Source organism: Oncorhynchus clarkii, chromosome 3 (assembly GCF_045791955.1).
Source record: "Oncorhynchus clarkii lewisi isolate Uvic-CL-2024 chromosome 3, UVic_Ocla_1.0, whole genome shotgun sequence".
Taxonomy (NCBI): Eukaryota; Metazoa; Chordata; class Actinopteri; order Salmoniformes; family Salmonidae; genus Oncorhynchus; species Oncorhynchus clarkii.
Genome location: NC_092149.1, coordinates 70,861,828 through 70,933,916, shown reverse-complemented (window position 1 = coordinate 70,933,916; position 72,089 = coordinate 70,861,828). Strand labels below are relative to the sequence as shown.

Below are 72,089 nucleotides of genomic sequence, written 5' to 3'. Positions count from 1 at the left end.
GGAAAGAAGACGAGAGGAAAACAGAGGAAGAGACAGTAGCATATGTTATTAGTTACTTTGTGTTGACACATTTTTCGGAGTGTCTGTGGCTGTGTATCCCATGCGTTATTGAAATGTACTGTAGTCATACCGTAGACATTAGTGCATCCCTCGCACACAGAACATGAGGAACATTAAATGACCTGCCATACCTGGTCAGCCCATTGCACAGGTTATTTGGGGTCATATAAAACATCTAATCAAATCAAATTTTATTTGTCACATACACATGGTTAGTAGATGTTAATGCAAGTGTAGCGAAATGCTTGTGCTTCTAGTTCCGACCATGCAGTAATATCTAACAAGTAATCTAACCTAACAATTTCATAACAACTACCTTATACACACAAGTGTAAACTAATTAATAAGAATATGTACATAAAAATATATGAATGAGTGATGGCCGAACGGCATAGGCAAGATGCAATAGATGATATAGAGTACAGCATATACATATGAGATGAGTAATGTAGGGTATGTAAACATCATATAAAGTGTCATTGTTTAAAGTGACTAGTGATACATTTATTACATCAAATTTTTCATTATTAAAGTGGCTAGAGATGAGTCAGTATGTTGGCAGCAGCCACTCAATTTTAGTGAAGGCTGTTTAACAGTCTGATGGCCTTGAGATAGAAGCTGTTTTTCAGTCTCTCGGTCCCAGCTTTGATGCACCTGTACTGACCTCGCCTTCTGGATGATAGCGGAGTGAACAGGCAGTGGCTCGGGTGGTTGTTGTCCTTGATGATCTTTTTGGCCTTCCTGTGACATTGGGTGGTGTAGGTGTCCTGAAGGGCAGGTAGTTTGCCCCCGGTGATGCGTTGTGCAGACCTCACTACCCTCTGGAGAGCCTTACGGTTGTGGGCGGCGCAATTGCCGTACCAGGCGGTGATACAGCCCAACAGGATGCTCTCGATTGTGCATCTGTAGAAGTTTGTGAGTGCTGCCAAATTTCTTCAGCCTCCTGAGGTTGAAGAGGCGCTGCTGCGCCTTCTTCACCACGCTGTATGTGTGGTTGGACCATTTCAGTTTGTCCGTGATGTGTACGCCGAGGAACTTAAAACATATTACCTTCTCCACTACTGTCCCGTCGATGTGGATAGGGGGGTGCTCCCTCTGCTGTTTCCTGAAGTCCACGATCATCTCTTTTGTTTTTGTTGATATTGAGTGTGAGGTTATTTTCCTGACATCACACTCTGAGGGCCCTCACCTCCTCCCTGTAGGCCGTCTCGTCGTTGTTGGTAATCAAGCTTACCACTGTAGTGTCGTCTGCAAACTTGATGATTGAGTTGGAGGCGTGCATGGCCACGCAGTCATGGGTGAACAGGGAGTACAGGAGAGGGCTGAGAACGCACCCTTGTGGGGCCCCAGTGTTGAGGATCAGCGGGGTGGAAATTTTGTTACCTACCCTCACCACCTGGGGGGCGGCCCGTCAGGAAGTCCAGGACCCAGTTGCACAGGGCGGGGTCGAGACCCAGCTTAATGACGAGTTTGGAGGGTACTATGGTGTTAAATGCTGAGCTGTAGTCGATGAACATAGATCCCTGCTAGTTCAACTGAAACTGGAACTAAAACTAGTGACACTTCTATCAGAGTATCTACTAGGTTGGTTGCCAGGAGAAGAATGGTTATGGTGGCAGAGGTTGGAGCTAACTCCAAAAAGGGAAGTGAAATGATCGAGTAAATCTGTCTTTTTTTTTCTTGCATTTTCTTGTTCAGCTGCTGTGCCACATCTGACTGTCTTTGATTGTGTGTAATAGCTTTCTTTTGTTCTGCTCTGTCGTGAGTCACTCCTCTATTGTGTCAGACAGATTAGAATTTCCCTTCCCCCTGTTACACATCATGATATATCAACATGAGAAGTTATATGGAAAGTGCATCATGAGAAGAGTTTATTGAGTTGGAACCTCCCCTGAAGCAGGCTCCAGCTATTCTCAGAGGTCTTTTTATTGACCCAGAAGGGCCGATAGCTTTTTTTCATTTTTTATAAAACAATTATTTAACCTTTATTTAACTACAAAAGTCAGTTAAGAACAAATTCTTATTTACAATGACGGCCTACCAAAAAATGTAATAAAATTTGTATAATTAATTAAATAAAAATATAGGACAAAACACACATCACGACAAGATAGACAACACAACACTACATGAAGAGAGACCTAAAACAACAACAGCAGCATGGCAGCAACACATGACAACACAGCATGGTAGCACCACAACATGACAACAACATGGTAGCTGTCACATCCTGACCTTAGTTCCTTTTTTATGTCTCTATTTTGGTTTGGTCAGGGCGTGAGTTGGGGTGGGCATTCTATATTTTCTATTTCTATGTGTTTGGCCTGGTATGGTTCTCAATCAGAGGCAGCTGTCAATCGTTGTCTCTGATTGAGAACCATACTTAGGTAACCTTTTCCCACCTGTGTTTTGTGGGTAATTATTATTTTCTGTGTGTGTTTGTGTGCACCTCGGTTGCGTCACGGTCTTTGCTGGTTATTTCGGTTTAACTTTTATTAAAAGATGTGGAACTACATGCACGCTGCGCCTTGGTTGATTTATGACAGGAAGTTTGAGGATAGCGAGTGTGACAGTAGCAACACAACATGGTAGCAGCACAAAACAGGGTACAAACATTATTGGGCACAGACAACAGCACAAAGGGCAAGAAGGTAGAGACAACAATACATCACACAAAGCAGCCACAACTGTCAGTAAGAGTGTCCATGATTGAGTCTTGGAATGAAGAGATTAAGATAAAACTGTCCAGTTTGAGTGTTCGATCCAGTCGCTAGCTGCAGCGAACTGAAAAGACAAGCCACCAAAGGATGTGTGTGCTTTGGGGACCTTTAACAGAATGTGACTGGCAGAACAGGTGTTGTATGTGAAAGATGACGGGTGCAGTAGATATCTCAGATAGGGGGGAATGAGGCCTAAGAGGGTTTGATCAATAAGCATCAACCAGTGGGTCTTGTGACGGGTATACAGAGATGACCAGTTTACAGAGGAGTATATAGTGCAGTGATGTGTCCTATAAGGAGCATTAGTGGCATATCTGATCTCCGAATGGTAAAGAACATCAAGCCTCTCGAAAGCACTCTTGCCTGCCGATCTATAAATTACGTCTCCATAATCTAGCATGGGTAAGATGGTCATCTGAATCAGGATTTGTTTGGCAGCTGGGGTGAAAGAGGAGCGATTACGATAGAGAAAACTAAGTCTAGATTTAACTTTAGCCCGCAGCTTTTATATGTGTTGAGAGAAGGACAGTGTGCTGTCAAGCCATACTCCCAAGTACTTGTATGAGGTGACTACCTCAAGCTCTAAACCCTCAGAGGTAGTAATCACACCTGTGAGGAGAGCGGTATTGTTCTTACCAAACCACATGACCTTCGTTTTGGAGGTGTTCAGAACAAGAATAAGGGAAGAGAAAGCTTGTTGGACACTAAGAAAGCTTTGTTGTAGAGCGTTTAACACAAAATCTGTGGAGGGGCCAGCTGAGTATAAGACTGTATCATCTGCATTTAAATGGATGAGAGAGCTTCCTACTGCCTGAGCTATGTTGTTGATGTAAATTGAGAAGAGCGTGGGGCCTAGGATTGAGCCTTTGGGTACACCCTTGGTGACAGGCAGTGAATGAGACAGATGTTCTGACTTTATACACTGCACTCTTTGAGAGAGGTAGTTTTTTTTCATTGTTTCTAACTTATTTTTGTACTTATTTTGTACATAATGTTGCTGCTACCATCTCTTATCACCAAAAATAACTTCTGGACATCAGAATTGTGATTACTCACCACGAACTGGAATAAGCTTTTTCCTTTAACGAGTCCGACAAGAAAGATATACTGCTCTCCCGGGAACAGGCCCAGGTACCCGTCATTTGCGTGAAGAAAATACGGAGGAAAAGAGGACGCAGATCAGGTTGCCTTTTGAGAATCCTTAGGCGAGCAATTAAACTCCCACTGCCATCAATTCTACTTGCAACATGCAATCAATGGAAAATAAAATTGATGACCTACGATTATGATTATCCTACCAACTGGACATTAAGAACTGTAATATCTCATGTTTCACCAAGTCATGGCTGAACGATGACACGGATAATGTAGAGCTGTATGGATATTCAATGCACCAGCAGAACAGAGAATGTACATCTGGTAAGACGAGGGGTGGGGGTGTGTGTCTTTTTGTCAATAACAGCTGGTGCGCGATGTATAATATTAAAGAAGTCTCGAGGTATTGTTCACCTGAGGTAGAGTACAATATGATAAGCTGTAGACCACACCATCTACCAAGAGAGTTCACATCTACAGTGGGGCAAAAAAGTATTTAGTCAGCCACCAATTGTGCAAGTTCTCCCACTTAAAAAGATTAATTAATTTTCATCATAGGTACACTTCAACTATGACAGACAAAATGAGAAAAAAAATCCAGAAAATCACATTGTAGGATTTTTAATGAATTTATTTGCAAATTATGGTGGATTTGGTCAATAACAAAAGTTTATCTCAAAACTTTGTTATATACCCTCTGTTGGCAATGACAGAGGTCAAACATTTTCTGTAATTCTTCACAAGGTTTTCCCACACTGTTGCTGGTATTTTGGCCCATTCCTCCATGCAGATCTCCTCTAGAGCAGTGATGTTTTGGGGCTGTTGCTGGGCAACACGGACTTTCAACTTCCTCCAAAGATTTTCTATGGGGTTGAGATCTGGAGACTGGCTAGGCCACTCCAGGACTTTGTAATGCTTCTTACGAAGCAACTCCTTCATTGCCCGGGCGGTGTGTTTGGGATCATTGTCATGCTGAAAGACCCTGCCACGTTTCATCTTCAATGCCTTTGCTGATGGAAGGAGGGTTTCACTCAAAATCTCATGATACATGGCCTCATTCATTCTTTCCTTTACACGGATCAGTCGTCCTGGTCCCTTTGCAGAAAAACAGCCCCAAAGCATGATGTTTCCACCCCCATGCTTCACAGTAGGTATGGTGTTCTTTGGATGAAACTCAGCATTCTTTGTCCTCCAAACACGACGAGTTGAGTTTTTACCAAAAAGCTATATTTTGGTTTCATCTGACCATATGACATTCTCCCAATCTTCTTCTGGATCATCCAAATGCTCTCTAGCAAACTTCAGACGGGCCTGGACATGTACTGGCTTAAGCAGGGGGACACGTCTGGCACCGCAGGATTTGAGTCCCTGTCGGCTTAGTGTGTTACTGATGGTAGAGGCTTTGTTACTTTGGTCCCAGCTCTCTGCAGGTCCCCACTAGGTCCCCACGTGTGGTTTTGGGATTTTTGCTCACCATTCTTGTGATCATTTTGACCCCACGGGGTGAGATCTTGCGTGGAGCCCCAGATCGAGGGATTTTATCAGTGGTCTTGTATGTCTTCCATTTCCTAATAATTGCTCCCACAGTTGATTTCTTCAAACCAAGCTGCTTACCTATTGCAGATTCAGTCTTCCCAGCCTGGTGCAGGTCTACAATTTTGTTTCTGGTGTCCTTTGACGGCTCTTTGGTCTTGGCCATAGTGGAGTTTGGAGTGTGACTGTTTGAGGTTGTGGACAGGTGTCTTTTATACTGATAACAAGTTCAAACAGGTGCCATTAATACAGTGGAGGACAGAGGAGCCTCTTAAAGAAGAAGTTACAGGTCTGTGAGAGCCAGAAATCTTGCATGTTTGTAGGTGACCAAATACTTATTTTCCACCATAATTTGCAAATAAATTCATTAAAAATCCTACAATGTGATTTTCTGGATTTTTTTTCTCTCATTTTGTCTGTTATAGTTGAAGTGTACCTATGATGAAAATTACAGGCCTCTCTCATCTTTTTAGGTGGGAGAACTTGCACAATTGGTGGCTGACTAAATACTTTTTTGCCCCACTGTATATTATTCATAGCCGTCTATTTACCTCCACAGACTGATGCTGGCACTAAGACCGCACTCAACCAACTCTATAAGGCCATAAGCAAACAAGAAAATGCTCACCCGGAAGAGGCGCTCCTAGAGGCCGGGGACTTTAATGCAGGAAATCTTAAATCAGTTTTATCACATTTTTTACCAGCATGTTTCATGTGCAACCAGAGGAAAAAAATATCTAGACCACCTTTACTCCACACACAGAGACACATACAAAGCCCTCCCTCGCCCTCCAGTTGGCAAATCTGACAATAATTATATCCTCCTGATTCTTGCTTACAAGCAAAAACTAAAGCAGGACGTACCAGTGATTCGCTCAATACGGAAGTGGTCAGATGAAGCGGATGCTACGCTACAGGACTGTTTTGCTAGCACAGACTGGAATATGTTCTGGGATTCATCCAATGGCATTGAGGAGTATATCACCTCAGTCATCGGCTTCATCAATAAGTGCATCATCAATAAGTGCATCGATGACGTCGTCCCCACAGTGACTGTATGTACATCTCCCAACCAGAAGCCATGGATTACAGGCAACATCCGCATTGAGTTAAAGGCTAGAGCTCCCGCTTTCAAGGAGCAGGACAATAATCCGGATGCCTATAAGAAATTCCGCTATTCCCTCAGACGAACCAACAAACAAGCAAAGCGTCAATACAGGATTAAGATTGAATCCTACTACACCGGCTCTGACGCTCGTCGGATATGGCAGGGCTTGAAAACTATTACGGACTACAAAGGGAAACCCAGGCGCGAGCTGCCCAATGACACAAGCCTACCAGACGAGCTAAATTCCTTTTATGCTCTCGTCGAGGCAAGCAACACTGAAACATGCATGAGAGCACAAGCTGTTCTGGATGACTGTGTGATAACGCTCTCAGTAGCCGATGTGAGCAAGACCTTTAAACAGGTCAACATTCACAAAGCGGCAGGGCCAGATGGATTACCAGGACGTGTACTCAAAGCATGCGGGACCAACTGGCAAGTGTCTTCACCTCTGTGTCTTCAACCTCTCCCGGTCAGGGTCTGTAATACCTACATGTTTCAAGCAGACCACCATAGTCCCTGTGCCCAAGGAAGCGATGGTAACCTGCCTAAATGATTACTGCCCCGTAGCACTCAAGTGGGTAGCCATGAAGTGCTTTGAAAGGCTCACATCAACAGCATCCTCCCGGATACCCTAGACCCACTCCAATTTTCATATCACCCCAACAGATCCACAGAGGACGCAATCTCAATCGCACTCCACACTGCCCTTTCCCACCTGGACAAAAGGAAGACCTATGTGAGAATGCTGTTCATTAACTACAGCTCAGCATTCAACACCATAGTGCCCACGAAGCTCATCACTAAGCTGAGGAACCTGGGACTAAACACCTCCCTCTGCAACTGGATATTGAACTTTCTGACAGGCCACCCCCAGGTGGTAAGGGTAGGCAACAACACATCTGCCACGCTGATCCTCAACACTAGGGCCCATCAGGGGTGTGTACTTTGTCCCCTGCTGTACTCCCTGTTCACACACGACTGTGTGGCCAAACACAACTCCAACACCATCATTAAGTTTGCTGACGACACAACAGTGGTAGGCCTGATCACCGACAACGACGAGACAGCCTATAGGGAGGAGGTCAGAGAACTGGCAGTGTGGTGCAAGGACAATAACCTTTCCCTCGACGTGAGCAAGACAAAGGATCTGATCGTGGACTACAGGAAAAGGCTGGCAGAACAGGCCCCCATTAACACCAACTGGGCGTTCCAAGTTCCTTGGTGTCCACATCATCAACGATCTTTCATGGTCCAAACACATCAAGGCAGTCGTGAAGAGGGCACGACAACACCTTTTCCCCCTCAGGGTACTGAAAAGATTTGGCATGGGTCCCCAGATCCTCAAAATGTTCTGTAGCTGATTATATTTGATTTAGCAAACCAGGCCAAAGACCCCTCAGAGACACCAATACTCCTTAGCCGACCCACAAGAAAGGAATGGTCTACTGTATCAAAAGCTTGGCCAAGTCAATAAAAATTACAGCACAACATTGCTTAGAACCAAGGGCAATGGTGATATCATTTAGGACCTTTAAGATTGCAGTGACACATCCATAACCTGTGCGGAAACTAGATTGCATCCCAGAGAGAATGCTACAGACATCAAGAAAGCCAGTCAGTTGTTTTTTGACAAGTTTTTCCAATACTTTGATATACAGAGCAAAATAGAAATAGGCCTAAAACAGTTAGGATCAGCTTGATCTCCCCCATTAAATAAAGGACGAACTGTGGCTGCCTTCCAAGCAATGGGAACCTCCCCAGAGAGGAGAGACAGGTTGAAAAAAATCTGAGATAGGCTTGGCGATGATAGGGGCAGCAACCTTAAAGAAAAAAGGGTCTAAACCATCTGACCCAGATGGTTTTTCGTGGTCAAGTTTATCTAGCTGCAGCTTGAGGTCACTTTACTGCAAAACACAACAGGCTATTCTTTGTGGCTTAAAGTTGCCCTTTATTCACAAATCCAACTCTTCCATGAAAAAAATATATATATGCTGTGTTTAAAATACATACAGTGCCTTGCGAAAGTATTCGGCCCCCTTGAACTTTGTGACCTTTTGCCACATTTCAGGCTTCAAACATAAAGATATAAAACTGTATTTTTTTGTGAAGAATCAACAACAAGTGGGACACAATCATGAAGTGGAACGACATTTATTGGATATTTCAAACTTTTTTAACAAATCAAAAACTGAAAAATTGGGCGTGCAAAATTATTCAGCCCCCTTAAGTTAATACTTTGTAGCGCCACCTTTTGCTGCGATTACAGCTGTAAGTCGCTTGGGGTATGTCTCTATCAGTTTTGCACATCGAGAGACTGAAATTTTTTCCCATTCCTCCTTGCAAAACAGCTCGAGCTCAGTGAGGTTGGATGGAGAGCATTTGTGAACAGCAGTTTTCAGTTCTTTCCACAGATTCTCGATTGTATTCAGGTCTGGACTTTGACTTGGCCATTCTAACACCTGGATATGTTTATTTTTGAACCATTCCATTGTAGATTTTGCTTTATGTTTTGGATCATTGTCTTGTTGGAAGACAAATCTCCGTCCCAGTCTCAGGTCTTTTGCAGACTCCATCAGGTTTTCTTCCAGAATGGTCCTGTATTTGGCTCCATCCATCTTCCCATCACTGTTAACCATCTTCCCTGTCCCTGCTGAAGAAAAGCAGGCCCAAACCATGATGCTGCCACCACCATGTTTGACAGTGGGTATGGTGTGTTCAGGGTGATGAGCTGTGTTGCTTTTACGCCAAACATAACGTTTTGCATTGTTGCCAAAAAGTTTCATCTGACCAGAGCACCTTCTTCCACATGTTTGGTGTGTCTCCCAGGTGGCTTGTGGCAAACTTTAAACAACACTTTTTATGGATATCTTTAAGAAATGGCTTTCTTCTTGCCACTCTTCCATAAAGGCCAGATTTGTGCAATATACGACTGATTGTTGTCCTATGGACAGAGTCTCCCACCTCAGCTGTAGATCTCTGCAGTTCATCCAGAGTGATCATGGGCCTCTTGGCTGCATCTCTGATCAGTCTTCTCCTTGTATGAGCTGAAAGTTTAGAGGGACGGCCAGGTCTTGGTAGATTTGCAGTGGTCTGATACTCCTTCCATTTCAATATTATCGCTTGCACAGTGCTCCTTGGGATGTTTAAAGATTGGGAAATCTTTTTGTATCCAAATCCGGCTTTAAACTTCTTCACAACAGTATCTCGGACCTGCCTGGTGTGTTCCTTGTTCTTCATGATGCTCTCTGCGCTTTTAACGGACCTCTGAGACTATCACAGTTCAGGTGCATTCATACAGAGACTTGATTACACACAGGTGGATTGTATTTATCATCATTAGTCATTTAGGTCAACATTGGATCATTCAGAGATCCTCACTGAACTTCTGGAGAGAGTTTGCTGCACTGAAAGTAAAGGGGCTGAATAATTTTGCACGCCCAATTTTTCAGTTTTTGATTTGTTAAAAAAGTTTGAAATATCCAATAAATGTCGTTCCACTTCATGATTGTGTCCCACTTGTTGTTGATTCTTCACAAAAAAATACAGTTTTATATCTTTATGTTTGAAGCCTGAAATGTGGCAAAAGGTCGCAAAGTTCAAGGGGGCCGAATACTTTCGCAAGGCACTGTATATTGTCCAGATTTTTTTAGTTTGTCTCAGTTATGAAATAGTCTGTTTGATTTGTGAAAGATACAGTATCTGCATGTGTTTCAATGCTCCCGAAGTGGCGCAGCAGTCTAAGGCACTGCATCTCAGTGCTAGAGGCATCACTACAAACCCTGGTTTGATTCCAGGCTGTATTACAACCAGCTGTGATTGGGAGTCCTATCGGTCAGCGCACAATTGGCCCAGCGTCGTCCGGGTTAGGGTTTGGCCGGAGGAGGCCGTCATTGTAATAATAATTTGTTCTTAACAGACTTGCCTAGTTAAATAAAAGTTAAATAAAGGTTAAATAAAAAATAGGTGACCTATAGCATTCAGGGGTAGATTATGCAGTAGGCTACAAGCAATCTTTGAAAGCCCATTAATGTCACACCTTTACCACTACGTTCTAATAGTCACTTAATAGTCATGGGACATGTCAATTTTGCAAAGGGCATTAACCTACATAACTCGTCATGTGTAACAAGAATCGAAATTAAGTAGCTGAAGAAATAAAGTGTATACACATGCATAAAGCTAGGCTAAGTATACAGATGCCAGCACATCCATTGTTTTTTGTTGTTGTAGAAAATGTTCTTAAAATGACTCTAAAATTAACTTGATGTTTCATGCACGACATGTATTGTAGCTGAATATCTAAAGTGCATTTGATCATCTATACATGGATAAAGGAAGTGTCTGCATGATATGAATGGCTGGATGCTTAATTCAATGCTAAATCAATGCTTAATTTATTTCCAGGGCTTTTTTCCTTTCCATGGAGATTTTCCACTTAAAAAAAAACAGACTACTTTTCAAATAGCTAGACTACCAAAGCAACCAGGTTTGATGGTTTTCAAAAATTGCTAACCATTTCCTTAAATAACATAACAGTTCAAAAAGGAATAACTTAGTTTTGTTCAGGAGAGTGGAGTGCAGCAAATGTAGCTATAAAATGTATGTTAAATTTGGTAAATCAAAGTGTAAAGTTGTTCAACCAAGATATCGAATGAACGTAAAAGACGCTACTGGTAACCTGGCAACACAAAAACCTCCCTGACCAATCAAGGGCTTCGCTCAGTGTATTAATATCATCAAATAGGAAGCCTAGCTAGTTAGTTGTTGTAAAAATCCAAGGCTGCCAATGCTGTGGTATTTGAAGCACGATTATTGGTAAATATTTTGTATTATAATTTGTATTGATTCATCTGAAGCTAGCTAGGTTTCTGTGACTAGATAAGGTACATTGTAGTACGACATTGTCGAGGGCTGTTCAGCCAATTGATCTTCCGTTTATAAGAAGGCGTTTCTTTAGTTAATGCGTAGCTACAAGAGCTGAACATTTTGTTTGACACACGAGGGGATTAATTGAAGTGTCCGCATGAATGCTCAGTTAACATCTTATTCTTGTACAATTTGAATGCCTTGGAGATATTTATAACCGTATGTATATTTTTCATACTAGCTAATTCAGTGTTTGTGTGCTCCCTTTTGCTAGCTAAATCCTTGGTCATCTAACGTTATATCCTTGCAAACCAAACTGTTTGACGTGCCTGTTTGTGAGATATACATTTTAAACTCGCGAGCAGTTAACTTATTACATGTTTAGTTTATACATTTTACAGGCTGTAGCTGCCTATCTTGTGTATGTAACTCTTTTTTTTTTTTAACAGTTTGCTGTTGCTTGAAGTGATTTTACTAGATACTTTTACTGTTAGTTACATGTTTGCCAGGTATAGTATCTCTGTCGGTTTTCAGATTCAACTACACTGGCGCGTGTTGTAAAATTAACTAGGCAGTCAATTTGTAATGCACAATTGTTGCTGTTATTCATGGATTCATTCTTTCCCAAAATGTAAATACTTCGCAGATGTATTAGAAATAATCCCACCACCCCCGAAATTATATGTAAATTGTTACGTTTAGTCTTAACATTTAACGAAGTATTTCATTGTTTTATTATTGAGAATTTTAGCACGATGTTCGCGACATCCAAAATATTGCTATCAGGAGCAACTTTTTCATTTTCCTCTGCTACTTAGCAAGCTAGTTCTCGAATGAAAGCATGTTGTCTGACTGTTCTAGAAGTTCAAGGAGGTATTATTTTGTAGAGTAACGTGAGTTGCCCAATTATTATTTTTTTAACGTGTCTCGTGGTCATTCTGCATTTCAATACTGCTATTTGTAATCAAGTGTGTCATGAATGGCTATCATGCTTTGACGTAACCGTAATTATGTCTATTATAGCTAGCCTACATCAGTGATATATCATGCCCAAGTCATCTCACAAAGGCAGGAATTCCAGTGCATTCTGTTTTGGCATCTCATCCCAGACAAATACATGTTCCGTGGGTTCAGAAACTACTGCAATTTTTTTTTGTATTTCAAACTAATTGTGCCTTTTCTTCACCTTTTCTGTCCTAGTTAATTTAAATACACTTAGAAGATGGCTAGCAAGGCAGAGTCCACTATGAGCACTAGTGAGAGTGTGTCCCACAGCGTGCTGAGCTGGGACCAGGTGAGCCGTCTTAATGAGGTCCTGACAGAGGTGGTGCCTGTCCATGGCCGAGGGAACTTCCCCACTCTGGAGGTGAGGCTGAAGGACATTGTGCAGATGGTGCGCACCAGGCTGCAGCTAAGGGGGATTAAAGTGAAAGACGTCCGTCTGAACGGCTCTACAGCCAGCCACGTGCTGGTGCAGGACATTGGCTGGAGCTACAAGGACCTGGATGTCATTTTCAGGGTCGACCTGCCCCAGGAGTCAGGGTTCCAGCTGGTCAAAGACGTGGTGCTAGGCACCCTGCTGGACTTCCTCCCTGAGGGGGTGAACAAGGAGAAGATCACCCCCATGACTCTGAAGGAGGCCTATGTTCAGAAGCTAGTCAAGGTGTATACTGAGCAGGACCGCTGGAGCCTCATCTCCCTCTCCAACAACAACGGACGCAATGTGGAGCTCAAATTTGTGGACTCTATCCGCCGGCAGTTTGAGTTCAGTGTGGACTCATTCCAGATCGTGTTGGACTCACTGCTCACCTATTATGACTTTTCGCCGGGGAACCCCATGTCTCGACACTTCCACCCCACCGTGGTGGGCGAGAGCGTGTACGGGGACTTTGGCGCGTCTCTGGATCACCTCATGAACAAGCTGATTGCCACCAAGCGGCCAGAGGAGATCCGGGGTGGGGGCCTGCTCAAGTACTGCAACCTGCTGGTAAGGGACTTCCGGCCCACCTCGGAGGAGGAGTTCAAGGGCCTGGAGCGCTACATGTGCTCCCGCTTCTTCATCGACTTCCCCGACATTGGCGAGCAGCAGCGCAAGCTGGAGGCCTACCTGCAGAGTCACTTTGTGGGCGAGGAGAAGAGCAAGTATGACTACCTCATGATCCTGCGGCGTGTGGTCAACGAGAGCACGGTGTGTCTCATGGGCCACGAGAGGCGGCAGACCCTCAACCTCATCTCACTGACAGCCTTCAGGGTGCTGGCTGAGCAGAACGCCATTCCCGACGCCTCTAGCGTCACTTGCTACTACCAGCCGGCGCCCTACGTCCGAGACCACAACTTTAGCAACTACTATGTGGCCTCTTGTAACCAGAACATTCCAACATGGCTGCCATGTAACTGAAAGACACACGCACACAAGAGAAGACTGCTGCTTTGAGGGGAAAAAAATGAAAAAAAAGAGATAAATAGGCTCCCCATAAACACAAATTGGGCCATAACTGGGATTTCCCTCTGGTCATAAAGGATCTATTTAAATGGACAAGTGGTTTTGTTTGTTTTTTTTGGACTCCCTTCTCCTTTCTCATTACTTATCTGCAGAGGTGTCAAGATAAATTGATCCAAAGTGATATTTAAGTGTTTGGATTCATGTTATTTAGCCTTTTTTTCATATTGCAATGTTTTTGTTCCCCCTTTTTTTTTTTCTCCCTAATCTGAGTTTCGAATTAAGTCCTGATTCAATAATGAATTGTCCTTGGTGCCTTACTGTCTGTCTTCCCCTGATAAGTATATTTGGTCCATCTTAATAGAAAGGGGGGGGGGGGGGGTTGTGTGTTTGGGTTGTGTATTTAAGAAATTTGAAAAGACTGGGGGTGCAGAATGTTAATTGTGTAGTGACTAAAAACGAGCATAAAAAAATGTGAAATGATTCCTGAGCTGGCATGGGTGTTTAGCTTCCTGATGCGCAGTAGTGGTTTGCTCATCAGTGTTTGGGGATTTTCTATTAGTGAGATGACTTCATCTTCATTTCCTTTAGAAGGAATCCAAGGTAAAAGGGAGGCCAAGGAACTGCTCATTTAGTTTTAAATCAAAGGTGTAAATTGGGAAAGTCATATTACTAGCACAGCAGTGTTCTCTAGCGGCCAGAGTGCCTGTGCCGTGTAGACTTTGTAATTGTATTTTCCACTGTGAATGTTGGTGACAGCCTCCTAAATCTGTTCAGCCCTTTCTTTTTTCTTTTCTTTTTTTTTAAGAACTTTATTCAGTCAAGACTGGATTTGAGTGTATCCTATGTAGGGTGTAAAGTGGCTTCCTCTCCTTGTGTCCTCTCCTCCATGCAACAGGTCAAATAGAACTGTAGAAAGCCTATCCAAACCTTTTGCCTGTTTGTGTTAATGTTTGAAAGGAGACTAGGGGAGGATGCCATGAATGAGTATTGACAAGCACCCCCATACAGTGACTGTTGGGCCTTTATTTGCCCACTGATCTGGGCTAATGTATGTTGTGTGGAGTTCATATTTTCTTTTAAACTTCTTCCAAATTGTCAGTGTTCATGGTCCACCTGGTGGGTTCTATACTGTAGGCTCATTCAGAGGGCAGGACAGGGCCTTCCTCTCTTCCTGGAATCTAATCTGAGAGGCAGGGAACTACTGTCCCGTTCCTTGAAAGGAGCCCCACTTGGCAGGGTCTGGAGCCCCTTGCGGGCTTCGCAATGGCTGAAATGGGATCCCAGTCTGGTGCAGGCTACCCAATAGCTTTAACAGCAGTTTATAATTATTGTGGGAGGGTAAGGAAGGGGGTTGTGTGTGTCACTGCCCCTTTACATGTGTGAGGGCTTACTCACTTTCCGCTCCACTCTCCACCACCCTTTAAGGGTTTGCTGGGGGCAGGTGTGAACCGTTTTCTGGTCATGGGAGGACAGGGGAACATGGCTGCTTGCCTAGCACATTCAACAAAATGTAAATGTCTGGAATTCCGTTCTCAATTTAGACCTCACGCTTTTTGATTTATATGGCAGAAGTTGTACTCCGATCTATGACGGGCATCCCAGTCCCCTTTCAAACTTGAAACCCCATTTAGAAATTGCCCCCTACCATCTCCCTTTTGACTGACCTCCATTTTAATTTCCAGTCCAGTAAGCCAACTGTTCTCTGTGTTTCTGTCCAACCAAACCCAGGGAATAACTTCTGCAAACCTAATGTGTGCATCCAGAAAAGGGGTAGGATGTGGGGGGGGGGGTCAGCCAGCATGGTCTTCTCTAGAGCTGAGCATACCCCTGGCTCAGGGCACGTTGAGCTGGCTCAGCAGCCCAAAACGTAGACACTGCTTTTAACCTGGGTTAGCCTTAGCTTAGATTTAGCCACCATGTGGGCACATTCAGTGTGGGGGCACATTCAGTGTAGGCCAAAGCCTGAACCAGCAACTGAAGTGCCTTCAAATTTTGGCAGGATTTGTTTTTGGGAGGTTGGGAGAGGGGTAGAAGAGGGAATTGGCTCAGTTTTATTTTGTGCTTTTTTTGGGTGGGTGGGGGGCAAAAAGGTTTGTCATTTGCATTGGGTATAAATTGTCGTTTATGGCATTGAATTACGGATATAGCCTTTTTATTTTTTATGTGAAGTTTATTTTTCCTAAACCCAACCCCAAAACAGCTGTAACTTAGCTGTCTAGTCATTCCAGTATTTCTTTGTCATGCTGTACGCATTTTTTCCCCCTTCATTTATCCAAAGCAATAATGACAGGTAATGCATGATAACTGAGGTCAAATGACTTGCACACCCCACTCTATGGAAGCACTTCAGAGGCCTTGACTTACTCAACCCAGCTAGTGGAGCGTGTACCTGAACTTACGCTCTGAAGGAATCTGAATGTGGGAGGTGAGCTGGTTCTCAGGGAGGTAAAATGTGTTGAAGGGCTGTTTCTATACTTTTTGGGGGGTGGGGGGGTGAACATTCTGAACCTGTTTTGTATTGTGCCCCCATCTTGGCCACCAGATTCCTATATTTGGTATGACTCCCTCTGGTGTATATTAGAGAAGATCTGTGTCTTTCTCTCTGTGCTGAGACCATTTTTAAAAGCTTGTGGCATTTGGAGCAGGTGGTCTTCAACCTTGGTTCTGTTTTTTTTTTTTTCATGGCATTGCTTAATTGATTTAACTTCATCATTCAGGTGGAAAGTCCCCTTGTCTCGCTTTATTCAGGTGAGACTCCATCTCTAATGGAGAGACGCTCCGTCATTCCCAGATATGTTTACCGCCATGCAAAGTGATGAATCAATTAAACTTTGAGCCAGAACCAGCAGCCCATTAGCGCTACACAACCAGGGCTGAAGACCTACTGATATTGAATGGGTGTAAAGCCTATCTTTCACTACATGTCCCTTACCCTGCCTGACTGTGTTATGGTTTGTGTCCTTTTCCAAAGAGCAAGTCTTAACTTTTTTGGAACAAGACTGAGGCCTTTGACTCACTTCACAATTTTTGCATTGAGTTTTGGAATTTGCTGCAGATGCGTTGTTTATACGTGGATGTGGTTTAAGTGAAAGATGAAATTCTTGCTGTGTGAGGTCTTGCATTCTCTGTCGGCTTTGACTGACTGCAATGGTGAGGACGTTGATTATCATATTCATTTCTCAGCACTTTTACCTCACTAGTTTTCCTTTTTGGATCAAATGTTTGAAGAGGGGAAAAATAAAAATAAAGTTTGAACCCCACATCTGTTGTCCTAGTAATGGTGTTACTATTGTTCTGTTCATTCTTACCATTTTAAAAGCACACAATGCAAAGGTTTTAACATTTGCACTGTTAATATCAATGGGGACATTGTGTGTGTGTGTGTGCCTTTGGCTTTGTAGTGTGCACGAAGGCAATAGCCAAGATTAGTTGTTCTCAACATGTACTAAATCAATTTGAATGCATCCTTTTAGATTATCATTATAGGACTAAAGCTTGAGGTTGACCAAGTAGCTTAATTATTATTGCCTCCCACTACTTTCACTGACAGTCACCTTAGCTTTGTTTACACTTGCTGCACTACTCCTGCATGCTCCCTGCCATTATGACTAAAAATCTGTCCTGATCACAAAAAGGAAATGGTTACGAACTACATACAGGCTTAGGCCTTATTCCCAACTTTGTTTAGACAAGTTGATGGGGTCAATATTTTCAAATGGATGGAACATTTGTTTTCCCAACATGCTGTATTCGATTACTTCAAAGCATCTGGGCTTACTTAGGGGCTAACTAGACCTCGGTATTCATCTGGGCCTACTTAGGGGCTAACTAGACCTCGGTATTCATCTGGGCCTACTTAGGGGCTAACTAGACCTCGGTATTCATCTGGGCCTACTTAGGGGCTAACTAGACCTCGGTATTCATCTGGGCCTACTTAGGGGCTAACTAGACCTCGGTATTCATCTGGGCCTACTTAGGGGCTAACTAGACCTCGGTATTCATCTGGGCCTACTTAGGGGCTAACTAGACCTCGGTATTCATCTGGGCCTACTTAGGGGCTAACTAGACCTCGGTATTCATCTGGGCCTACTTAGGGGCTAACTAGACCTCGGTATTCATCTGGGCCTACTTAGGGGCTAACTAGACCTCGGTATTCATCTGGGCCTACTTAGGGGCTAACTAGACCTCGGTATTCACTCAACAGAGAAGGCAGGTCAGCAGAAAATCTCTTGTTTCAGCTGCAATGGTATTCTAGTGCTTTCATATCCTTAAGTGTGAACCTGATCAATCACACACTACCTTTTTGTGAGGTTGGAGTTGAACGGGCTAAAGTGTTTGTTCAAACTATCCATCTGTATGTAATGCTGTTCACACAGACCACTCATTTTCCACTCTCGCTGGAAACTTCAAGCATAGACACTGAATCACACTGCACTGCCATTCAGAAAAATATGATTTATCTGCTGGGAATTACTCATGGTGTAACCTAAGTGACACAGTTGTGTCCCCTGCACAACATCTGAACCACTTTTTCCATCTCATCGCCGTAAATCGAGGCACTGTCATGCTGTATAAATCAAATTCTTCCTCTCTGACTAGTGAATTGATCAAATAACCATCTCCCATAAGTAGAGTCGTTCAAGTGTAAATCAGACTCCACTTGCATATGATGAATACCTATCAACATGCTGACGGCATTGTGACATCCCTGCTGTGCTATCTAAACATGAACAAATAGTCTTGAAAGCCCTGTGGTGGACTGGCTCAATCTGTAATATCTTTAAATAGCCTCTACTATATTATCTCTGAATTCTAAAGCATGCTTTACTCTGTGGCGGTGTCAGTATAAAAGCATGCCTGTCGTGCTCTAAAGGCTTCCTCGACTAGGTGTTAAATCTCTCGTTTCCTGTGTGCGTCAGTGGCCACGTGGTGAGAGGTTGCCAGGGGATTGGAGGGGGAGGGTGGACATTCAGGCACACAATGTATCCCTCCCAGGTCCCTGGGCAGCCCAATGGACAATCGCCATCAGAAACACACAAAAAATAAACAGGCCAGTGTATGGCCAGGCCAAACAATACATGATTTCTGGAATACTGCAGATAGAAATATGCAGGGAGAGACAATGAAAAGGCAGCAGCAGCAGAATGCTTAGAGAGTGAGGAAGGGGGTGATAGAGACCCCATCGGGACAGGCCCACAATGAACCTGAGTGTCCTCTGCTATAGACATTCTCTCATACACACAAGCATGTACACACACAATGTAATTTATCCTAAAAGCTACAGTATCTCTCCCTTCTCTGCTTTATCATCTTTGATCAAATTGTCTGAGTATTAATTGGGTGTATACAGTGTGAGTAACATCAACTTTAATCAGCCACAGAGCTAATTAGTTATCTATGGCCCAGAAACCTCAGATACAAATCCAGTTAGCACCGATCACATCTGTTTTATAGGGGGCGATGACATGACGGATTGTGTGTTTGTTGTGCTTGATGCAAACACCACTCCTGGCCTGTCTACGTAGTAGGCTCAAAGTCAGGAGAAGTTCAGAAAAGGGGGAATAGATTCAGGTTAACACAGCCTCTGCTACAAAAGTAGTCCTTGGGGCAATGTAATTCTGCTCTGCATGGAGCAGCGTAAAACACTGATCTAGTGTGTGAAAGGGGGAAGAATAAAAGTGTTACCCCTTTTATCTTAATGAGTCCTGAGTCTGAGTGACTGTGCAACACCCTAAAGCATCCTCCTGACTCCGCAGGTCTGTCGTGTCCTGTGCCACTAACTTCTGAGAACTCTAGCAGCTTGAGCAAACTGTCCCTCCCGTTCAGGAAATGGACAAGCTGCGCAAACATCACCCATTTCCCCACAGCAACAACAGCCCTGAAGCAAGGAGTGCCATTTATAAGAGGAGACCTACTCAAGGTCCTGAGAAACAGGTGATGGGTGGAGGGAGGTCACAGAAGACAGATGACACTGTGGTCGAAACAGAGAGAGCAAGTGAGAAAGAGAGAAAAAAGAGAGCAGAGTGCATGACCTCTGCATGTTTCCGGTGGAGTAATTTCTCAGAAGCACTCCTATTCTTATTTCACCATATGACCTCCTCACTTAGCCCCACCCACTCTTCCATATATACACAGAGTGTACAAAACATTAGTAACACCTTCTTAATAGTGAGTTTTACCCCCTTTTGCACTCAGAATAGCGTCAATTCATTGGGGCATGGACTCCACAAGGTGTTGAAAGCGTTCCACAGGGATGCTAGCCCATGTTGACTCCAATGATTCTCACAGTTGTGTCAAGTTGGCTGGATGTCCTTTGGGTGGTGGACCATTCTTGATACACACGGGAAACTGTTGAGAGTGAAAAACCCAGCAGAGTTGCAGTTCTTGACACACTCAAACAGGTGCGCCTGACACCTACTACAGTACCGTAAACTGTTCATAGGCACTTACATTTTGGCACACATGCATGTATCAAATGTCTTAAAAATCCTTCTTTAACCTGTCTCCTCCCTTTCATCTACACTGATTGAAGTGGATTTAACAAGTCACATCAATAAGGGATCATAGCTTTCACTTGGATTCAACTGGTAAGTCTATGTCATGGAAAGAGCAAGTGTTCCTATTAGTTTGTGTACTCAGTGTATGTGAGTATAGAAAATGCATATGATCTGTGTATTCCTAACAATTACTTTTACATACAGTACCAGTCAAAAGTTTGGACACCTACTCACTCAAGGGTTTTTCTTTATTTTTCCTATTTCCTACATTGTAGAATAAATGATGAAATAACATATGGAATCATGTAGTAACCAAAAAAGTGTTAAACAAATCCAAATATATTTGAGATTCTTCAAAGTAGCCACACTTTGCCTTGATGACAGCTTTGCACACTCTTGGCATTCTCTCAACCAGCTTCATGAGGTAGTCACCTAAAAGTTAATTTGTGGAATTTCTTTCCTTCTTAATGAGTTTGAGCCAATCTGTTGTGTTGTGACAAGGTAGGGGGGATATACAGAAGATGGTATTTTTCCAAAATACGGCTAAGTCCATATAATGGCAATAACAGCTCAAATAAGCAACGAGAAACATCAGTCCATCATTACGTTAAGACATGAAGGTCAGTCAATACGGAAAATGTCAAGTTTCATCAAGTGCAGTCGCAAAAACCATGAAGCACTATGATGAAACTGGCTCTCATGAGGACCGCCACAGGAAAGGAAGACCCAGAGTTACCTCTGCTGCAGAGGATATGTTCATTAAAGTTACCAGCCTTACAAATTGGCAAATTAACTGCACCTCAGATTGCAGCCCAAATAAATGCAACAGAAACATCTCAACATCAACTGTTCAGAATCAGACCTTCATGGTCGAATTGCTGCAAATAACCCACTACTAAAAGGACACCAACAACAAGAAGACTGGCTTGTTCCAAGAAACACGAGCAATGGACATTAGACCGGTGGAAATCTGTATTTTGGTCTGATGAGTCCAAATTTGAGATTTTTGGTTCCAACCGCCATGTCTTTGTGGGACGCAGAGTAGGTGAGCAGATGATCTCTGCATGTGTGGTTCCCACCGTGAAGCCTGGAGGAGGTGTGGGGGTGCTTGGCTGGTGATTTATTTAGAATTTAAGGCACGCTTAACCAGCATGGCTACCACAGAATTCTGCTCTCCCATCTGGTTTGCGTGGAGCTATCGTTTGTTTTTCAACAGGACAATGACCCAAGAAGGAGAGTGATGTAGTGCTGCATCAGATGACCTGGCTTCCACAATCACCCGACCTCAACCCTATTGAGATGGTTTGGGATGAATTGGACCACAGAGTGAAGGAAAAGCAGCAGTAACAAGTGCTCAGCATATGTGGTAACTGTTGGAAAAGCATTTCAGGTGAAGCTGGTTGAGAGAATGCCAAGAGTGTGCAAAGCTGTCATCAAGGCAAAGAGTGGCTACTTCAATGAATCTAAAATATATTATTTATTTATTTTTATTTAACTCGGCAAGTCAGTTAAGAACAAATTCTTATTTACAATGACGGTCTACCAAAAGGCAAAAGACCTCCTGCGGGGACAGGGGCTGGGATTTAAAAAAATAAAAAATAAATAGGACAAAACACACATAACGACAAGAGAGACAACACAACACTACATAAAGACAGAGCTAAGTCAACAACACATGACAACACAGCATGGTAGCAACACAACATGACAACAACATGGTAGCAACACGTGGTAGCAGCACAAAACATGGTACAAACATTATTGGGCATAGACAACAGCACAAAGGGCAAGGTAGAGACAACAATACATCAAGCAAAGCAGCCACAACTGTCAGTAAGAGTATCCATGACTGAGTCTTTGAATGAAGAGATTGAGATAAAACTGTCAGGTTTGAGTGTTTGTTGTAGCTCGTTCCAGTTGCTAGCTGCCGCGAACTGAAAAGACGAGTTACCCAGTGATGTGTACGCTTTGGGGACCTTTAACAGAATGTGACTGGCAGAACGGGTGTTGTAAGTGGAGGATGAGGGCTGCAGTAGATATCTCAGATAGGGGGGAGTGAGGCCTAAGAGGGTTTTATAAATACGCATCAACCAGTGGGTCTTGTGACGGGTATACAGAGATGACCAGTTTACAGAGGAGTATAGAGTGCAGTGATGTGTCCTATAAGGAGCATTGGTGGCAAATCTGATGGCCAAACGGTAAAGAGCATCTAGCCGCTCGAGAGTATCCTTACCTGCTGATCTATAAATTATGTCTCTGTAATCTATCATGGGTAGGATGGTCATCTGAATCAGGGTTAGTTCGGCAGCTGGGGTGAAAGAGGAGTGATTACGATAGTTTTAATGTCTTCACTATTATTCTACAATGTAGAAAATAGTAAAAATAAAGAAAAACCCTTGAATGAGTAGGTGTGTCCAAACTTTTGACTGTGCGTGTGTGTCTATCGATATCCCTCTGCGAGGGCATGTGATGTTGGATATGAGCGTGGCCCACCATACTGTTCATTCTCCAACATCCTGTTCCCATTACCTCTTGGATAGGAGTTTGAAACAAGCTCCTATCAACACGTTTGATGCTCTTCCAGGCAAATAAGAAATTTGTTATTTCTCTTTCTCTGCCTCAGACAAACATATTTCTCCAGCATCAACCAGAGCCATGGAGTGATGCTAAAATAAAGAACAGGCCTAATGGTGGATGTGAGATAACGCAGGCTTAATTCTTGGTACTGTGACAACCCTCATATTCTTCTGTCCTTTACCCTGTACTGACTGTGTGTGTTACATCCTTAAGAGCATATTCGCACCCGTAACATAATAATAAAATACCCATCCAAATGAATCAATTTAAGCTAGACATATCTGCTGTTTTTCCAGTTGTTTTGCATGTCCACTGCATCTGCCTTTGTCGGCCTTTTGCCCCTGCGGTGGAAAGTGTCAGAGCTACAGCGCTGTTTGTCAGACAAGGAGACAGTCTTCTAAAACGTCAGTAGCCAACTAGCTAAGGTGTTCTCTGTTTTACTCTACGACAAAGTTCTTCTGAAAGTAACCTGGTACTGCTTTAAAAGATAAGCTCACAGCCATACGTCATTTCTTTAAATACTGGTTGACTTGACCAATACGGTTGCCTAATTATTTTAGGAGATTGAATTAATTATGTAGGCATTTGCTGTGTTGCTCCCAGAGGCCAATTCCATGAGATTCCATTCAAAAAGGGTAGATTCTGTACTGGGTATTTCTCCTCTCTCTCTGGCTCTCTTTCTTTCTATAGCAGACAATCTTTGATGAATGGGTCATTAAAGTAACATTAGTCAGTGTTTGTGTGTGTCTCCAACATGAAACAGTGCAAATATTTCAGAGGAGTAACTCTTGGCTGCGCTCATGGACAGAAATGTGCAATGGCGAGTCTTTGACTACATGCTTTACAATCAAGGCCAAGTTCACTTGTAGGTCCCATCCACTCTGTGTACTACATAATTGTGGTTTGATGGTGATCTGTTCAAAGGCTATTCTCCTGAGCGTGTATAACTAAGTAATTACTGATATGGACATTGTGTATATGGGGTCATTGTGAAGTCATGTTTGGTCTATTCAGTGGAGTCTGTATAAATCCAACATCAAAGATCGTAAGATGTAATGGACTCAGGCACATGGTGATCATTGACAATCCTGATTGCATCCACATAACAGCGCGTCCATTGGGTCTGAAGACCTTTACTCAGTGGTCATCAACAGCTACATAGAGAATGGAGTGGGCAGCACTCCAAAGGACGTGCTTCATCCTCCAGTATGGCAAAAATCAGTTCAACTGAAAGCCATAAACAGAACACACTTTCTGTAATCAGAAACTAAAAGAGCGTGTCTGTCTCTTAATCCCTGTTAGTGTAACACTGTAGATCCTGCTGCCTGACCTCTCGCTAACCCACTCCACTGTGGAGAGCAGAGCGAAAGATGGCCAGGTGTGTGTCGCTGTGTCCACCACACCATTGTAGCCAACTAATCCCTCGATCACAGAGGGAGGTCTGTGGATAATGGATTTACCCCCTCTCTTCTCTCATCATCCCATCCCTCCCTTCCTCTCTCCATCTTCGACTCCATCCAAAGCTATAATTTGGCTTTGATTAATAAATGGATAAAAAAAGATACATGATAAAGGAGGGATGTGGTGAAGGATGGATCGAGGGTTATGGAGAGGGCAGGTAGAAGGACAGGTGAAGGCGAGAGGACAGGTAGAAGGACAGGGTGAGAGGCGAGAGGACAGGTTTTAAATCAGTGAGACCACGTCACAGCTTCCTGGAAGAGACAGCTCTCTTCTGTGGAAGACAGAGGGTAGAAAAAGTGATTCTGTGTGAAACACCTGCTGTTTATCCCGCCACTGCTTATATGTCACCGTCTCTCTCCATTTATCCCGTTCTTACAGGGTTGTGGGGCCCCAGCACAGAAGTTTTCCATAACACAGTTTGATAGAACTTACTTTTCAGCACATTTTTCAGCATGGACTTCAATATATGACTAACAGTTATTCAAGTATAGTATGTTCATACATGTTCTCAAACTGAATTACTAGACCCAACAATCCTACACTGAACACAAATCTTGACAATGTATTTTTAATGTTCCTTGTTGCGATTAATGAGAAGTTATTGTGCTGACAGGTTAGGGTGAGACATGGGGGGCATAACTGACCCTTGGCTTTATATCAGAAGGAACTGGCTCAACAACAGTTCAATCAAAGTGCACAAAAACAATGTATGGGTGTATTTCCCAAAGCACACCCCCCCCTCACAGAAAAACATGCAACAAGAACAGCAGAAATCACAATGTTTATTTTCACATCTTTACCTGAAAATTAAAAACTCTACATCTTGGCAAAGAATGTATTGAGACAGAATGTATCGAGACACAGCCCAAATCTCAGATGACTACATCCTTTCTCTATGGGCCACTAAAACAAGATTAACTTCAGCTGATAGTCAACCATGAACTACTGTATAGCCTATACAATGTGTGGCTCTCAATACAGTCTTTTATTCACTAACATGTCTCAGGAAAGCGTGTGCGTTCAATGACAGAAGCGCAAAGCTGGTATACATTGAAATAATAGCACAATATAAACAGAGTAGATAACAAAGGAGAAATCAAGTTAACATACATATGAAGAATCTGACTGCATGGCTAACACAAAGTTGATTTGGTATTCAGAAAAAAGCAGTAGGTTTGAATGTAGTATAATTATGTTTACGGAATCATTGTGTTTCATGTGAGGCACATTCTAGTTTCCATAAACTTGATAAATGATTTCAACTGTGTGCGTTAAATAAGAAACAGAGTAGATGGAAAGGGATAGTGTGGACACTAGGTTCTGGGACACCTAAAAACAACTTCACAATTAAGCAGCTTGTGATTGTGAACACAACCTTCCACCTACCATTTGGTGAAGTTGTGCAAAAATAAAACATTTGAAACATGAGTGATGTCTCTCCGCGTTCTCATACACACAGGCAGGATTTTAAGACAGGCCACCAGTGTGTCCTGGGATAGGTTGGCGAGTTCACACAGGCTCCGTCACAGAGAAACCCATTCGTCTGTCTGTCATCTGATTGTATCGCACTGCTAATAAAAAACAATCCTAGGTTCATTAGTATCCAGGCTTCTCAGAGAGTGTCATCGTCCATCATACTGTCCTTGTGAGGTCCCAGGCAGAGCAAAATCAACTCAAAAGTCCACCTAGGCCCACTGAGGCCCTGGGTGGCTTATAATCTGGTAAAGGAGCTAAACCACAGAGTTCCTGCTGGTCAGAACCAGGAAGTGGAGCCAGTTATGTGACTGTAGATGAAGTGAGTCTAAAATAGTCCTTGGCCTTTGATCTCAGTCAGAGTTCTGATTGGTCCATTCATAGGCTGGAGGAGTGGGCGGGGCGGTAAGCCCCATTCACCTAAAATACACAGGGACAACACATACAGAACAGGGTATTGTCATTGAGGTTAGACGTTTTTCAATCAGGTTACACACAGCACTGTGTGTGTGCAGTAGTCAGCCGAAAGCATTTTGACTGCAAAATCCAAAGATGTTACCAAAAAAGGCAATGAAAGCATAAGGAAAGATATTAAAGAGCCATAGTATAATTCTCTCATCCACTTGCAGGCCTGGTTTGCCTCTGATTTAGTTAGATAACTGCAGTAACAAATGGAGTTTTGAGTAGAACACAAACCTGAAAAAATATACAACTGGCACATTCCAACTAAATGTCTCTGGATAGGAATGACTACGGAGTAAACAACCATTCCAGTGGCGGTTGGTGCCGTTCAACATTAGGGAGGATTCGTTTTTTTATGAGCATGGCCTTTTTTCTATTACAGCATATTGGATAACTGTCATTCATATTCCATTCACCCATCTCAAAGTAACGTCGATAGGTTTAGGCTACAGCATGATACTTGAATTTGCCCTATACCCATCATGAGGTTGCTACAACCTAGTCTACAAATGAAAGTTTATAACATAGGTGCACAGATCGAGACAAACTGGAGTAATCAAGGTGACAAACATTCAATTTATTTTTAATTTATTTTACCTTTATTTAACTAGGCAAGTCAGTTAAGAACAAATTCTTATTTTCAATGACGGCCTAGGAACAGTGGGTTTAATGCCTGTTCAGGGGCAGAACGACAGATTTGTACCTTGTCAGCTCGGGGGTTTGAACTTGCAACCTTCCGGTTACTAGTCCAACGCTCTAACCACTAGGCTACCCTACCGCCTTGCACACTCTTGCCTGCATCTATGATCTGGTGTGTAATCATTAGTCCAAACAAAACAATAGTTTTTTGGGACAAATTCAGGTAGGTCCCTCCTCGTTTCATTTGCTTCCATTTAAGAAACATTTTCCAACAGAATCAACGGAATGAATAAACCCCTGATCACCCACTGTTCACTTTCATAGCAGCCACATACAGCATTCACTCTGCTCATTGTATAATTCCTTCTCGCATCTATGCACTCTCCTCCTCTCATCGCTTGTGAACTTCAGTACACAACAGAACAGCTGTCTGTAACCAGGCACAAAAACCTCTCCAAGCAAAACCTTCATACCATAAATGTTAATCGCTACACAGCCTACATCGTTGTCACCATATTATCATTAAAGTCAACAAACTGGAATTAACACATTAGTAAACCCACTATCCAATACATGTGTACAAATCACACAGTACAGTGTACAGCAAGCCGTTACACAGTCGGGCCCCGGTGGCAATAAATAAAACTGAAAGCGAACCTTGACTTGGAAGAGTTGCGGTGTTGGATAGCCTTAGCCAGCTAGCTACCATAAAAAATATTCCTCTCTGAGTCAGGTTGTTGAGTAGGCTAAATTAGCTACATTAGCTAAGTATGTGAAATGTAAACTAAGAAGACAAAAATATACAACAAAATATTGCTAGCTCTCCCTCTGTTGCTTCGCCTGAATTGTTAAACTGTTCAACTATTGTCTTTCTCCCTCAGTCAACTACTCACCACACTTTATGCACTGCAGTGCTAGCTAGCTGTAAATGTTGCTTTCAGTACTAGATTCATTCTCTGATCTTTTGATTGGATGGACATGACGTTAGTTCATACTGCAAGAGCTCTGATATGTTGGAAGGAAAATAGCAATCCTCCGGCTACACCATGGTGCTACCTTAGAGGGTGCTGTTTAGGCTACTGTAAACCTTTTCAAAACAGTGTGTTTTAATCAGTTATTTGGTAATGTGAATATACACCGAGTATAACCCCCCCACCCCTCCCTTGCCCTCAGAACACCCACAATTTGTCAGGGCATGGACTCCACTAGGTGTCGAAAGCATTCCACAGGGATGCTGACCCATGTTGACTCCAATACTTCCCACAGTTGTGTCAAGTTGGCTGGGTGTCCTTTGGGTAGTGGACCATTCTTGATACACACAGGAAACTGTTGTGCGTGAAAAACCCAGCAGCGCTACAATTCTGACACCTCTGTCTCGTCCCGACACATTCATTAGTATGGGACAGCTGGAGATCGAATTTCAATGTTGAAACAATGTTGCAAATGTCAGAGACAAAAAGTTAATACAAATCTCCGCTATTGAAAACTAAAGGTTAGTCTAAAAGAAATGTTAGATAACATCTAGATGCTTTTTATAAATTGGCTGGCTGGTTTGATGAGACAGCGCAGTCAGATGGGAAAGAGTAAATGGCCATTTTAATATCAAAGATTTAACCGGTGGCAACTTGTGGAATAGACACTGGCTGGAATGGGGTTTTAACCAAATCAGCATTCAGGATTAGATCCACCCATTGTATAATTCCCTATAACGCACAATATATTTGTGTGGTAGAATCCAATTGCTATAGTTCATTCTTACATGTTCTAGATTGTAGCTGCTTTCGAAAGCAAAAGTCTACTTGAAAATATTTTTGGCATTGTTGAATTCCATTTTCATAAAGGCAAGCTAGGACTGATGGTTTGGTTAGCTAAACTAGTTGGTCTGTTTGTTTACCACTACTGTAGCCATCTAGTAAACTTGCTAGATACTCCAGTGGATGCTGAACACATTTCTAGTGGCAAATGTGTTAAATTATAGCCATGGTATAAAAGGGATAATCAACTCGGGGCTCTATGCATTCTCTGGAAAATAATGCTACTCTAGCGTGTCTTGGAACACACCTTCCACGTCATTCATTGTTTTCCATAGAACGCATATCCCCTGGTTGACTATCCCTTACATAGCTTTCACCTGGATTCACTTAGTCAGTCTATGTTATGGAAAGACCAGGTGTTCTTTATGTTTTGTATAAATCAGTATAGTTTTACCTAAAAAGGATAACTTTAATGTTTCACTATTTTTAGGTCCTCCCCTTCCTCTGAGGAGCCTGCACTGATATAAAGTCATTTAATGGCAGTGTTTTTCTGGTACATTATTGTAACGGTAGACATCTCACTGTTCCTGTTTTTCTCCTTTAGAAAGTGGTAAACAGGCTGGTGCACAATAATAATAATACTCTGTCAACAGCCTTGTGGCTAAATCCAAATGGGACCAATGCTTGGATCACTTGAAGGGATAATGCCAGCTGCTCTGCAGTTGAACGCAGATACTGATGCACTCATAGGCCAGGTTAGTGAGTGGACAACATTTCAGGTAGTCAAGGTCAGGGTGTTGAGACTGAGGTAGTTACCATAGTTAGCATTAAGAGCCAGAAGAAGTGCAACATCAACTCAACTAATACAGTCAGATAGATCCATAATGGAGCCTCCACTTCAAAGACATTTCCTATCAAATACACTGCTCAAAAAAATAAAGGGAACACTAAAATAACACATCCTAGATCTGAATGAATGAAATATTCGTATTAAATACTTTTTTCTTTACATAGTTGAATGTGCTGACAACAGAATCACACAAAAATGATCAATGCAAATCAAATTTATCAACCCATGGAGGTCTGGATTTGGAGTCACACTCAAAATTAAAGTGGAAAACCACACTACAGGCTGATCCAACTTTGATGTAATGTCCTTAAAACAAGTCAAAATGAGGCTCAGTAGTGTGTGTGGCCTCCACGTGCCTGTATGACCTCCCTACAACGCCTGGGAATGCTCCTGATGAGGTGGCGGATGGTCTCCTGAGGGATCTCCTCCCAGACCTGGACTAAAGCATCCGCCAACTCCTGGACAGTCTGTGGTGCAACATGGCGTTGGTGGATGGAGCGAGACATGATGTCCCAGATGTGCTCAATTGGATTCAGGTCTGGGGAACGGGCGGGCCAGTCCATAGCATCAATGCCTTCCTCTTGCAGGAACTGCTGACACACTCCAGCCACATGAGGTCTAGCATGGTCTTGCATTAGGAGGAACCCAGTGCCAACCGCACCAGCATATGGTCTCACAAGGGGTTTTAGGACCTCACACCATGACTGACCCACCGCCAAACCGGTCATGCTGGAGGATGTTGCAGGCAGCAGAACGTTCTCCACGGCGTCTCCAGACTCTGTCACATGTGCTCAGTGTGAACCTGCTTTCATCTGTGAAGAGCACAGGGCGCCAGTGGCGAATTTGCCAATCTTGGTGTTCTCTGGCAAATGCCAAACGTCCTGCACGGTGTTGGGCTGTAAGCACAACCCCACCTGTGGACGTCGGGCCCTCATACCACCCTCATGGAGTCTGTTTCTGACCGTTTGAGCAGACACATGCACATTTGTGGCCTGCTGGAGGTAATTTTGCAGGGCTCTGGCAGTGCTCCTCCTGCTCCTCCTTGCACAAAGGCAGAGGTAGCGGTCCTGCTGCTGGGTTGTTGCCCTCCTACGGCCTCCTCCACGTCTCCCGATGTACTGGCCTGTCTCCTGGTAGCACCTCCATGCTCTGGACACTACGCTGACAGACACAGCAAACCTTCTTGCCACAGCTCGCATTGATGTTCCATCCTGGATGAGCTGCACTACCTGAGCCACTTGTGTTGGTTGTAGACTCCGTCTCATGCTACCACTAGAGTGAAAGCACCGCCAGCATTCAAAAGTGACCAAAACATCAGCCAGGAAGCATAGGAACTGAGAAGTGGTCTGTGGTCACCACCTGCAGAACCACTCCTTTATTGGGGTGTCTTGCTAATTGCCTAGAATTTCCACCTGTTGTCTATTCCGTTTGCACAACAGCATGTGACATTCATTGTAAATCAGTGTTGCTTCCTAAGTGGACAGTTTGATTTCACAGAAGTGTGATTGACTTGGAGTTACATTGTGTTGTTTAAGTGTTCCCTTTATTTTTTTGAGCAGTGTATAAGCCAACACAGACCCAGGCAAAACAAGGACAATCGAATCCAACCGACCCAGGCAAAACAAGGACAATCGAACCCAACCGACCCAGGCAAAACAAGGACAAGAGAAAGACCAGCATAATCAAGCACTCTAGCTTACACATTAAACAACCAAAAAATACAAAAGAAAAGGAATGATTGCATCGTTTCCCCTCTCTCTGGCTTATGTCAACACAAGATCAAATAAGAGCCATTGTGTTACTCTCATTCCTTTTCAGTTCTGCTTTCCATCTGATTAAGGTTGATAACTCTGGATGACAAATTGAGTAGAACACACAGACCTGTGTAAATATACTAACAGGAATGTCAAGTGTTTACATCTTATATGGATACATATTATTGTGTCTCAATAAAACACCTGGAAAACAATGGGTACAACAATATCCACATAGCGAGAAAGACAAAATAAACAAGCTACTTAGTGTCGTTGTAAGGGCTTCATTTTAAACACAGTACAATATATTATCGAAGGGCATGCAGTTTACAGGCTATTGTAAAAACAGCCCAGATGATAGCATACATATTACTCAGGTCAAGGATATAGAACACATTGGAATGCCCCTAAGCAACATAAACAACTACAACATCACAGTCCTGACAATGTGCTGTTTAGAGGAACCCACTTTATGCATTAAAACTTTGGCATTAGATAAGGTATAAGAGAGGTCCTCCTCATAGAGTCATGACCTTTTGGTCATTTGTCATAGTGCTGTACTTCATTGTCTCACTGTTGGTTGCTCTACCTCTCACTCCTGCAGTAGAATTAACCAACTGTAGTGTTCCCCATGGTAATTCCCAAAGAGCCGTGTTTCCCACCTCATGTTTCTTCAGGGACTATTTTTAGTGATCAGGCCCAAAGTAACTTCCTATCGCTTATCAACCACACTCACTGCTTTTTTTAAGAAACTAAAACCTACATTGAGAAACCATTTAATGACATTTTTGTGATTCTGTGACCAGTAACCTTGGAATAACCCAAGATAAATAATTAAATTAACATTCAACTAAATAACAATTCCCGTTGAATTTCCAGTGATGGATCACTCCCATTACAACAAATTGACCAAACTGCCATCACCATGTAGTTCTTTACAGGTCTTGGTTTTACTCAAAAATATGTGCAAAACGGTTTGCTGTTTCTTTTTGCAGACAATTGGGTCTTTTAAACCTGACAAAAACAGTCTGAAGAAGATAAGTTACATTTTAAATCGTAACACACAAGTGCAGCACTTAGGATCTGATACAACGTGGGAATATACAGTGCATTCGGAAGGTATTCAGACCCATTCACTTATTAAACATTTTGTTACCTTACAGTCTTGGTGGTTCCAAACGTTTTCCATTTAAGAATGATGGCAGCCACTGTGTTCTTGGGGACCTTCAAAGCTGCAGAAATGTTTTGGTACCCTTCCCCGGATCTGTGCCAATGGACAATTCCGTCGACCTCATGGCTTGGTTTTTGCTCTGACATGCACTATCAACTGTGGGACCTTATATAGACAGGTGTGAGCCTTTCCAAATCATGTCCAATCAATTGAACTTACCACAAGTGGACTCCAATCAAGTTGTAGAAACAAGTTGAGTCTCATAATGGAGTGTCTGAATACTTATATAAATAAGTCGTGTTTTAAAAGATTTCTAAAAACCTAATTTCGCTTTGTCATTATGGGGTATTGTGTGTAGATTGATGAGGCCCAAAATGTTATTAATTAATTTTAGAATAAGGCTGTAACGTAACAAAATGTGGAAAAAGTGAAGTAGTCTGAATACTTTCCCGAATGCATCGTACCCACAATTCTGAATGCTTCCACGTGTGTGTGTGTGTGAGAGAGAGAGTGAGTGCGTGGAGCCCTGCAGATGTAAGTCAATAAGGCTAGTAAAGTAGACAGACAGAGTGGTGTTTGTAGGCCCTCACCCGTGCGTCGTACTCCAGGATGAAGGGGGGGATGTCTATCTGTTCAGGCAGAATACAGGTGAAGAGCTGCTGGAGGGTCTCTACATGATGGACTTTCTCTTTCATCCCTGACACAGTGAATCTTGTGAAGAACCAGGTGGACACCTGACACACAGAGAAATTAACATGATAAGATTCGGGAAACACTGGTAATACTGGAAATAGCAACAACAATGTGTGTGTGTGGTCTTTGTTAGTCCTGTGTCCGGATTGGGAAACCTGCCCTAAAGGCTCAATTGTAATACTGGTTTGTTTACCAAGCATGGATGCGTTTTGGCTGAAACATTCCTGTGGTAGTTTATTGAAACTAATTTACATCTCCCTAAAATCCACTTATTAGGTTTGATTGAATATCGCCAATAAACTTCCACTCTGCTCTTTGGTAGCTCTGCTTCCCATTCCAAATCATTTAAACCCATTTACCACAAAACCTAGCCCCATCAGTCATACACACAACTCCTCTAAGATCATGGATCCTTAAAATGCACCAGTTATAATATTGCTACACTGTGAGCCTTGTCTCACCTAAAGGGCTGTGGGCACCTGTGTGTGTGGAGTCCTGCAGTTCTAGGTCAGAATAGGTTGTGAACTAGACAGAGCTTGAAAAACACAGTGGTGTCAAAGCAGCCAAAGAGATTGTTGCATTGTATACAACGCAGGAGTTACTTCGGGACAAGTCTCTGAATGTCCTTGAGTGGCCCAGCCAAAGCCCGGACTTGAACCAGATCGAACATCTCTGGAGACCTGAAAATAACTGTGCAGTGACTCACCCCATCAAACCTGGCAGAGCTTGAGAGGATCAGCAGAGAAGAATGGGAGAAACTCCCCAAATACAGGTGTGCCAAGCTTGTAGCGTCACACCCAAAAAGACTTGAGGCTGTAATCACTGCCAACGGTGCTTCAACAAATTACTGAATATAGAGTCTGAATACTTAAGCAAATGTGATTTCAGTTAGACTTGTTATACATTAGCAAAAATGTCTAAAAACCTATTTTGCTTTGTCATTATGGGGCATTGTGTGTAGATTGATGAGGGAAAAATGATTTAATATATTTTAGAATAAGGCTGTAACGTAAAAAAAAATCCAAATGCACTGTAAATAATTTTACAGCAATGCCTTTTACACACAGTAGTATAAATACATAGAACAGAGTTTGGGGAAGCAGAAAAAGAGAGGTACTGTACTTTACCTTGGAGCGAAACGAGGGGTGTACAAAGTAGAAAGCCCTCAAGTTCTTCTTAAACCTAGAATATAAAACAAAGCAAAAAACATCAACTACATCAAATCAAATGTAATTTTTCATATACACATGGTTAGCAGATGTTAATGCAAGTGTAGCAAAATGCTTGTGCGTCTAGTTCCGACAGTGAAATAATATCTAAGTAAAGGGATGGAGTAAGAATATGAACATATAAATATATGAATGAGCGACGACCGATGGGCATAGGCAAGATGCAATAGAATACAGTATATACATATGAGATTAATAATGTTTACATATCTTGCATTACTCAAGTGGCATTATTAAAGTGACTCGTGATCCATTCAATAGTGGCCAATAGTGGCCAATGATTTCAAGTCTGTATATAGGCAGCAGCCCCTCTGTGTTAGTGATGGCTGTTTAACAGTCTGATGGTCTTGAGACAGAAGCTGTTTTTCCAGTCTCTCGGTCCCAGCTTTGATGCACATGTACTGACCTCTAATTCTGGATGGTAGCGTGGTGAACAGGCAGTGGTTCGGGTGGTTGTTGTCCTCAATCTTTTTGGCCTTCCTGTGACATTGACTGCTGTAGGTGTCCTGGAGGGCAGGTAGTTTGCCCACGGTGATGCGTTGTACAGACCTCACTACCCTCTGGAGAGCCTTACGGTTGTAGGCGGGGTAGTTGCCGTACCAGGCGGTGATACAGCCCGACAGGATGCTCTCGATTGTGGTTCTGTAAAAGTTTGTGAGTGTTTTCGGTGACAAGCCAAATTTCTTTAGCCTCCTGAGATTGAAGAGGCGCTGTTGCGCCTTCTTCACCACACTGTCTGTGTGGGTGGACCATTTCAGTTTGTCAGTGATGTGTCGGCGAGGATCTTAAAACTTTCCACCTTCTCCACTACTGTCCCGTCGATGTGGACAGGGGAGTGCTCCCTCTGCTGTTTCCTGAAGTACACGATCATCTCCTTTGTTTTGTTGACATTGAGGAGCGAGAGGTTGTTTTCCTGACACCACACTCCGAGTGCCCTCACCTCCTCCCCGTAGGCCGTCTCGTCGTCGTTGTTGGTAATCAAGCCCACTACTGTTGTGTCACCTGCAAACTTGATGATTGAGTTGGAGGTGTGCATGACCATGCAGTCATGGGTGAACAGGGAGTACAGGAGGGGGCTGAACATGCACCCTTGTGGGGCCCCAGTGTTGAGGATCAGCGAAGTGGAGGTGATGTTTCCGACCTTCACCACCTGGGGGCCACCAGTCAGAAAGTTCAGGACCCTCGCGCCCAGGCTCTGTCGTAACCGGCCGCGACCGGGAGGTCCGTGGGGCGACGCACAATTGGCCTAGCGTCGCCCGGGTTAGGGAGGGCTTGGTCGGTAGGGGTGTCCTTGTCTCATCGCGCACCAGCGACTCCTGTGGCGGGCTGGGCGCAGTGTACGCTAGCCAAGGTGGCCAGGTGCACGGTGTTTCCTCCGGCGCATTGGTGCGGCTGGCTTCCGGGTTGGATGTGCGCTGTGTTAAAGAAGCAGCGGCTTGGTTGGTTGTGTATCGGAGGACGCATGACTTTCAACCTTCGTCTCTCCCGAGCCTGTACGGGAGTTGTAGCGATGAGACAAGATAGTAGCTACTACAACAATTGGATACTACGAAATTGGGGAGAAAGAGGTAAAATTCAAAAAAAAAGAAAAAAAAAAAAAAAAAAAAAAGAAAGTTCAGGACCCAATTGCACAGGGCGGGGTTGAGACCCAGGGCCTCAAGCTTAATGAGCTTGGAGGGTACTATGGTGTTGAATGCTGACCTGTAGTCGATGAACATCAGGTGGCAGGTAAGGTGGAGGTGATATGATCCTTGATTAGTCTCTCAAAGCACTTCATGGTGACAGAAGTGAGTGCTGTTGTGTCACCTGCAAACTTAGTCATTTAGTTCAGTTAGCAATGCCTTCTTGGGTACAGGAACAATGGTGGCCATCTTGAAGCATGTGGGGACAGCAGACTGGGATAGGGAGAGATTGAATTTGTCCGTAAACACACCAGCCAGCTGTCTGCGCATGCTCGGAGGACGCAGCTAGGAATGCCGTCTGGGCCGGCAGCCTTGCGAGGGTTAACACGTCTTACTTACGTCGGCCACGGAGAAGGAGAGGGGTGGCCCGCAGTCCTTGCTAGCAGGCCGCGTTGGTGGCACTGTATTATCCTCAAAGCGGGCAAAGAAGGTGTTTAGTTTGACTGGAAGCAAGACGTCGGTGTCCGTAACATGGCTGGGTTTCTTTTTGTAGTCCTTCACTGCTATGCCATTGCTCCAAGATGGCATAGCAGTTCAGACGTCTTTTGTCCTCGTCTTGTCCCGTATATATTTACAACTTTCTTCGCATACCTTTTTATAAATATTTTTTATTTTCCATAAACTCATCTTCAAAACACTCTCCTGCAACCCGCCTCACCAATTTATATTTTAAAAAAAAAGAAAGTACTATTTACCTCAAATCTGTAATCCTCCATAGAAGCTAACCAGAAGCTAACCAGAAGCTAGCCAGAAGCTAGCCAGAAGCTAATCCAGAAGCTAGCCAGAAGCTAGCCTGAAGCTAATCAACAGCTTCTTTACTGGCTAATCGTTAGTATTCAGCTAACCACGAAAAATCTATTGCCAGTTTTGTACGGCGCGGCTCGGAACGGAACATACCTGACCTATTTTTCTCTCCATGTCCCCGGATTTCAACCGCTAACTCTGGACATTTATACCTGGATCTCGCAGCTAGCTAGCTGCTATCCGTGTGACTATCGGCTTTCGTCGATTCCGGAGCAAACATCAATTGTTCCGGAGCTAGCCAGCTGAAGAGTTCCATCAGTCACTCCTGGGCTACAATCACCTATCCGGACCCGTTTTACTGCCAACACGGAGCCCCACCGAGCCTTCACAACTGGACTACAGACGTTATCTACCCGAGGGAGTTATCCGTCTGGCTCCTCCATCGCGGCGTTACCTGAACGCCCATCTGCGGTCCGCTAACCGTTAGCTGTCTTATCGGCTGCTATCTGAATAGACCTATCGGACAATTTATTTATTTTATTTTTTCTTGGGCCTCTATAACTATATCTATTGTTTTTTTTTTTGCGAATTGGATTAATCCCCTCTACCACACGGAACCCCACTAATCCTACCGACGGAAACGCACGAGGTGGCTAATAACAGACCTCCATCCTATGCTAGCTTGCTACCGATGGTCCGGCTAGCTGTCTAAATCGCCGTGACCCCAACCAACCTCACTACTCACTGGAACCTTTTGATCACTCGACTAAGCATGCCTCTCCTGAATGTCAATATGCCTTGTCCATTGCTGTTCTGGTTAGTGTTTATTGGCTTATTTCACTGTAGAGCCTCTAGTCCTGCTCACTATACCTTATCCAACCTATTCGTTCCACCACCCCCACATGCGATGACATCTCCTGGTTTCAATGATGTTTCTAGAGACAATATCTCTCTCATCATCACTCAATACTTAGGCTTACCTCCACTGTATTCACATCCTACCATACCTTTGTCTGTACATTATACCTTGAAGCTATTTTATCGCCCCCAGAAACCTCCTTTTACTCTCTGTTCCAGACGACCAATTCTTATTGCTTTTAGCCGTACCCTTATCCTACTCATCCTCTGTTCCTCTGGCGATGTAGAGGTGAATCCAGGCCCTGCAGTGCCTAGCTCCACTCCTATTCCCCAGGCGCTCTCTTTTGACGACTTCTGTAACCGTAATAGCCTTGGTTTCATGCATGTTAACATTAGAAGCCTCTTCCCTAAGTTTGTTTTATTCACAGCTTTAGCACACTCTGCCAACCCGGATGTTCTAGTTGTGTCTGAATCCTGGCTTAGGAAGACCACCAAAAATTCAGAAATTTTCATCCCAAACTACAACATTTTCAGACAAGATAGAACTTGTGAATATAGACTTGTTTCTACTGTATTATTGACTGTATGTTTTTTTTACTCCATGTGTAACTCTGTGTCGTTGTACGTGTCGAACTGCTTTGCTTTATCTTGGCCAGGTCGCAATTGTAAATGAGAACTTGTTCCCAACTTGCGCTTCCTTATAAACTCACTCACCGAATCAGCGTATAAATTGATGTTATTCTCGGAGGCTGCCCGGAACTACAGAATTAATTCACTGACACATCACTATTGGCTAGCATGTTACATAGTTGTCATTATTATTCTAACGTACTTATATTTGTGCGTATTGAGAAAAAAAAACAGCAACATAAAAAATGTAAATATGTCCGGAAAGAAAAGAGTGCATTTTTACAAAACAGACAAACTGCTCCAAATGTAGCAGTTCTCCCAGACCAAGGCACATGGTACCCCCCCCAAAAAATGCCGCAAAGCCATCCAAGAGCACAGAAACACATACACACAACCCTCTACCCTTTCCCACACCATGGACCACCGATGTACTTGCAATATCAATACACTAAACCTGCCTATGTAAAGTACCATGTAATTACATGGTTTTAGTCCCATTTCATATAATGTGGAACAGACCCATCTTTTGGAAGTACACGGTAACCACCCACAGCCAGTACGGGCTTATAGGGCACTTGAGAAACCCGCACCAAGCAAATAACCATTTAACCAGTTTCCTCAGTGTTCTGAGAGACCTAAAAGACACCACAGGAAGGTAGACTATGGCCTTGTTTGACCCATCTGTCCCCATAGTGGAACAGCCTCTCACTCCCTCATCCCCCTGCCAGACAGGTTCTTGAGGTTCTCTTTTTGGGTCTAGGCCTAGGGAAAGAATAGTCATTTCCAAAACAGATCTCTGCTAAGTCCAAAAGCCAACTCTAAAGAGATGACCAAAACAGAGTTCCTATTGTAGTCAGTCCTTTTTATTGGTCTAGACCAGGGTTTCCCAAACCCGGTCCTGGGGCTGATTGAAATAATCAAAGCTTGATGATGAGTTGGTCATTTGAATCAGCTGTGTAGTGTTAGGGCGCACATTTGGGTGCACATTTCGTTTTTTGCCCTAACACTACACAGCTGATTCAAATGACCAACTCATCATCAAGCTTTGATTATTTCAATCAGCTGTGTAGTGATAGGACAAAACCAAAACTTGCACTCAGGGGGGGCCCCAGGACAAAGTTTGGGAAACCCTGGTCTAGAGCATTCTCTTACAGGGGCCGCAGGGATTCTCTCATGGGGCCGACAAGGTTTCTCTCATGGGGATCACAAGGTTTCTCTCATGGGGATCACAAGGTTTCTCTCATGGGGATCACAAGGTTTCTCTCACGGGGATCACAAGGTTTCTCTCACGGGAATCACAAGGTTTCTCTCATGGGGATCACAAAGTTTCTCTCATGGGGATCACAAGGTTTCTCTCATGGGGATCACAAGGTTTCTCTCATGGGAATCACAAGGTTTCTCTCATGGGAATCACAAGGTTTCTCTCATGGGGATCACAGCTTGCACATCACAATGCTTGGGAAAAGAAGTCAGTGGTGCCAAGAGCTAACAAACATGTTATTATTGGTGTAAACATCCCTAGGAGGGGTGCGTCACTTGAGTGGGTTGAGTCACTGATGTGATCTTCCTGTCTGGGTTGGCACCCCCAATTGGGTTGTGCCGTGGCGGAGATCTTTGTGGGCTATACTCGGCCTTGTCTCAGGATGGTAAGTTGGTGGTTGAAGATATCCCTCTAGTGGTGTGGGGGCTGTGCTTTGGCAAAGTAGGTGGGGTTATATCCTTCCTGTTTGGCCCTGTCCGGGGGTGTCATCGGATGGGGCCACAGTGTCTCCTGACCTCTCTTGTCTAAGCCTCCAGTATTTATGCTGCAGTAGTTTATGGGCTAGGGTCAGTTTGTTATATCTGGAGTACTTCTCCTGTCCTATCCGGTGTCCTGTGTGAATTGAATTATGCTCTCTCTAATTCTTTCTTTCTCTCTCTCAGAGGACCTGAGCCCTAGGACCATGCCTCAGGACTATCTGACATGATGACTCCTTGCTGTCCCCAGTCCACCTGGCTGTGCTGCTGCTCCAGTTTCAACTCTTCTGCCTGTGATTATTATTATTTGACCATGCTGGTCATTTATGAACATTTGAACATCTTGGCCATGTTCTGTTATAATCTCCACCCGGCACAGCCAGAAGAGGACTGGCCACCCCTTATAGCCTGGTTCCTCTCTATGTTTCTTCCTAGGTTTTGGCCTTTCTAGGGAGTTTTTCCTAGCCACCGTGCTTCTACACCTGCATTGCTTGCTGTTTGGGGTTTTAGGCTGGGTTTCTGTACAGCACTTTGAGATATCAGCTGATGTACGAAGGGCTATATAAATACATTTGATTTGATAAACTCGGTTGATCTACTAATAAGTGAGATGACTTTCCGTTAGATCATAGGAACACTAGATAAAACCCCCAACAGATTTTTCAATGACGACAAAAACTAGCTTCAAAGACTGGAATCTCCGTTGTCACAAAATAAGTTATGTGGTATGTCCAGAGGCTGACAGTCTATATCTCCCTTTAGATTTCTCAGAATGACTGGGTGAAACTGCCCACTGCTGAGGAGATACTGTGGGTGTGAGTGGTGCTGCTTTATCTACGGCTATAGGGTTGAGGGTGAGAAGCCATCTAGTATTCATTGGCAGTATGTGGTTTTCAGCTCCAGTCCAGTGCGATGGTGTGAGTAGACAAAGAAAAATTGTTTCATGGTTGACTCAAATAGAGGCACACAAGGTCAGGGTTGTATAGTGTTGACATTGGTACTGCTCAGTGTATGGTGCTTTTCTTAGTCTTGACACAGAGGAAGGGAAATTTATGCCGTTTTCTTCAATTGCACATAAAGTTCACTCATGGCTGATTGTTGTCTGCAACAGGCTGTTTGTTCAGTGAAGGTTGTAGCGCTGGCAGGAAATGCTAATGCTTTCGTAATGTTAGCGTCTCAGATTTTGGGCGCCTCACTGCCATTACTGCCAACGCTTTCTGGGAACCTTCTCCGAGCTCCTTGGCAGTGTGAACAATAAACTTGGATGCTATACAAAAAGGTGATAAACCAGCACTGGTCAATGAAACGAAACGCCGGTCTTACTGGAGGATGAGCCAACTGTACTCTCTAAAGAACAAACTACAACTGACAGCTCATAGAGCCCATAACAATTTCATGGTAAAACCTCATTCATGGAAAGGACTTGCTGAAGACCAGTTTCATCTCACGCGTTCAGATTTGATTCGCACATCGTATCTGGTAACAAACAGTCTAATTGTCTATATAGCCTTCAGTTAATCTAGCTCTCTCTCGCCTCACTAAATCAATAAAAGGCATGGTGTACGTGTCTTACTTGGCATCTACAATCTCGTAGAGCTTCTTAAGGAATTCAGAGTCCAGATGGTTGTGTTCTCCGGTCAGAGTGTGGAAGTAAACCATTGCATACTCCTTCACTGTGATGTGGTCCATGACATGGATGAAGTACAGCAGGGCCTGCAGTGGAGACACACGTGGTGGAGCGGTCAAGGCTTTCACACAGAGCAACAACATTCATCTGTATTCTATTGCACCACTAAAACTGTAACGTTCATGATCTTGCCTGCGAATGAGGCCTGGTACCTTTTCCATGTCGATGAGGGTCACAGGAATATTTCTGCCAACAAGAACCATCACCGTCCTGCCACACATGTCAACACCTGTGGGAACACACACACATGGACCAGTGGCCTGCCAGTGTTACTACACTGCCTCCTAGAGGATACATGGAACAATTACACTCACTGAAACAGGAGGGTGTTATGAGCCCCTCTTTATAAATCGCCATCGCTGAAAAATAAATACAAACAAATGAACCAAAGAACTAAATGAAACCAAATGAAAGTGTGGGAACAGAGAGAATGAGGCAAGAGACAGTAAGAGAACGAGGGAGAGCAGGAGATCCTGAGTGGCGCAGTGGTCTAAGGAAATGCATAGGGTCGGTCCTGGTCAGTCCCTGGATGGGAGACCAGAAGCTGCTGGATGTGGTGTTGGAGGGCCAGTAGGAGGCACTCTTTCCTCTGGTCTAAACAATATCCCAATGCCCAAGGGCAGTGATTGGGGACACTTCCCTGTGTAGGGTCCCATCTTTCGGATGGGACTTTAAACGGGTGTCCTGACTCTGAGGTCATTAAAGATCCCATAGCACTTATCGTAAGAGTAGGGGTGTTAACCCCGGTGTCCTGGCTAAATTCCCAAGTTGTCCCTCATACCATCACGGTCACTTAATCATCCCCAGCTTACAATTGGCTCATTCATCTCCCTCCTCTCCCCTGTAACTATTCCCCAGGTTGTTGCTGTAAATGAGAACGTGTTCTCAGTCAACTTACCTGGTAAAATAATGGTAAAAAAAAATAATCTCAGTGCTAGAGGCGTCACTACAGACCCTGGTTTGATCCCAGGCTGTATCACAACCGGCCGGGATTGGGAGTGCCATACAGCGGCGCACAATTGGCCCAGTGTCATCCGGGTTTGGGTTTGGCCGGGGTAGGCCGTCATTGTAAATAAGAATTTGTTCTTAACTGACTTGCCTAGTTAAATAAAGGTTAAATAAAATAAATATTAAAAGGAGAGGGAGAGAAAGAGTGAAAGTAAGTCATCCTGCCATGACCACGGAGGCCATTTGTAATCCTGATAAGGAAAAATTTGAAAACGGATCATCTCCCCCTTGATGAGCTGGAAAAAAGATTTCCATCCAACAAACTAGAGATCAAACACAGAGAAAACCACGCACGAACTCACACTCTCCCAACTCACCAGTTTGATATAAGGCTTTCAGTGCTGCTATGTCAGACAAGTCCTCTGCCCTGGCTCGACATAACCAACGGTTATAACTGCAACAACAAGAGAGGTTATAACACATTATGTCAACACTCAGTATTGTACTGGCTAAGGGTGTACTGTAAATGTTGGTAAAACTAGGGTATAGGATGCATACCCTAAAGACCAATGTATCAAAATAAAAGTATTGTATTTAATTAAAATACATGTGTTTTGTATTTTAAAATACAAAAAATAGATTTGCAAGTAGCTGTCTGAACAGAAACAACGTTCTCTGTAACGGCTACAGAAACGTCTTACGTGCTCTGACTGAAATGTTGTCGTTCGTCTACCTTCGCTGAATGCACTGTCACTCTGGAGAAGAGTGTCTGCTAAATGACCAAAATGTAAATGTGAAAATGAACAACTGCAAAGCACACTGGGTATTGCCATTGGCCTTGTTTCGGGGGTAGCTCATTAGAATTCTACTCAGCATACTTGGCAATTGTTCATTTTTACATATACATTTTGTTAATTTAGCCCAACACTTGTATTACACCAGTGCCATCAGACTTTTGTTACCAATGTAGGGAGAAAGGGGGCCATACAATTGTGAACCACTATAAAATAAATGGTATAGAATTGTATTTTGAAAATACAAATTACAGCTTTCGAAAGTATCTTGTTACATAATAGTGTAGTTCAGCTCAGTTAAATACAACATACAAAACACTCAGAAGTAATTCAAATAGGTATTTCAAATACATGTAACAGAAATACTGCCCATCTGTTTACAAGTTGTGTTAGACTCACTTTCTCTGGTGCTGTTTGTGAATGGTTGCGTCAGACAGCTGGCCCTGCAGGATGAGTTTGCGCTGTTTGTCCACATCTCCCTCCATCCGGGCAAACGCATGATTCCCCACCTGGCCCAGGTCTGAGTCCAGAGTCTCCTCCTCACAGTCATCTACCCAGTACACACAGACACATCATTCTATGAAACTACTTCCAACTCTAAAATACATAAATACTCTCCCTCAATGTTGTATCAACAAATATAATATTTCAAAGCACTGCTGTGAAAAGCCACACAAATACACAAAATAAGCATGAAACATCACACTTCACATGTTCACTGGTTGTGAAACCTGGCCGGTCTCTCCAGTGTGTTTATTTCAATTGTCTAGTGTCTAGACCTTGGGCTGTCCTCCCAGTCCTGAGCCATCCAGCCCAAGGCAAGAGAAGCAGCTCATCCATGGCCTTTCTGGATTAGGCAGAATATGTGTGTGTTGATTCCAGTGTTTGTCATTGGGCCTGACCCACACACAGCCTGTTTGTCTTGGATCAACACCTCTGGGTCTGGAGCACCATATGGACAACAGTCATCAAAAAAAGAGGTACACACACAATCTTGATACTAACAAACTTTTAGTTCAGCACCAGTTCAGCACTATAGTTCAGTACACAAACACATAAAAAAATATAAAAAAAACCTTACTGAAAGAGAAACATATTCAACACCCCAAAAAACAAGAGGGAGGCCATCTTGGATTCCTTTATTGAAGACATACAGTGCCTTTTGTTATGTTCCAGCCTTATTCTAAAAAGTACTGTTTTTTCCCCCCCTCATCAATCTACACACAATACCCCATAGTGACAAAGCAAAAAAACGTTTTTTAAAAACATTTTTGCTAAATTTATAAACACCTGTATTTGTGGAGTTTCTCCCATTTTTCTCTGCAGATACTCTCAAGCTCTGTCAGGTTGGATGGGGAGCGTTGCTGCACAGCTATTTTCAGGTCTCTCCAGTAGAGGTCGACCAATTAATCGGAATGGCCGATTAATTAGGGCCGATTTCAAGTTTTCATATCAATTTAAACCTTTAACTAGGCATGTTAGTTAAAACCTGTTACGGCTAGACGTTCCGCTCGACAACATCCGGTGAAATTGCAGAGCGTGAAATTCAAATTAAATTATTAGAAATATTTAACTTTCATAAAATCACAAGTGCAATACACCAAAATAAAGCTTAAGAACACATTCTTATTTTCAATGACGGCCTGGTGGGTTAACTGCCTTGTTCAGGGGCAGAACAACAGATTTTTTACCTTGTCAGCTCGGGGATTCGTTTTTGCAACCTTCCGGTTACTAGTTCAACGCTCTAACCACCTGCCTTACATTGCACTCCACGGGGAGCCTGCGTGGCAGGCTGACTACCTGTTACGTGAGGGCAGCAAGAAGCCAAGGTAAGTTGCCAGCTAGCATTAAACTTATCTTATAAAAAACAATCAATCTTAACATAATCACTAGTTAAACTAGTAATATCATCAACCATGTGTAGTTATCTAGCATGTCCTGCTAGATTGATTGATGTGGTGCCTGTTAATTTCTCATCGAATCACAGCCTACTTTGCCAAACGGGTGATGATTTAACAAGCGCATTCGCGGTAAAAGCACTGTCGTTACACCAATGTGTACCTAACCATCAATACCTTTCTTTAAAATCAATACACAAGTATATATTTTTAAACCTGCATATTTAGTTAATATTGCCTGCTAACATGAATTTATTATAACTAGGGAAATTGTGTAACTTCTCTTGCGTTCCGTGCAAGCAGTCGGGTTATATGCAGCAGTTTGGGCCGTCTGGCTCGTTGCGAACTGTGTGAAGTCTATTTATTCCTAACAAAGACCGTAATTAATTTGCCAGAATTGTACATAATTATGACATAACATTGAAGGTTGTAAAATGTAACAGCAATATTTAGACTTAGGGATGCCATCCGTTAGATAAAATACAGAACGGTTCCGTATTTCACTGAAAGAATAAACGTTTTGTTTTCGAAATGATAGTTTTCGGATTTGACCAAATTAATGACCAAAGGCTCATATTTCTGTGTGTTATTATGTTATAATTAAGTCTATGACTTGATATAGCAGTCTGACTGAGCGGTGGTAGGCAGCAGCAGGCTCGTAAGCATTCATTCAAACAGCACTTTCGTGCGTTTGCCAGCAGCTCTTCGTTGTGCGTCAAGCATTGAGCTGTTTGAGCGAGATTAGGCTGGTGTAACCGATGTGAAATGGCTAGCTAGTTAGCGGGGTGCTAGCTAGTTAGTGGGGTGCGCGCTAATAGCGTTTCAAACGTCACTCGCTCTGAGACGGAGTTGTTGTTCCCCTTGCTCTGCAAGGGCCGCAGCTTTTGTGGAGCGATGGGTAACAATGCTTCAAGGGTGGATGTTGTCGATGTGTTCCTGGTTCGAGCCCAGGTAGGGGCGAGGAGAGGGACGGAAGCTATACTGTTACACGGGCAATACTAAAGTGCCTATAAGAACATCCAATAGTCAAAGGTATATGAAATACAAATGGTATAGGAGAGAAATAGTCCTATAATTCCTATAATAACCTCAACCTAAAACTTCGTACCTGGGAATATTGAAGACTCATGTTAAAAGGAACCACCAGCTTTCATATGTTCTCATGTTCTGAGCAAGGAACTTAAACGTTAGCTTTTTTTACATGGCACATACTGCACTTTTACTTTCTTCTCCAACACTTTGTTTTTGCATTATTTAAACCAAATTGAACATGTTTCATTATTTACTTGAGGCTAAATAGATTTGATTGATGTATTATATTAAGTTAATTAACACTTTTTTCAGTATTGTTGTAATTATCATTATTACAAATTAAAAAAATAGTTTTTTTAAAATAAAAAAATAAATAATAATAATAATTTTAATCAAAATTGTACGATTAATCGGTATCGGCTTTTTTTGGTCCTCCAATAATTGGTATCGGCGTTGAAAAATCATAAATCGGTCGACCTCTACTCTTTCGATATGTTTGTTCGAGTTCAAGTCCAGGCTCTGGCTGGGCCGCTCAAGGACATTCAGAGACTTGTTCCGAAGCCACTCCTGTGTTGTCTTGGCTGCGTGCTTATGGTCGTTGTCTTGTTGGAGGGTGAACCTTCGCTCCCAGTCTGAGGTCCTGAGCACTCTGGAGCAGGTTTTCATCAAGGATCTCTCTGTACTTTGCTGTGTTCATCTTTCCCTTGATCCTGACTAGTCTTCCAGTCCCTGCCGCTGGAAAACATCCCCACAGCATGATGCTGCCCCCACCATACTTCACCGTAGGGATGGTGCCAGGTTTCCTCCAGACGTGATGCTTGGCATTCAGGCCAAAGAGTTCAATCTTGGTTTCATCAGACCAGAGAATCTTGTTTCTCATGGTCTGGGAGTCTTTAGGTGCCTTTTGGCTTCAGTCTGGCCACTCTACCATAAAGGCCTGATTGGTGGAGTTCTGCAGAGATGATTGTCCTTCTGGAAGGTTCTCCCATCTCCACAGCAACTATGGAGCTCTGTCAGAGTGACCATCGGAATCCTGACCAAGAACCTTCTCCCCTGATTGCTCAGTTTGGCCAGACGGCCAGCTCTAGGAAGAGTCTTGGTGGTTTCAAATTTCTTCCATTTAAGAATGATGGAGGCCACTATGTTCTTAGGGACCTTCAAATCCTGCAGAAATGATTTCATACCCTTCCCCAGATCTGTGCCTTGACACGATCCTGTCTCGGAGCTCTATGGACAATTCCTTCGACCTCATGGCTTAGTTTTTGCTCTGACATGCACTGTCAACTGATGAACCTTATATAGACAGGTGTGTGCCTTTCCAAATCAATTAAATTTACCACAGGTGGATTCCAATCAAGTTATAGAAACATCTCAAGGATGATCAACGAAAACAGGATGCACCTGAGCTCAACTTTGAGTCTCATAGCAAAGGGTTTGAATACTTATTTACATAGGTTATTTCAGTTTTTTTTTTTTTTTTTAATACATTTGATAACATTTCTAACAACCTGTTTTCACTTTTTCATTGTATTTAATGCATTTTAGAATAAGGCTGTAACGATGTGGAAAAAGTCAACGGGTCTGAATACATTCCGAAGGCACCGTATGTCCTCCTTTCTGCAGTTACTGCACCTGCTCATTGGAAAATATTAATCAACAGGAAGACATGCTTAATTTAACAATTAGATGGCTCCTACTGCCTTCCAATCTGACGTAAGATCCCTCACTCGGTATGTGTTGTGTGTGCTCGCACCGTTGAGGATATGACTGAGTTGTTCCACTGACTCGACTATGACAGATCCTCCTGCATTCTTATCCTATGTCCACTGAGTGTTTATCCATGGACACAGCACCTAAACAAGGCAGCACTAGCTAGTTCTGTTCAGACTCCTGGAACTACAGCTGCTGCACAGGACTGCTGGTGGCAGCAGGTCTATTATTACCATTTTATATTTGAGATTCTTCAAAGTAACCACCCTTTGCCTTGATAGCAGCTTTGCATTCTCTCAACCAGCTTCATATAATGCATTTTAATTAACAGGTGTGCCTTGTTAAAAGTTCATTTGTGGAATTTCTTTCCTTCTTAATGCATTTGAGCCAATCAGTTGTGTTGTGACAAGGTAGGGGTGGTATACAGAAGATAGCCCTATTTGGTAAAAGACCAAGTCCATATTATGTCAAGAACAGCTCCAACAAGCAAAGAGAAACGACAGCCCATCATTACGTTAAGACATGAAGGTCAGTCAATCCAGAAAATGTCAAGAACTTTGAATGTTTGTTCAAGTGCTGTCGCAAAAATCATCAAGCACTATGATGGAACTGGGTCTCATCAGGACCGCCATAGGAAAGGAAGACCCAGAGTTATCCTCTGCTGCAGAGGATTAGAGTTACCAGCCCCAAATAAAATGTTTCAGAGTTCAAGTAACAGAAACATCTCAACATCAACTGTTCAGAGTCTGCGTGAATCAGGCCTTCATGGTCAAATTCCTGCAAAGAAACCAATACTAAAGGACACCATTAAGAATTAGAGACTTGCTTGGGCCAAGAAACACAAGCAATAGACATTACACCGGTGGAAATCTGTCCTTTGGTCTGATGAGTCCAAATTTTTGATTTTATGTTCCAATTGCCATGTCTTTGTGAGACGCAGAGTAGGTGAACAGATGATCTCCACTTGTGTGGTTCCCACCGTGAAGCATGGAGGAGTTGTGATTGTGTGGGAGTGCTTTGCTGGTGACACTGTCGGTGATACATTTAGAATTCAAGGTACACTTTACCAGCATGTCGACCACAGCATTCTGCAGCGATACGCCTCCCATATGGTTTGCGCTTAGTGGGACTATCATTTGTTTTTCAACAGGACAATGACCTAACACACATCCAGGCTGTATAAGGGCTATGTGACCAAGAAGGAGAGTGATGGAGTGCTGCATCAGATGACCTGGACTCCACAATCACCCAATCTCAACCCAATCGAGATCGTTTGGGATGAGGTGGACCGCAGAGTGATGGAAAAGCAAGTGCTCAGCAACAACACTTTTTTGGTTACTACATGATTCCATATGTGTTATTTAATAGTTTTGATGTCTTCACTATTATTCTACAATGTAGAAAATAGTAAAATAAAGAAAAACCCTTGAATAAGTAGGTGTGTCCAAACTTTTGACTGGTATTGTACATGGAATGGAAGTTGTTACTATGTACTATGATAAACATTGAAACCATGTTCAGTTTTGCAGCTAGGAGATGAGTTGCACCTAGTGGGTTGTGGGAAATGTAGTCTTACCTTCCAGACTGCCTGGTTTCTCAGCGATGCGGATCTGTCTCTCTGGGACGACAGGCTCACCCTCCGAGTTGCCAATGTCGGCAGGGATTAGGGGCAGGCTGGCGCGCTCCTCTTCCTCAGAACGAGGGTAGTAGAGAGGAAGCAGCTTCCTGTATGTAGGCTAAGACACATATACAAAAACAAATGTTACACAAACATAACAAAATAATGCCATAAAATAGACAGCACATGCAGTCTAACACAAAAACCCTTAGTTTCCCCAGACTGATATAAAAATAATAAACATACTCCTTATCAATAAAATAGTTGGTCTGTTGTGTCTGCCTTCTTTTGACATGAATAATTACCTCATACTGGAACACTCATGTCATCTTTTAAATATTTTACGTTCTCTACGAATAACAAATTAGTGAATAATCACAATAAACCATGGAAACATGGCCTACGAAACACAGCTCCAAACATTACCTTGAGTTCAGTTACACTACAGAAAATGTTGGTTGCCCTAAGAATAAGCCAGTACATTTATGTGCACATAAACCTAGGAATGTGTAAAACATCAAAGGTATGTGCAGAGAAGAATATAAGAACACACCTCTTCCGTATCCGTCACAGCGAACACCACCATCTCTATGCTCTTTCCATGGTTCTCGAGGAACCTGCGGACCGTTCCTGCAAAAAAACAACAGTTACACACTCCAGAGACACAGTCATATGTTTCACATAGGTCAGGGGTCATGGATGAGTTATGAAACATCATGCCAGTATGAATAGTTGCAAGGCTGGAAAGTGTTGATTGTTTGAAATATCTGGGATTAAGTATTGAATCTGAATCTTTTGGAAAGCATATTGATTATTTTAGAAAAACAGTTAACTATAAGCTTTGTTTACTATACAGATCTATTAATTGTATTACTATATCCATTTAAAAGACCTTAGTAACCGGAATGCTGCATCCTATCATAGACTATGGTGACATCATCTACCAAAACACAACCAAGACCTTACTTTGCGAATTAGATTTAATTTATAACATATCTTTGCCGATTCATTATTGGATGCAATTATAAGACACATCATTAAACAATGTATGAATCACTTATTCAAACAGAAGACAACTGCATTGGTACCAATTTATTTTGAAATCTATCAACTTAAAAAATGTCCCTGTTTATATATTATGGAACACCTAATGATACAAGACTCACAGTACTGCTTTTGACAACAGCAGCATTTACAAATGCTAAGGGTACTTCATGAGATTGGCATAAGATCTTTCAGATACAAACTGACTAGAATCATTTACCTATAGAAATCAGTACATTAATAATTACTGAATTAATATAAGAAATTTGTATATATATATATATATATATACACACACAAATCTGCACATGGTGATGTTTTTATTAGTTAAAAACAGTTTGTTCTTCGCATTTAAAAAAGGGCTTTCTTACACACACACATACACCAAAAATTCAAAAACGCAAAAAAAAATTCAACAAGTTCATATAAGGAAACCAGTCCATTTAAATAAACAGAAATACTCCTCAGTTTCATTAGCTGTCCGGGAGGCTGGTATCAGATGATCCCACAGGTAAAGAAGCCGGATGTGGAGGTCCTGGGCTGGCGTGGTTACATGTGGTCTGCGTATGTGAGCCGGTTGGACATAATGCCAAATTATCTTAAAAACAATGCTGTAGGCAGCTTATGGTAGAGAAATTAACATTAAATTCTCTGGCAACAGCTCTGGTGGACATTCCTGCAGTCAGCATGCCAATTGCACACACCCTCAAAACGTGAGACAGCTGTTGCATTGTGTTGTGTGACAAAACTGCACATTTTAGAGTGGCCTTTATTGCCCCCAGCACAAGGTGCACCTGTGTGATGATCATGCTGTTTAATCAGATTCTTGATATGCCACACCTGTCAGGTGGATGGAGTATCTTAGCAAAGGAGAAATGCTCACGAACAGGTATTTAAACAAATTTGTGCACAACATTTGAGAGACAAACTTTTTGTGCATATGGAACATTTATTGGATCTTTTACTTCAGCTCATGAAATATGGGACCAACACTTTACATGTTGCGTTTTATTATTTATTTTTGGTCGGTATTTGTATGCATGCATGCATGCATGCATATATACACATGTCAGGGATGGGAAACTGGCAGCCAATTTCCAAAAGACAAAAATAAATATGTACCCAGTATATTTCTCTCCACCCCATGGAAAAATGAGTAGAATTGCATGAAATGTGTTAAAAATGCTAAATGTTCTCTACACCCCTTGGGGGGGGGGGGGGGGGGGGGGTTGTATTGGTAGTTGTAGCAGTAGTTGTATTGGTAGTTGTAGCAGTTGTATTGGTAGTTGAATTGATATTTGTAGCAGTAGTTTTTATTAGTTGTATTTGTAGATCTACAACTTTTAATTTCCTGTTAATGTAAGTTTAATAAAATATTATTAGTTAATTGTTATTGTTAGTAGTTGCCATATTATGATTTGTTCTAAGTATTGTTTGTTTGTTTTAGTTTATTTCATTAGGATATTCTTGAAAACGAGATGTTGCATCTCAAGAGATTTCATCCTGCAAAATGTCTAACAAATAAATAATAGTTCAAAGCTACTTAAAATGATGTGACAAGGTGTAGGGTACGCTACTGTATGAGAGATCATTATTAGTGAATGTGTGCGTGTCTTACTGAAGGCGATGTGTGTGGCGTCCTCTAGTGCGTATCCTCTCTTAGTTGTGCTTACCACACAGAAGGCCACAGATGCCATGGCCTGCTCTCTGCAAAGACACAAACATCAGCTCTCACACAACTCCACATACTAACAGTACACACCACAAACCCCATTCAATTGACAGTACAGTACACACCAAACACAGTAAATTGTTTTTACAAAAAAACATGAGGTTAATGGTCAGTAAGGGAGCACCTGGAGCTCCACACAGACGTGTTATGTGGGGAGTAAACACGTGTGTGTGAACAAGCTGTGATGTAATCAGCAGGCCTGCTGTCCCAGTCACACCTAGCGGAATGCCAAATGAACACGAGGTGGAACACATAGAACAATGTGTTGTACTTATGCAATACAGTCAACTTCATGTAGACTAATGATGAGTTAATGTCTTACTTGGCGAGCTGCATGACGTTCCTATAGCAGCTGTACAGTGAGCTCTCAGCAGCCGTCCTGTACTTGGCTTTGTACTTGGGGCCCACCGTGTGGATGATAAAACGTGCCGCCAGGTTAAAGCCTTTGGTCATTTTCGCCTCGCCTGTCCGACATCCTGTGGATAAACACATACAGGTAATACAAGAGTATATCCCACACAGAACACACAAATATAACATTCTTCACCATGAACACAGCCTTGAAAGGGATTTACATAGCAACACACACAGCAACAAGACCCAATCTAACACTTTTTCCCCCCGTTTGAATATTAGCAAGTGGTTTAAAAAGCTGGCAGTAATGTGTTTGTCTCCAGTGCTCACATGATGTTAACACATGACATTCATTTTGACAGCATAACACAAGGTCATTTTCAGTAGACACAAACCAACAGAATTTGGACAACGAAAATAAGCATTCTGATTGATCAAGTTGATATAGTACCTCATCCATGTCAAAATATTTTCTCTTGTTTTGTACGTTGTCCTTGACCTGATAACTCAGTGGTGCCCCCTACCGTTCAGTTTGAGCAGCTCATCTCGAAGCTCAGGCCCAGCGTGTAAGAGGATGCTCTCAGAGATGGGGTTTTTGTCCGTCAGAGTCTCGTTACTCGTGTTGACAATCGCTGTGCAGTTCAGCAGGGCCACGTCGCCATTACTTGAGAGGAGACAGCAGAAAGAAAGAGGGTTAGATATTTTAACTCTGTATTGGTCGTGCAGTGTGAGGTTGGAGCTTGCGTATCTCTCTTTGACATTCATGGATGATTTACACAACAGTTTAAGTTTGACTACAGGTGTGTTTACGGAGTTAAGATCCTGCCCACAGGGCTTTGCAGGGCTCTACAGTTATGCGCCTAAATATTTTACTGTGCGACCTGGAATTTGTATTTAGGAGCACCAGTGTGCCTAGAAAAATGAAGGATTATATCTATAACACCTCAAATATGTCACTTTGCTCCTAAATTGCTTTGTGTGCGCTTACATTTTTCAACTTAGGCGCACACGTGCTCCTTGTAAAATAGCCCTGCTTTGACAAAATCTAAAAGGGGAACTACTCAAGCAGTTAAGTTGGTACTGAGTCATGACATCCTTAGTCTTCAGTCATTGAGAAATAAGCCTATGACAACCTTGACACTGGAGTGCAGATCAGTAGACAGCCGAGCTACTGAAACAGAAAAGAAGACGCACGATCAGGTTTACAGTGATGTTTCACTTCACTTAAATGCTGGAGCTTGCAAACAGCCAATGGACAGGTCATAATGATTTATTCCTCACTACATCGGCATAATCACAACGTTTGGCTGTGAACAAGCCTTGTTGTACACACCCCAGGGGTTAAAGCAAAAATAAACCCCATGAATGAAACTTAAGTCGAGCTCAGATCGATTGTCTGCGGGGCCAAGTTAAGCACCCCTTTCATGTAAAAAAAAGTAATGCCATCATACCTTTAGGAAAAAATGATCATTTTGTACATGTATTAAACACAGTTTGACCAATCCCAGTCCTTTTCAATTGAAAAAATATGTAGATCCTAACAAAAAAAAATCTTCACAAAAAATCCATATGATGAAAATCCATCGCAGTGACGGAGAACTTTAACCCCTGCACTTGGAGTGATCGTTGTTGATCCTTGTGCAAAGGGAGTGCAAGTCAATCAAAACACTGTGTCAAGTCCTGAAAATGCTGACAAATCAGGAACAGAAAAGTGATTTTCCTAAGACCTGTGTAAAAAGGCCTTAGTTCAGTCCAGTCTGTTCCTTTAACAACAGCAGGAATGTGAAGAGGGCTTGAGGCCACCTGGGTACAAAGGTCTTACTGAGAGACTCCTACTAGTGGAACCTCTGAACACATCATGTGCTCAGCCTCGCTCCACAAAGAGGATCTATGAGGTAGGGTCTAGAATGCCCATGTGGAGAGAGAGAGAGAGAGAGGTGCATGGAGCAATAACAGAATCACAAGGCAAAAGAAGCCAGGGATTCAACTTGAGAGACCTTATTGCTGTCAACAAAGGCATTTGATAAGAGTTTGATGATTATGAACGTATGAGAAAATGAGAGACCACGAGATAAAGAAAAAAAGAGAATGCGAGAGAGCAAAAGAGAGACCAAATGATAGGGAAGTGGTATTAGAGATAGAGGTCCAGTCAGTGTGCATACTCACTAGAGCACAATCTTCCTGTTGATGTCCTCTCTGTAGGGAAAAGGGGAGGGGAAGGCCTCCTGGCTGACCAGGCTGTCGGTATACTCCTTCTCTGTCTCTTCTCCCTCAGGGTCTGGCTGCCGCTCCCAGGTGGACAGAGTCTGTACCTCCACAAACTGAGAGCGTGCTCCCAGAGGATCCATTCCTGCACTTCGCTGGCCTACACCTCAATGCTCCCCACTGTAAACAAAGCCAGAGAAAGACATAAAGTGCATATATCAGTGTCCATTGTCCAGGAGCCAAATAGGAACAGTTATGACAAGGACCAGCAGACAGTCACAAGTGGTGAATACATTTGTGTTTACAAATGGTCTGGTGGTTTCAGTGTTCATCATTCAGTAGGTTAAAAGTAGAAATAACAACCCATTTTGTAGAGCAAAAGCATTAAAACACAATCAAAGAAAGGCTTTGTTCTGACAGATTAAAATTACACTGAACAAAAATAAAATGCAACATTTTCAAAGATTTCACTGAGTTACAGTTCATATAAGGAAATCAGTTTATTTCAATAAATTCATCAGGCTCTAATCTATGGATTTCACATGACTTGGAATACAGTTATGCGTCTGTTGGTCACAGAAGTAGGGGAGTGGATAGGGTTGCACATTTTGGGGAACATTCAGAGGTGGAAACTTTCCATAGGAATATATCGGAATTAATATTAATACCATTTAAATGTAAATGTTTTTTGCATTGGATATATTTACCATATCATATGGAGACAGAAACATAAACCGTTTACCTTATAAGTAGACATAATTGCAAATGATTAAATCCTTCCAAAATAAATAAATAAAACAATTTAGTTTCAAATTGAAATTGGTTGTCTTCCTCTCAGGCTTCCATGTCTTCTCCCTGGACCTCTTCAATGTCCACCTCTTGAACATCAGACTGAGGCCTCATCTTCACTGTCACTTTCCAACCTTGTTAAGGATGGCTTGTTGTCAGGCTTTTAAAGCCTCAAATTTGCCCAGATGGCCACCAATTTGTCAACCCTTGTATTGGTCAGCCTGTTGTGTTTTGGTGTGTGTGTTCCCAAACAAGGACCAGTTACGCTCTGAGGCGGCTGATGTTGGTGGGATTTGAAGGATGATGTAGGCAACAGGGGAAAGATTCTCAGATCCACTAAGTCCCTTCCACCAGGTGGCTGATAAGATATGTTGGCATGACTGTCATATTGTATCTCCATCCCAAAGTCCTTGCTTGGAAGTGTACTTCGCCAGACTGCCAAGAACCTCATCCAGGCCAAGGTGACGAGACACGGTAATGATGATACCATAGGCCTTGTTCCTTGCACCAGACAGGATGCTCTTGCCAGCATACTTGGGGTCCAACATGTACGCTGCAGCATGTATGGGCTTCAGGCAGAAGTCTTCACGCTTTTTGATGCATTTCAGAACTGCTTGGAGCAACAGTGAAGTGGGCAGGGCAGTACGGATTTCTTCTCTTACATCTGCAAGCAGAGTCTGAACATCAGACAGGATGGCATTGCCTCCCTCAATCCGTGCAATGGCTACTGCTATAGGTTTCAGGGGTTTCAGGCTGCTTACCACTCTCTCCCAAAATACATCATCCAGGAAGATCCTCTTGATGGGGCTGTCCATATCGGCAGACTGTGATATGGCCATTTCTTGGAGAGACTCCTTCCCCTCCAGGAGACTGTCAGACATGATGACATCACCACCCCAACAGGTGTTGCTGGGCAGCTTCAATGTGGTGCTCTTATTCTTCTCACTTTGCTTGGTGAGGTAGATTGCTGCTATAACTTGATGACCCTTCACAAACCTAACCATTTCCTTGGCTCTCTTGTAGAGTGTATCCAACCAATTGTTCAGTGCCATGATGGCCTTGAGAAGCAGATTCAATGCATGAGCAGCACAGCAAATGGGTGTGATGTGAGTGTAGGACCCCTCCACTTTAGACCAAGCAGACTTCATGTTCGCAGCATTGTCTGTCACCAGTGCAAATACCTTCTGTGGTCCAAGGTCATTGATGACTGCCTTCAGCTTTTCTGAAAATGTAGAGACCGGTGTGTCTGTTGTCCCTTGTGACTGTGCTCTTGTAGTGTGGGCTCAATAGCATCTCATTAGAGTGCAAGATCTTCAGAATCAGCTGTACATGTGATGAGAGTGCACTGCACATGTGATGGAAGAATGCACTGTGCATGCAGAGGGTTGCAATTCTATTGAATTGGGGATAGTTAACCAAAATATGCCACCAGCCCTAGAATTGCCTTACATGTATCCCACAAAAAAGGTTAACTGTTACAAGCAAAAAAAAAATTGAAATGAATTTAAGCTAAATTCCCCAAATTCCAGGGCGTAACTTAATTTACTGGAAAGCTTCTGAACATTTGCTACCCTAGGCGTGTATCAGAAGACCAGTCAGTATCTGATGTGATCACCATTTGCCTCATGCCGTGCTTTATCAGGCTGTTGATTGTGGCCTGTGGAATGTTGTCCCACTCCTCTTTAATGGCTGTGCTAAGTTGCTGGATCTTTTATTTCAGCTCATGGAACCAACACTTTACGTGTTGCGTTTACATTTTTGTTTAGTGTAGTTCTAGACAGTAATAAATTAACCGGTTGCAGGACTTCTGTAACTTCTAGTCTACAACCTGCCAAATAAAGCCTATCACCTAAATAGCAGAAGCCAAATTTGTCAGTAGACATTTTATTATGTTTGGAATATTCTGATTGCATTTTTGGGAGGTTAGGTGGCAGTTAGATCAAATTGGGTGAATATGGCAAGCAAGGTCTGACTAGGTCCGACTCATTACTGTTACATTAGTGCACCTAAACAGACAGGGAATTTGAATGGACCATAAGGACTCGATGAAATGCAGAATGAAGACAAAATATATACTAGCTAATTTTCATAACTTGAAAAAAAAAGTATACATTTGTGTTTACTGAAGCATGGTCAAACATTTCCTAGTGTTTTAGCTTGTGACATTACTCATATTATATTATTACCATTTGAACGGTTAAATAGGCCCTATTTATGGGGAAAACATCAAATGAGAACATAAAATGTGTCGTCATCACCAACCATGGAGTTCGAGCTCAGCTGACCATCACATACATTACCAGTACAGCGTTTGCTTTCGTTTTACTTTGATTCACAAATAACCTGCTAGCACGGCAGCAAATAGTAGCAGGTCGAAAAAGGGAAGGAAATCAAGTATGTATTTATCTAGCTAACGTTAGGTAATCAGAAGAAACATTTACACCTACCCGTTTTCCTTCGTCCACGAATATGTTGTCTACTCCGAGCAGGACTGAATTACAAAAAGCATCGAATGCAGGGAGTCTTCATGATTTTGTTATGATCACAAACATGGCAAAACTTGATTTGATCAAGCCAATTCCCATCGCACAGTCACGTTTACTATAGTTAGGCGAGTACCTGATCAGCTGATTCACTACAAAGAACCCAAACACGCATAACAATCCCTTCCGGAATAATGCCCAGGGATGTACAATAAATCCCAAAATTTGTGTAAAACGCATAGTACAGCATTCAGAGGACCTATTAGAATTGCAGCTACCGGTAAGTAAATCCTCGAGAGCATTTTCTATATTGTAGGTAAATTTATGCATTTAGATATACGGTCAAATATATGGCATAGAGCAGAGATATTTTGTAATAAAATAAACAACAACACAAGAAGCAACCCCATAAAACAGACTAATGTAATAAATACAAAAACTAGTTACTGTGACTGATCGATAATTCAATTGCAATTGAACAAGATTGTAAGTACAATAATCATAACAACATATTTAAAATATACGTATTTTCTGCCTCTCTGTGTTTATGTGTTTCTGTATTTAAAAAAAAAAATCTGTTTTATAGTTTGTGTTCGACTACATATGTGTTTGATTAGTAAGGTCTTCCTCGTGTGCCCAGAAGACAGAAAACGGGTTTCCACTAGTTACCATAGCCCCCCCAAAATATATATTGTTATATCGTAAAAATTAATGAAAACAAAAATAAGCTTTTTGGTCTTAATTTAAGGTTAGGGTTAAGCTTCCTGAAGGCTTCAGAGCTTTCACAAAATTCTGCTAAAAAACGGTGAATTCTTAGAGCTTCATAATCGGTTCACAGTGCACATTAGGGATATATGCTGGTCAACAATAAACAGCAGCGTATGATTATCAAATATACATGTTTTCTCTTTACTGTTTTCATCAAAACTCCGTGGCTCAGCGGTAAATCGTTGACTTTAGTAGGGCCAGTTGGAACACCAGCAGGTTTACATAATGCTTCCATGTTTTGCTTTCAGGATTACTATTTTTCTAAAACCGAATCTATGGCATTATTTCGGATGCTTAAGACATAAGCGATACTATACTAAATAAAACGATTTATTTGAACAACAGTGCAGAAAGTGTGGTTTCACATACATTTATTTTAAATAGAGTGCCTTCAGCAGTATTCGACCTCATTACCCTCACGTCCCTGAATGTTTCATTGTTCCCTACTCTACCTGCTAAACTACCAATTAGGTGAAATTATATAAGTACAGTGTCCAATAGAGGTCGGTGTTTGGTTTATTGTCATACATTTCTCGGATCGCTAACATGATGTGTATTTTTCTCTTCTCTGATCTTTCCTACTTTTCCCCATCCCTCTCTTTCGTCAGGGCTCTGACGCGGTGCTGGAGGTGTTCAGTGTGCTGCCAGGACGAGGTGGAGAGGGTGATGGCCAAGAAGCTGAAGAGAGCCAAGAAGAAGGCCAGGTAAGTCGCAGACAGAGTAGAGATCACCTGTCACTACAGCCATGGCAAAAACCAGTCTGCAGATGTAGTTCAAGTTGGGACATTCGTCAAACATGTGTGGAATCTAATTCCAATCAAACTAAATACTTAAAATGTTTATATATACAGTTATGATGATTACATTTGTGAATATATAAAGATGAGGTGCTGCTGTCCCCTCGTGTAGGGATGTGCAGGGTGCAGAGGAGTAGGACGCCCCAGAGCCTGTGGTGGAGAGGAAACTGGCTTATGAGATTGTGAGACTGACCAACATCAAGGCCTCTGCCAAGATTAGGTACACACACACACACACACACACACACACACACACACACACACACACACACACACACACACACACACACACACACACACACACACACACACACACACACACACACACACACACACACACGCATGCATACTCTCACACACTCAATCAACCAACCAACATTTTGTGTCACTTTATATCCTAGATGGGTGGACTGCCTGCTGTTTGCGGGTGTGGAGTTGAAGGTAGCCATGCTGCTCCAGAACAACACAGTGGAGCCTTACAGCCTCAAGACGTCTGATAAGAACCCCACGGGCACTAAGACCTCCAGGCTCGCCCTGGGAGACCAGGGTGCCCGCACATTGGCCTTCAGCTCAGACAACATTGCTGTCCCTTCCGCCTCTCCGGGGACACTGTCAAAGTCTGGAACAGGTAGAAACATCAGGTCACACAGCGCTAGGATTGACCTGACCATGGGGTTTCACTGTATAAGTTAAATCTAGTTAATTAAAGCTTTAGGGCCTAAAGTTTAGGCTTTCCAGCATCTTTAAAAGTTTACATATATTATGACACCTAGACACATATTATAAGAAGTTTTCTTCATTCTGAATGGGTGTCGTAACAAGTTCCAAGTTTCTCTCTGTCACAGGTCTACCCTGCAGGTGATTCGCACCATGGCGTGTGAGTATGCCCTCTGCTCCCTGTTCGTCCCTGGAGAAATGCAGATCATCCTAGGAACCAAGGTAACACACATGCATGCACACACTAACATACACCAAACTTCTGCAGATGTGTATTATCCAGTATTGGACTATTGTGTGGAACTCAGGCTTACCGAGAGAGGACTCTAGTCCCCACGCCTGTTTTATTATGAGCAGTGCCATTGAGGACTTTTGCCATGTTGGCGCTGCCCATGCTCTCACAGACGCCATAGTGGGACAGAGACAATGATGTAATGTCTATGGGCTAACCAAGTCTGTCTCTCTCCTCTCCTGTCAGAGTGGTAAGATTCAGATCTTTGACTTGGCATCAGGAACCCTCCTGGAGACTGTCGATGCCCATAACGGAGCTCTGTGGACCATCTGTCCGTCTCCTGATCAGGTACTGTCTGTCTGTCAGGATCTACCTGTCCATGTTCAACATCATCCACAATACATGTAGAGCGTTCATGGATCTCATCTTCTAAAGTGCCAATCTCCATTGCAACTCCAAAGTTTCCCTTATCTGTAGATAAAAGCCCATGGACAAGTCCACGTTTACAGAGTGATGCTGAGACTCACTTTAAAATCTACAGTATGTCAAACAAAAACCAATGTTTTAAAAGTTAAACAAACCATACAACTCTATGCACAATGATTACTTTGAACAATTTCCACATTTTTTTTTACAAAAGCAAATTTACTTGAAGAACAGTATGCAGATGCAAAGTTTGGTAGCAAAATGACATTACCAAACTTTGCATCTGCACTTTGTTTGACATACATTTTAAAGTCTCAATATCACTCCTTTACCGTGGGATTGCCCCCATACAATACAATCCTTCCCATTTGCTCTGACTGTTTATTTGACTGTGATTATGTTATTTCCTCAGAGGGGGATAGTGACGTCAGAGTTTCAGCTGATTAAGGATGGAGAGGCTGCACAGAAGTAAGCCAAGATGTATTCCTTCTGTTTCACATACTGTCAATAACACAGTAATGCTGTTTTATACTAGAGGCAAAGAAGTTATGTTGTCCAGGCAGGTACTAGTGATCCCAGGCTGCATGGTGTTATTCAGGTGAGCTTCTATGGAGTGAGCCCTTGACTGGAGTTTGTGTGTGTGTGTTGCAGGAGGCTGACGATGAAACGCATGCGTACACTGCAGCTGGATGAGGATGTGTTGCATGTGTGAAATATTCTCCTGACCAGAGATTGTTGGCTGTCTCCCTGCTGCACTGTACCGTCAAGGTCTTCTACACTGACACACTCAAGTTCTTCTTCTCTCTGTATGGACACAAGCTCCCTGTGTTCTGCCTGGACATCTCTCATGTGAGTACCAGTACTCAATCTGGCAAACCAATCTAAACTAAAAACTAATGTAATGTGTGACGGTAGATTAATATAGAATGTGCATGGTTAAAGTTGCTGTGTGTTATGTGTGTCTAATCTGTCTTGACTCTGAATGTTACTTCTTCTCCACCTGTCAGGACAGTGCCATGATAGCAACCGGTTCTGCAGACAGAAACGTCAAGATCTGGGGTCTGGATTTTGGGGACTGTCACCGATCTATGTTTGCCCATGATGACAGGTACAGAAAATGTATAACCTAATGTTAATATGAATATATAATATACTGCCAGAACACATCGTCCTAAGCCGTCAGACATATGGTCAGTGTAAATGGCTTAATGTGGACGCTTTACCAACGGTCTCATATGATATTATTGAATATACGTTGACTTCACTCTCCCCATTTCCAGTAAAATATTTAATTTAATCTCCAGTTTCAGAAACACTGTCCTAGTTAGCCACCTCTGACCGATGACATCACCCCACCTGCTCTTTCATGTCGCCGTTTTGTCATTTCTCATCTGCTTTCCTTTTCCTTCTCCTTCTTTCTTTTCTCAGCATCATGTACCTTCAGTTTGTTCCCAAAACCATCTGTTCTTCACAGCGGGGAAGGAAAAGAAGATACAACAATGGGATGCAGTCAAGTTTGAGCACATCCAAACTCTAGAGGTGACATTCACTCCCATGCTGTTACATTTCCCATATGGAGAGGAGGCCTCGAGTTCCATTATTAAAAATGTGTTGAATATTGATGATTGGCAAGCAATTATGTGACCTAAATGCACCCTTTCCCATCGGAGTGACTTAATTTATTATTATTTATTTCAAACAGTGGAAGTATAAAGGTGTGTTTTCTCTGTGTCGTTTCTCTCTCACTGACGTCTCGTGTGTCTCACAGGTTCCTGGAGAGACCAAAAGCAGCAGAAGTGGCGAAGAAGAACAAAGAGACAGTCAAAGCTGTGTCATGACTTTACTTTCATTAATCTGATTATTGTTATTTATTTAATCATCTAACTATGTTTAATTGTAACCCAATTTAAATTAATCATGTAACAATTAACTAATTAGGATTTGGGGCACCACGGAAGAGGTTGTTTTAAGAGTTACCATCTCCGGAATTAAACTCTATAAGGTATATATCTATTACATCAATAAACAGCTGGAGCTGGAGCTCTTATTAATCATTACCTCATATCATCATTCTGAACAGTCGTAAACTCAAGCATCTGCAAAAAACCCAGCCTTGCTAATGATTCAGTGCTACACAAATTGGTTTAATTATTTATTTACTAGCTAACTAAAAAATAACACATAAGAAACATACACACTTACTACATGAGACAAAGGTCCCTAGCGGACTTTCACAATATGGCTTTTTATCCAACAACATGGAGAAAGAGAGAAAAAGACACTTATCGTCGATACATTTCAGGACTTTTCTCACATGAATCATATAGTTTGCACACGAACCGCCACCCGTTTTGGAATAAGAAATCATGAATGTATTTACGTGTGGATGTCTTTGTCCGGCTTGTGGTCCTGAACAGAACTACAGAGTTCACTCTGTTCCATTCGATCCTGAAGCTGCTTATTTGAAGATAAGTCAGCTGTGCCGATGGTTCCAGTCATGTGATGAGAGTAGCGTACTACAATGTTTTGTCAAGGGTAGTAGGATGGTTTGAAGAGTTCAAGATATTTTACTCGGGACAGCTAATCAGCTGTACCAGTGATTGTCTGAGAGGGTTTGTTTTCCTCTTCCTCCTCGTGTTGATAGTCAAGATTTGACCCACGATGAACATAAGCTGCAGCTTGCTGTTTCTCTGGTCTAAAGGAAGGTGAGTTTATTTCTTCACCTCGTGTTGAGGTTCAAAGTACCAACCATTTCAAACGTGTAGCTACCCGCCTCACGTTCCCTGGTCTAATGTTAATTTCGTTAACAAGGCTCGAAGGGGACAGCTCCGTCTGTCTGACACGCTCTCCGACCTCACTCGGGGCATGGCTACCTATGTATGCATAGTTTATAGGAGATAGATTCTCTTATACCTCCTAAAATCACATTCCTATCTTAACAACAATACTTTAAACATTTTTCATACTACATGCACAACGTATTGGATGGAAACTTGACAGATAAAGGGGATATACTTTCAAAGTTACAGTATTTTGTCCATACAGTTTTTAATGACATCACGAAACGAAAAGCAATATCACATTAGTTTTCCATAGCTCCCCACTGACCACTCCCCACGCCACATTATGTTACAAATATTGTTCCAGTATTCACGTTTGACCGAGTTAGAGTTTGTCGGGAAAAGTCTGTGAAACAGAGATTCCTTTGTTCATACTGGAGGGGAATAAAGAAAGTCTTCTTCTTAAATTTACGACAGGGTGTGGAGGTGTCAAAACCCCCACACCAGATCCCTCCTCCACTCTGCAGGTGAGAGAAGGTCTGTTATTGTCAGCCATTTCCAAGCTGATCTGTCCCATTGTGATCCTCACAGGACAGTCATGACAGCTGTGAGTCTCCACGTCAAGTAACTAGACTGCAGAGATGGAGAGGTTGTATGTGTGTAATCTGCAATGGTGTGTGTATGTGTGTGTGTGTATACAGTATATGTGTCTCTCTTCAGGCTGAGCTTGTCATGGAGGCTCTGGAGCTGTACAGATCAGAGATAAGGAAAATGTAGGAGCATCAGCCTGCCAGTCAGCCGGCAAACAGTTGCCTCCAACTAAAGTCAATCTTATCCTTGTGGCCTTTGGAAACGTTTCTGTAAGTTTTTAATCCCACCTGAAATTATGATACGTGCATAGCCCAGGGTACTAGCTCCATTCCTCACTAATCGATCATGTAACCATTGTAACTACATCCTCTTCTGACTCCCTTGCGCCGTCTCTCTATGTCATGGCACGTGATGAAGAAGGCCCATTCCAGTGAGCCGGAGGTGTCTCTGCTGGTCCTGCCGTTCCCCTACGTCCCAGACCTGCTGTCTCTCTTCAACAGCTATGTCCAGGATGGCCTGGAGGTCGAGCTAGTGTGCCGCTTCTTTCTGCTCAGGTATGCTAGCCTCCAACACAGGCTTCTCAAGTAGTGCGATAACCTGGGGAAGTTCTCCCTTTAGGATGATTATATAAAGGGATGGAGTCTAGATTCAAACTAGTTATGTGTTGCTATTTTGCATGGGTAGAGCTCCAAACAGAGGTGGTGTTTCCGAAAAAGAATTCTGACTTCAAACAAGTTAGATATCATAAGATAATGCTGCATAAGCTACTAAAACATTGTCCGACACACAGTAGGAAAAGAGGCATGGACAAAACAAGGAAAAACAAAATGGGAAAAACAAGGAAATGCCTCTCCTGAAGGAAAATTACATTTCTACTTACGGCCAATAAAATGCGAACGTTAACAGCCGGCGCTTCCATTGAAACGCACAATCCAATACTATAGTTTTCCAGACTTCCACTAGTCGAGTCAACGACACTATATTTGGAAGGATGACGTCTCGCGACGATGGACATGCTAACAAACAACATTACACTAATCATAACTGTTTGTCAGTCAGTTGTTTGTGCATTTCTCTCACATCATTTCTGATGAAAACCTTGTAACTCTATTTTTGCTAATTTTCCTATTTTTCTTTTATATTTATATATATATATATATAAAAAGCTATGTACTCTGAACATTTCATGACTAAGACCAAGAAAATGTATTCACAATAGCTTCTGAAATTTCATAATTGTATGTTTGTTAATGGGGAGAATATGGTAATTTATTCAATTTCCTGAAAAGTTTCTGTTGTGGAGATAAGAGGTTTACATCAGACACAACAATATGCAAATAACCTCACACAGGTGTGTGTGTCTGGTGTCTCTGTGGTACTTCCGAGTAGATGAGCCTCATGTCTGTCTGTGTCTGTCCTCACTGTGCTGGTTGGTCCTTATCTCTCCAGGGTCCACTTTGGCCAAATCTCCAGTAACCAGATGCTGCCAACCGTCATAGATGAGCTAAGAAGCAACACCCTCTTTAAAGTCTGAGAGTTCAGGGTAAGTCCAATCAAAGAATATAGAAACATTTACTCTAAAGGCCGATGATCCACAAGTCTTATCAAACTGTTTCTCGCCTTCTGCTCCTGGATGTTCTGGGGTTCAACAGTGCTGGTCTCCAGTTTCTCCAGGTGGAGGTCGAGAGCTAAGAGGACATCATGTTCTTTGCCAACGCCGCCTCGATGAGAAGCGAGAGAGAGAAGAGAGCTCTACTCATCATCGCCTGAATCACTCTCTCTCTAGAGGCTGGTAGGATGACCTATAGGAGGACGGGTTCATTGTAACTGCTGGAATGGAATTAATGGAACGGAGTCAAACATGTCATTTCCATATGTTTGTTTGATACTGTTCCGTTTATTCCATTCCAGCCATGACAATGAGCCCGTCCTCCTCGCACCAGCTTCTTCTGATATCTACCCCACATCATGACTAGTAGGCTACTGCAGGCAAGGCCTTTAGCAGATATTTACACTGTTAGTTTTATATTTCAACTGTTATAGGATCCTGATAGGACATAACACTGTTGTTCAATGACATGCTTCATTTCCTAAATAAACTGTGTCTGAGTCACTCATGTCACGCCTCGCTTCCTCAGGTTTTACAGAACGCCTGTGAATTAATAAATCCACTGTGCCCTAACTCAAGTCAAAAGGAAGTAGTGTATGTATACACAGCAGATCCCTATGCAACCACAGTCTCGTATAAAACATATAAAACTCCATCTTAAATAGATACAATTCATGTTGGACTTTTCCCTCCCTGGCCGGTCTTAGTTTCCCGTCACATGGGGGTTTGACAGGTATGATTTAGGCCTGTTTCTCTGGGTTTTCCTGTATCACAGCTTAGGGGAGTGATTCAGGGCTGGATCAGGGCCAAACCGAAGTGGGCTTCAAGGGGATAGAGAGCAGTGTCCGATTTGTCACAGACCACCAGTCTCTCAGACCACCAAGACTGCCACTCACAAAGAGCTCACAATACAGAACCAGATTCAGTCAGCTACAGGGGAGCCCCTCCTACCTCTCCAGCCTGGTCTCATAGACTAGATGTAACATAGTATAAATCCAGCACACTCAAATTACAATGATACGTTTGGTACAGTTAGATAAGACTCGATGATTACTTAATGCAAAAACAAAAGTAGAGTAGTTGGTTGGAGTGGATGGGTGGGCGTCTAATGCAAACATCTAGTAACCCAAAGGTTGTGAGTTTGAATCTCATCACAGACAACTTCAGAATTTTTGCTAATTACCAGCTTTTCAACTACCTACTACTTTTTAGCTACTATGAAACTACTTAGCATGTTAGCTATAAGCCTTCCCCAAACCTTAACCCTTTTAGTTAACCCTTCAACTAGCTATCTAACGTTAGACACCAAGCTAGAATTCGTAACATATCTTATGTTTTGCAAATTCGTAACATGTCATATGAATGGGTGATGGACATTCACAAATGAATACATACCATACGAAACATAACATATACTAAATGGAGCGACTCAGATTTACGTACAGAATAATATGAAATGCTCTGAGACCAGGTTGCCCTCTCCTCTCACCACAGTTATTCCATACTGCCATCAGTGGGAGGCAGATTCAGCTTGACTTTACTGCTCTTGTAACCCAGGCTGAATTTATGGTGACTATACCTTGTGTATGTTGACAACATAATTCACCCAAGAGTAGAGTATAGGACCCACATCTCTCCCATCTCAGTTTTCAGTACCATATTTTGCTGAAATATGGGCTGCTTTCATTTTTTCCACAACCCTGAACTTTAATCACTTAACATTGGCAATGTTTCACCCACATCAAACACGTAATGTTCCACAAGTGTGTTTATATCTTGACCGCAGGGCGCTGTGAATTAATGAAATGGACACCTTAAAACGCCTTTTCCCCCTGTTCGCTTTTTAATCTTGTAGCATACAAAAATCAAATTAACTCTGTATTTATAAGGCTGTGAAAAGGGCCAGAAACTCTTTATGAGGCTGAATTTGGCTCTTTAAGCTATAAATGTCACATCTAACTAAATTAAAAATTCTTCAGAAAAAAACTGAAACACACACACAATGTTACAACACACCAGCAATGGATTACAGACTAATCTCAACTCAAAATGGTATTAGAATGCATCATTTATTTTCAAAACAGTATGAAACATTTTCAGATACCCTATGTAGCAAACAAAGTTTGACCTGAATATTACCCCCAACATTTAAGTTACCTTTCAGTAAAACTATGAACTCAATTTAAAAAGCAGCTGCCCCTAAAAACGAACTTCTCATTTAGAAAACTGTTTACGTGGCATCGTTTTGTGAGGCTTGGGTTCGTGACTGTATCACAACATAAATGAATGTTGAGTTTGTTTCAATCCTGCCCACAGCTTGCAACACACAAGTAATCCTCAGTTTGGAACACAACTTCATGGGACCCAATCGTAATGCCTGTGGTACATTTTTGTTAACTTTGGTTATCCCTATGGGGTTAGTTAGGGACCATTGGTAAATTACACAATGTAAATGGGACAATATGTTCAAATTCCCATAACTCAAAATTTCAATGACTTAAAAATGGGAAACCAACTATAAATTGTAGAAATACATTTTGGGGAATTTAATGAGAAATTTAAAAGGTTTGCCATATGTAAATATTATCTAATTTAAATGGTGTAATTTATTGACGGCCCCTAACTAGCCCCTGAGCTAGGCTATCCAAAGTTAAATACATTTTGCCACATTTGCAGACCAGCCAGTGAAGCTAATTGGTGAAACAATTTGGCTAACTCTTCCCACCTGCGAACACACACAAGACACCCACATCAAACCATGACACTGAAATCAACTTGTGTTTGAATTCAGCCATGGCTGCTAGCATTTCTTAAAGAATCAAATCTAAAACAAGTCCAAATCAGGAAGTGCAGTTGCCCTTTAACCTTGTCTTATTCAATATAGCACACTTTTCCAGTTTTACATGTGTAATCTCATTCTCTGCCTCAAACAATATCTAAAAGTGAGAGATTTTTTTCCTGATGTTTTTGTCAACCTGTTATATTCTGCACTGTTACAGAACACTCATAACAGCCATGGCACACAGAGTGTGAGTAAAATGTTTGAGGTTTCCTCCCTCCATCTCACTCATATGTATTGTGGCTACAGCTACACAAGGACCCCAAGTTTATTATTCATTTCAGCTTTATGGCTTTTCACATACAACAGACCAGTGTACCTGGGAGGAAAAATGGGGCTCAATGGTTGGTTCCATAGCTGTGACTGATCCAGAAAAATGACCCACTACTTTCTCATACTGACTCTTGGCTCTTCAGATGAATAAACAGAGAGAATTGTAGAATAAGCGCTTATATGTAGCAGTTATATGTGGGTGTAACTGGATAGATATCAATGGATTGACATGAATCTCATGAAGCCCTGTTTCAAGACTATACAGACAGTGTTATAATCAAATCAATCAAATGTATTAATAAATCAATTTTTACATTAGCAGATGTCACAAAGTGCTTATACAGAAACCCAGACTAAAACCCCAAACAGCAAGCAATGCAGATGCAGAAGCATGGTGGCTAGGAAAAACTCCCTAGAAAAGGCAGGAACCTAGGAAGAAACCTAGAAAGGAACCAGGCTCTGAGGGGTGGCCGGGTGAAGATTATAAGAGTACATGACCATTAAGGCCAGATTGTTCTTCAAGATGTTCAAATGTTCATAAATGACCAGCAGGGTCAAATAATAATCACAGTGGTTGTAGAGGGTGCAACTTGTCAGCACCTCAGGAGTAAATGTCAGTTGGCTTTTCAAAGCCGAGCATTCAGAGGTCAAGACAGCAGGTGTGGTGGAGAGGGAGAGAGGGGGTTGAAAACGGCAGGTCTGGGACAAGGTAGCACGTTCGGTGAACAGGTCAGGGTTCCGTAGGCACAGGCAGAACAGTTGAATCTGGAGCAGAACCACGACAAGGAAGTACATGTCTGGTGAAAAGGTCAGGGTTCCGTAGGCACAGGCAGAACAGTTGAATCTGGAGCAGAACCACGACAAGGAAGTACATGTCTAGTGAAAAGGTCAGGGTTCCGTAGGCACAGGCAGAACAGCAGAAACTGAATCAGCAGCAAGAGAGTATGGAATTACTATCAATAAGTAGGTCAACCACACAGGTCAGGTAGAAAGCAGATATGTATCCATTGTATTTGCTGCATTCATGCAGAGGACCTCTCCTATATCTACACAAGTCTTAAGAATCTGTATAGAGAATATGAGTGTTTTCCAAAACAGTCAGCTGTGACCCACTGAAGGGTTGAAGAGAGAGAGAGAAAAAGAAGGGGCTTAGACAGTACACTACTGAACATGACCACTGGGTTGCAGTCTTACCTTTCCCAAAACTCTTGGCAGAATCCAAAGCCCCCTATCCAAGCCTGTGTCAGTAGATTACAGCCCTAGCACCTGTTCTGTTGTTTAGCTCATAATGGTTAAGGTTAGGACTGGGTCCAACACGGTCGTCACTAGCTTCTATACCCTCAAAGTCATAAACCCAATTTATCTTCTTACATTCTTTTTTAACCCTAACCTTAACCACACTGCTAACCTTATGCCTAACCCTAACATTAAATTAAGACGATAAAGCTATTTTTTTTGCCATTTTTGACTTTGTGGCTGTGGAAGCAAATGGAAACCGTCCGACACTGACAGACCACTGATCCCAACTGCCCATCAATACAGAATCGCCATCACATTAGTGGCATACCACAGCATGGAGGTGACACTGCAAATAATCCATTGTCTATCATTTCCAAGTTCAAACAGTTCATGACCTATATCTTTCACATAGATTAATATTACTTCTTGTATTACAGTGTCATTGTGGTATTTCTTTGGCTCTTTTGGGAGGGTTTTGCCTAGCAACCACAAACAATTGCAAAGAAGTATGAGAAGTTGTTCAGATGAGGGATGAGCAACACCTGCTAAAAGTAGACAGTAAACAGTAAATTAACAATTAGTCAGTGAGTCAGTTAGTTAGTCAGTGAGTGAACCGGTCCACAAGTCATTCTTGCTGAACTAGAGGACTTTCCAAACAAATTATGTTCAACTTTCCGAACGGATTGAAACTTGAGAACGTGAACAAATAAACAGGAAGTTAACAATTAGTCAGTGAGTCAGTCCACCAGTCATTCTTTCAGTGGGCCATGTGTTAGGTTAAATCTGCCTTCAGCACTCTATTTTTTTTAACGTTTAAATGTAACCTTTATTTGACTAGGCAAATCAGTTAAGAACAAATTCTTATTTACAATGATGGCCTACCCAGGCCAAACCTAGACAACGCTGGGCCAATTATGCACCTTCCTATGGGACTCCCAATCACAGCCAGATGGGATGCAGCCTGGATTCAAACCAGGTACTGCAATGACGCCTCTTGCACTGAGATGCAGTGTCTTAGACCACTGCACCACTCGGAGTAAATAAGCCTGTAACTACCTGAGTAAGATATGGCGGATCGGTCTGAGAAGACCCTGAGTCGTAACCTGGCTGCTATGAGAATGGGGCAAGAGACGGCTAGAGATTGGTGGTCTTCCAGTCAGGGTCTGAATGATGAGGTGACAGAACACTCAGTCATGCCCAGTGCTGACCATCTCTCTCTGGAGTAGTTACCATGTGAACGCTTCCTTTATCTGCATCTGCCTTTCAACTCTGTCCAACCTTCTTCTTCTTTTCTTTCCTTCTTGCGTTTTTATTTTCTTCATATTTGAATTTTAAATTCACTGTGGCATTATTTATGTGAATATGGTTAGTATTCCCTGCATATTTCTTCTATACCTCCCACCACATTCATAAAGCTACAGCAGTCGTGAGGCTAAACCATGATTTTTATTTTCATGTCATTATTTATAGGCTATCCCTCCATTCTCA

At 42.5% G+C, this 72,089-nt stretch overlaps 2 protein-coding genes and 1 pseudogene across 3 annotated transcripts; 2 read left to right on the top strand and 1 right to left on the bottom strand.

Moving 5' to 3' along the window:
* The first annotated feature begins 11,235 nt into the window (after window positions 1-11,235).
* On the top strand, window positions 11,236-17,085 carry LOC139403067 (terminal nucleotidyltransferase 5C). 2 transcript variants are annotated; one of them, XM_071146798.1, is made up of 2 exons: window positions 11,236-11,331; window positions 12,583-17,085. In XM_071146798.1, exon 2 carries the CDS (start codon window positions 12,605-12,607, stop codon window positions 13,778-13,780), a length of 1,176 nt encoding a protein of 391 aa, XP_071002899.1. In that variant the 5' UTR covers window positions 11,236-11,331; window positions 12,583-12,604; the 3' UTR covers window positions 13,781-17,085. The 2 variants fall into 2 exon arrangements, with proteins under 2 accessions (XP_071002899.1, XP_071002898.1); XM_071146797.1 differs by lacking the exon at window positions 11,236-11,331 and adding an exon at window positions 11,345-11,601.
* An 8,037-nt stretch (window positions 17,086-25,122) lies between these two features.
* On the bottom strand, window positions 25,123-58,539 carry LOC139403107 (ganglioside-induced differentiation-associated protein 2-like). Its single transcript, XM_071146822.1, has 14 exons — window positions 58,295-58,539; window positions 55,020-55,238; window positions 53,378-53,517; window positions 52,822-52,975; window positions 52,386-52,474; window positions 50,277-50,353; window positions 49,682-49,841; window positions 43,865-44,015; window positions 43,049-43,125; window positions 41,876-41,952; window positions 41,610-41,749; window positions 34,284-34,338; window positions 33,054-33,197; window positions 25,123-26,253 (listed from the first exon to the last, which is right to left on the bottom strand). The coding sequence occupies exons 2-14, from the start codon at window positions 55,199-55,201 to the stop codon at window positions 26,212-26,214; spliced, it is 1,488 nt and encodes a 495-aa protein (XP_071002923.1). The 5' UTR covers window positions 55,202-55,238; window positions 58,295-58,539; the 3' UTR covers window positions 25,123-26,211.
* On the top strand, window positions 58,525-63,160 carry LOC139385961 (WD repeat-containing protein 3-like; annotated as a pseudogene).
* The last annotated feature ends 8,929 nt before the right edge of the window (window positions 63,161-72,089 follow it).

Excerpts from the sequence above, each read along its gene's own strand:
- LOC139403067 (XM_071146798.1), top strand. The coding sequence starts at position 12,605 with ATGGCTAGCAAGGCAGAGTCCACTATGAGCACTAGTGAGAGTGTGTCC.
- LOC139403107 (XM_071146822.1), bottom strand. The coding sequence starts at position 55,201 with ATGGATCCTCTGGGAGCACGCTCTCAGTTTGTGGAGGTACAGACTCTG. Across the intron at positions 53,518-55,019 it reads AACAGGAAGATTGTGCTCTA|TAATGGCGACGTGGCCCTGC; the intron begins GTGAGTATGCAC and ends TCTCCTCTCAAG. Across the intron at positions 34,339-41,609 it reads TACGAGATTGTAGATGCCAA|GTTTAAGAAGAACTTGAGGG; the intron begins GTAAGACACGTA and ends TTTATATTCTAG.